At 45.9% G+C, this 60,948-nt stretch overlaps 2 protein-coding genes across 2 annotated transcripts; both read left to right on the top strand.

Moving 5' to 3' along the window:
* Nucleotides 1–952: 952 nt before the first annotated feature.
* Nucleotides 953–42,233, top strand: FLT3 (fms related receptor tyrosine kinase 3). Its single transcript, XM_082752712.1, has 24 exons — nucleotides 953–1,047; nucleotides 10,836–10,960; nucleotides 12,912–13,114; nucleotides 13,922–14,037; nucleotides 16,212–16,329; nucleotides 17,251–17,402; nucleotides 17,980–18,119; nucleotides 18,202–18,355; nucleotides 23,140–23,305; nucleotides 26,815–26,921; nucleotides 28,494–28,605; nucleotides 30,107–30,285; nucleotides 32,048–32,160; nucleotides 32,259–32,391; nucleotides 32,481–32,585; nucleotides 33,588–33,698; nucleotides 35,363–35,516; nucleotides 35,868–35,998; nucleotides 36,368–36,492; nucleotides 36,862–36,984; nucleotides 37,629–37,740; nucleotides 37,823–37,922; nucleotides 39,123–39,228; nucleotides 39,985–42,233. Exons 1-24 carry the CDS (start codon nucleotides 993–995, stop codon nucleotides 40,117–40,119), a joined length of 3,075 nt encoding a protein of 1,024 aa, XP_082608838.1. The 5' UTR covers nucleotides 953–992; the 3' UTR covers nucleotides 40,120–42,233.
* Nucleotides 42,234–48,997: 6,764 nt separating this feature from the next.
* Nucleotides 48,998–53,483, top strand: CDX2 (caudal type homeobox 2). The gene is made up of 3 exons (XM_082762150.1): nucleotides 48,998–49,666; nucleotides 51,914–52,059; nucleotides 52,683–53,483. The coding sequence occupies exons 1-3, from the start codon at nucleotides 49,177–49,179 to the stop codon at nucleotides 52,848–52,850; spliced, it is 804 nt and encodes a 267-aa protein (XP_082618276.1). The 5' UTR covers nucleotides 48,998–49,176; the 3' UTR covers nucleotides 52,851–53,483.
* The last annotated feature ends 7,465 nt before the right edge of the window (nucleotides 53,484–60,948 follow it).

Here is a 60,948-nt window from a genome sequence, read left to right as displayed (position 1 = left end):
TCTATGGCTTTTATGTGCAATATACCTGTCTAGCTCTGCTCCATCTACATTTTTATTTAATCTCCCCTAATGCCAAAGAAATTATTTACTATGTATCAGTACCAAAAAACAAATCCATTCAAGATATAATCTCTGGCACATTGCTAAGAACATCTTACTGACACTGAGTTTATTTGCTTACATGCGAGCTCTTTGGACAGAGATTGTTTAGCTCTGTTGCAGAATGGGTTCTTAGTCTCTAACAATAAAAAAATATGTATAACAATTGAGGGAATAGCAGGGATGAAGCTGGGGGTGATGCACAAGCTTAGCCCACAGAAATGGAGCCGCTTTCTGTCAGGGGGACACAATGCATGGCTGCAGCAGCCAGGAACTTCTGCTTGCCCTTCTGAAGCACCTGGTCCTGCTATAAAGCAGGGGCGAGTAAATCTGGGCTAGTTGGGCTACTTGGACCCTCTGTACCCCATAAGCAAGAAGCAAGAAGGCAGATGCTGGAGTGCTGCACACTGGGCAAGGCCGCAGTGTCCCCAGAGGGTTGCCTCTGTGGGTGACCCCAGAGGCCTTTATTTTTATCCCTTTGACAAGTCATCTGTGAAATGGCCTCAGAGCAGCTGTAGCTCTGTCTGCACCCTCCTGCGGGCAGCGCTAGTTCCCTATTCCTTCTGGGGCTAAACACAGACCCACGCCGCAGCCGCGCTGCCCCACCGGGCATGGTCCCCGCGCTGGGCAGCTGCTTCCCCTGCCTGGCAGAGGCACACAACAGCTCCACTGCCACCAGGTTCTGGCTTCTCACCCGCCGCTGGAAATATCCCTCAGCCCAAGAGAGGCCCCTCTGCTCGCCCACACTCAGCCGTTTCCTTCAGGCTCAGGTCTGGGGCCCGGGCTTTTGAAGAAGTGGTTTCATTGCGGGCAGTGACGTGCGCCCTGAAGACAGCCACCTGCACAGCCGGGTTTCACGCACTTGGGCTGAGGACGGCAGGGCATCGCCAGCCATGGCACTGTGCCCACCCGCTGCCCACCCCTCGGGGACCCCGCTTTGGCTACCAGGTAAGGCCTCCTCCACCTGCTCCTCGGACACTTTGCTCCCTGTTTCCCATTATCTCACCGCATCCCTTCACATCTTTACTTTCTTTCACCTCTGGCTTCTTATCTGTTCGTTTTCTCCTGCATCTTTTATTTTCCATCCTGTTTTTCTTCTCTTTTCTGGGTGTCCCTTTTTCTGTCCCATCACCCTGGTGTCCCAGCCAGGCTGTTGCTCTAGCGCACCTGACACGTTTCATGCACAAGGCAAAAAGTACCTAAAAATACTTATTTTTTCTTATTTTTCCTGACATAAATGCATTAATACCAGATTCACCTGATCACCTTAAACAATACATCTGTATTTTCCTAAGTAAATAATCTGCAAATGAGCTGTGTTGATAGAACGAAATTTAGCAGTGCATCTGTATCTTACCAGGTTTTGTTGTTGTTGAACAACCTAAACAGAAGAAAGCACAATAATAATATCTAGAAAGTTTATCTGTTTTGTCAGAGTGAAGTCATGCCAACATTTTAACTGTTAAAAGAAAAAAAAAATGTTTTCTTCCATCTCAGATGCCTGCAACTATTTTTCTCTGGCTCTGTGGCTTGCTCCTATCAGAGATGATCTTGCTGATTCAAAATCCAGGACCCAAACAACAAGAGAGTGGGCTTTTTTTGTTGTTGTTGTTGTTTTTCTGATCAACTCAGTTCTGATGCGTGCCTGGGAAAGTCATTTTACAACCTGGGGTTCGTTTTCAGCTCCATATACGGGAACAATAATATTTACTTCAAAGAGCAATTGTTTAGGTATTATTCATTCATGTTTGAAAGTCTACCCGAGATAGAAGGCAAGGTGGAGTAAAAATGAAAATGAGTATTTCATGATCTCCTGCTTTGCATGATTGAAGATACTACTACTAAGCAAACCCTGTTGAAGACGGATTTCTGTGTTTTCTTCTCGACTGAGCTCTGCTAGTCTTGCAGGCTGCATAACAGGGTAAACAAAAGCGATTAGCATCTGGGATGTGATAGTGCCCGAAGGCGGCTGTGAAGAACAGACCTCAGCACGGCTGAGAGATGGCTCTGAGGAGGGAGCAAGATCCAGAGGAGCATGAGGTGCGATTATCGTCCATGAGGACTGCTGCTCATTGGGTTGAGATACTACTTAGTCAAGGCAAGGTATGTAGGGAGGCAGTAATACATCTTGTAAGGCCAGCAGATACAGGGGAAAAAAAAAAAGCAAATGCTTTGGGACATACAAGCTGAGTAGGAGCTGAAAGTTCTGAGATGTAGCTGACAGCAGAAATCCTGAGAATTGCCAGCTCCATGACTCTCTCTCTAGCAGATGACTCTTTAAAAGCAATGTTGATGGAAAACTGTTAAGTGTTTAATGAATTATATGTCATTTCTTAAAGACGGGTGTGTTCCCCATAAAACTCCACGTATTGTCTCGAGGTAAGACCCAGTAATAAATTGGGCAGACTCACAGCCTGTATCTGTATGATGAACCAGAATCATCAGAAATTGCGACACTTAGGCAGAGAAAGGAAAGCCAGTCTGTAGTAACTGCTAGAGGAAAATCTCACCGGTACGTGCAGAATTAAGGCACCAGGTCTGTCTTTAAATTACAGGCTCAGAACTGCAAAAGCTGCAGGAAAGAAAAAGCATCTTGTCAGTGTTATTTGCTGGAATAAATGATACCCAGCAGCAAGGAATGTAATCCCGATAATTTTAGAAAACAATATATACAACACAATATGTATGTAAATACAGTTACGCGCATTAAAATCATTACTTCAGTTTCTCACCTTCTTAACGTTTTCTGGTCATCCTAAGCAAGAGCTTGTGGTTAATGATAGCATGATCTAGCATGCAATTAGCCTGGCATTAGCGAATGAGGTGGGAAGGTGGATGAGGACTGGCAACTGAGGCAGTAATATAGTTTCATGTTTCACAAGTTGGAGAATTGTGTGACAAACAGAGACTTTGGGTGACCTTTCTCATTGGAGCAAGCTTTCCTTTAACTGCTCTCGTTCCTTTTATTCATGTTGTGCCCGCTCCTGCTGAGAGCTGTTCATGGGATTGCTTTTGCAGTTCCAGGGCACCTGAGAGAAACGAAGCTCAGAGCTGCTGACTAAGATCTCAGCGTGGCTGACAAATGAGGGGAAATTTTATACGAGCAAGGGCTGCAAACTCAGGCCCTAACAAGCTCTGGATTACTTTATACTGGGTCCGATTGCACAAAAAATCTGGGAGTTTTATATGTTGAAAAACCCCTCGCAGGACACACAGGTGTCTGTTACATCCCTATGGCAGAGAACCAGAAAAACACAAGATGGGCCAGAAGAGGCTGGGACCCAGCAGCTGTCAGGATGTGTCCACCTCCCAGCAATACACCCGTTGCTTTCCAGCACCCCAGCTGATGAGCACTGCAAAGCATGTCCAGGCACCGAGCCCCGCCACCAGCAGAAAGGTGAAATCAATGAGTACCCCAGGGGGAATCAAGTTTAATCCTGACTGCAATCTCTTTCACGAAGCTTGCAGAAACCTTGGTGCAAGCCAGCTGTGAATGCTGGATAAGGCCAGTGCGTGGTCTTCTTACTCAGGAAAACACAGTCATGCCCAGCAGAACGTATTTTCATTGTCATCTCTCACCATGGATTTCATGGATCAGAGGAGGCATCTCTTCAAAGAGATGATTCCTGAAGGTGAAGGGATTGCTCGGGGGGAGGGTTATTTTCCAGAAAATGCAACTCAAAACTATTGGTGTTTTATTTCTTTTGAGGTTTGGCCCCATTTGCTTTTTCCCTCTCTTCCCCGGAAAATTTCTCAGCTTACCCAACTTTCCAGCTATCCAGCAGTCAGTTTCTACCCATCAGTGCATTGGTGGGTGCTGTGTGATTGTGCTCAATGGAGCAGAGCTGCAGGCATCATGTCCTTCTGCAGCATCCCCTTCTGCACTCCTTCCCATCAGGGCCCCAACATAGTACAGCACAGAGCTGAATCCAAACTCCCCCTTGTCCTCTTGTTCTCAAGCTTCTGAAAATGCAGCTTTCAAAAGCTTCATGGCATAAACTCCTTCACATGTAGGTTTCTGTGCTGTTAAACTGAGAAGCTATTTGGGGTCATCGAGCTGAGTTAGCTTTCCTGAAATTTTTCATAGAGACATTCATTGCAAAAGGCATGGGTGAAGAACTACAGCAAACATCAGTGGAAATGAGACTGGAGAGTAAAACATTTACAGAGCAAAAAAAGAAGAAGAACAGGAACAGATGACCGATGAAGACAGAAAGCAATTTCAGTTTTATATAGCAGCACTCAAAAAGCACAAAGATTGTTTAAACCCAATGATCGTAGACTTTTAAAAAGAAAGTAGGGACCAGAAAATCAGTTCATAACCAACAAAGAACAGCATTTCTCAAATGGAGGGGAGGAGAGGGGAAATACCATATTTCCCATATGGATTAACCCTATTCTTGTTGAGAGAAATACATTTAAGAAGATGCTTTAGGAATCTGAACAGAAGTATGATGCCAAATGCTTCCTTAAGGAATCTGTAAACGTTGAAACGCAGACAATACCCTAAAATTTGCTGGTGTGACTGAAGAGTAGACTCTTCTTTTTTTCTCTGTCTTCTATGAGAAGTAAGATAAAAAGCTAGACTGACATCTGGATAAATGTTGTGTGCATTTCCCACTCAGGATGAAACAGCTCCCTCATTTTTCTAGGATATTTCCTTAAAAACTGCTGAAAAACTGAGCAGTTTAAACGTACAGAAAGGCTAGCTTGTGGCATGGATATTTAGCTCCATTACTGTTGTAAAAGCAAGTGGTATTCCCTTTTCTATAGTCTAGGCTTGATTGTGTAGGTAAGATTTCCAGTGGGTGAGGTGCAAGAGCTGGTTTGAAAAGCCCATTATTGTTACCAGCAGTATGTTTGATTTTACATCTGTACAACCACTGGGGAACTGCAATTGTCTTTTAACCCTAACATCATAAGTAACGTATCACCGGTTGGTGATATAAATAACACCAACTGGTATCTGTTTTGTTCATTTTTGCCAAATTTGCTACCGAATATGAATGACCACTTAAACCAAATTCCTTTGCTTCATTTTTATCTTTTCAGGTTTTGTAGCAGAGCCCTTCTCTCCAGCTCTTTCTCTTGCTGTCCTTCCTTCTCCCATCCTCAGTCTAAGCTCTGTTCCCTCCCTCACCCCCATCCAGAAAGAGGACGACATACTATAGTCAGTTGTAGAAGCTGTTGTTTTCATTCAAAAAGGGAAGTTTTACAATACTAGGATGACAAGTAGTGTAATTTCACTATTTACAGTCTTGTTTTCACTTCTCTTTTGGGCAGATCCTTTTCTCCTTGTTGATGAGGTGCCGGGAATCTCATGCCTCTACCTTTGGGTACTTAACTAAAGCAGCTCTTGCTTGCAGGAGGTTAATAATTCCATTAATGTCAGTTGAAGTGCTGTAGTGTGTCAGGTAATGAGTCTGGAGTGCTTAAACAGAGTAGGTTAAAAAGAGTTAAACAAAGCAAGCTTACTTATGCCATTAGATGAGATATGTCTGTTTGCTTTGCTTCAGGGCTGTCTATCCAGCTTTTTAATGGCATAAATATGTGCCATCCCCATGAACAAACATCCTGTAGAGGATATTCAAGAGCAAGGACAGCCCAATGCTACTTTCTGATTAATGGAGGGCTTCTGTGGTGGCATTAATCTGGTTCATCTTTACCTGCAGAATTATCCCTTTATTCACAGAACCACAGAAAGGCTGAGGCTGGCAGGGCCCCTGGAGGCCCCTGGTGCCCCCCTGCCCAAGCAGGGACACCCAGAGCAGGCTGCCCAGGCCCACGTCCAGGCGGCTTTTGGAGCTCCCCAAGGAGGAGACCCCACAGCCTCTCTGGGCAGCCTGTGCCAGGGCTCCGTCACCCGCCCAGCACAGCAGTGCTGCCTGGTGCTCAGAGGGAGCCTCCTGGGTGCCTGGCTGTGCCCATGGCCTCCTGTCCTGGCACTGGGCACCACGGAGCAGAGCCTGGCTCCGGCCTCTCTGCACCCTCCCATCAGGGATTTAGGGACATGGATGAGATCCTCCTGAGCCTCCTCTTCTCCAGGCTGAGCAGCCCCAGCTCTCCCAGCTGCAGGATGTGCAGGTGTCTCTTGTACTGGGGTCCCAGAACTGGATGCAGCACTCCAGATGAGGCCTCTGCTCCAGGGCTGGGCAGAGGAGAAGGACCTTGGCCTGCTGGCAACACCCCTTATACAGTCCTGAATATCATTGTTCACTGTGCCTAGTGGGGCAGAAAGTTCTGGGTGATGTGGGAGCCAAGAAGAAGCTCCCTTGAGGGGATGAGGGATGTGTGTGAGAAGCAGAAAAGAACCAGCCACAATATGGGCTCTTCCTCAGAGAGTGAGGTTGCCATGGTAGCTGAGGTTTGCTGCCTTTTCGGCCACTTTCCAGCCACTTCCCCAAAGGGGTATCCTCAGCAGTCCCAGTTATTCTTTGTAAACTGGACCAGAAGTGGCAGAATGGCACAAACTGTGGGTAGGACAGCGGAGATTTCAACGGGTCCCGGGGACCTGTTGCTGTCCTTCGGGGTGGAGGGGCTGTCATTCACTCAGCTAGTCCCATGCAAAGCAGGCAAAATGAATAACAGCAAGCAAAATAACAGCCCAGCTGTTGGAGCAGGGAGTTTATCTCCAACTCGCAGGGAAGGTAGACGGAAAGTTATCTTAGTGAAATGGAAGGCAAATAAGGGTTTGAATACAACCCTGCAGTTCTTCTTCCTTGCCCAAGCTGAGGTAACCACAAAACAGAAGAGGCAGGACAGAGAGGTAAAAGGGAGGCAGATGTCGTGCTAGATTCAGTCTCCAGCATTTGTTTCATGCTAAGGAGATAACTATTTTCAGACACAAACCACAATTTACTGACATAGACCAAGGACTCAAAAAAGCGATTTCAAAGCAAATCTGTAAATTAAGGAGGTAGATGATGCTAGTACCAGCTAGTAATCATGAAAGATCACTGCAACAGCTATAGGGGTTGGGCTGTTCATAAATGTGCACAATCCCACAATGAAAGCAACTTATTCCCAGAGGAACAGAAGGTTTCACATGCTCAGGAGGGCAAGTATATGGTTAGAAAATCTGAAACCTGATAGAAATATATATCAAACTGGATTGTGATTCATTCTGGCATAAATGAATGATGAAAAGACAAATCACCGAGCATGATTTGTCTGCAATAAAGTTAATGGCAGAAGTAGTCAATAAAGTTGGATGTGTAATCATGTTGTGAAAAATATAACCCTGCTTCATGTCATCATTTGCTTATTTTTACTACATAAGGCACCAAAGCAAACAGATTTGTAAGTAATCAGTAAAAAAGTGGGATTGGCTCTGCTGACTCCAGCTGCCTGGTCTGTTAGAAAAGTTTTTTTCTGTTTTCCTGACAAAGAGGTGTAAAATACATCACTGGTGTGATATCTGACTCGAAATCTTCAGCTATCTGAATTATTCTTTATTAAAATTTCTGCGTAATTTATAAGATGGCTACAATAAGCCATATACAGAGCTGCTACCTGTCCTCCTCTAAGGAGAAAGGTGGCAGCATTAAAAGGCAGAGTTTTATCCCAAAGGGGAAGTTTGCTCAAATCAGTACCAAAAATGTGTTAAGTCATAACAAGGCAGAGAACAAATTCTTGGAAATTATGGGGCAGAGAGAGAAGTGATTAGGTATAGAAGAATGGGGAAGAGTAATTTTGTCTTCATTGCAGCTGTTTTCATCTGGGACCTGAAAATGGGGGGCTGAGAAAAGTTAAGGTGGAAAATTAATTTTTGGACAAAATCTCACTTGCTGCACTCGGCAAACACCAGTGGAGTCAGCTTGGCTTGGCAGCGATGCTCCTGAGGCAGTCTGAGCAAATTTCTTTTTTCTTCTTCGGATGTCGAGAGGTTTTTTTTTGGTTCTCGGAGCGCTGCTTCGAGGGCTCCCCCTCGCGGTCATGCAGCCCCCAATTCCCTCAGCTGCTCCTCTTCTGTCTGGCTTTTTAGTCCCTTTAAACCAACTTCATTGCTCTTCTCTGCACACATTCGAGCACCTCGATGTCCTCCTTGTAGTGAGGGGCCCCAAGCTGAACACATCTCTGCTGCAGCTGGTAGCTCTTTAAGACGAAAGGCTTCAGCTTGCTGCCTTCCCTGGTCAGGAAGAAAATTTGGGAAGGTTGAGCCAGAGTGTGGCTGGCTTCCCCAGTTTTTGGCAGGCAGCTTTAGTCATCCCCCATCCGAGCATAAATCTCCGAAGTAGTTCTGTTAGGTCAACCATCTGGACACTGCGTCTTTGGTTGATATCTGGCCAGTAGAGTCAAGCCTTTATTCTCAGAAACTTTCCATGGGAGCCTGCTTTTTGGCTTAGAATTGTAAAATCATAGAGTCATCTAGGTGGGAAAAGACCTTCAGGATTAACAAATCCAACCATCAACCTGACCCACCAAGTCCCACCACTAAACCATGTCCCTTGGTGCCACGTCCACACATCTCTTAAACACCTCCAGGGGTGGGGACACCACTACCTCCTGGGCAGCCCGTTCCAAGGCTTGGCCACCTCTGTGAAGAAATTCTTCTGGATGCCCAACCTAAACCTCTTCTCCAGACTAAACAACCCCAATTCCCTCATTTTCTCTTCTTATGTCTTGCTTTCTGGTCCCTTCACCAGCTTCATTGCTCTTCTCTGCACACACTCAAGCACCTCGATGTCCTTCTTGAAGTGAGAGACCCAGAACTGAACACAACATTCAGGTGTGGTCTCACCAGTGCCACATACAAGGGGACAATCACTTGTACTGGCATTTCCCCGTGTATGTGCCTACATAACTTGATGAAATCCTGACTCAGTTTATGACAACTAGAGGTTTGTCTGACTCAGTGAGAGCAAGATTTCTCCTACTGCATTTATTTTCGTATAACCCATAAAAAGAAAATGAAGATGGAAAGCAGGCATAAACAAACATTGTTCAGAGCAGCAATTTTTTTTCCATTCCAGTTTCAGTACAGTTTGGCAATGCAAGGCATGATTGTGCATACTGCATATTTGATACTCCTTACCCAGTGCTCTCAGTCTCTGCAGCTCTTGCTTTGGACTTTGGGGAGGGTGACTGCCTTGCAGTCCATGGCACCGATCTCTGCACAGGCCAGCTAGCAGCTGGCAAACCAAGATGGAAAATGGGAGTGTTGCCATTTTCCCAGTATTTATTTTCTTGATTCTGCTTCTGCTGGAAGGCTCATTCATGCTTTTATTTTCTGTTATGTCAAAGTAATAGATTTCTCTAAGACCTGCACAAGTTTAAGCCACCCTTTCTCATCTCATATAAATACTTCTAGCATATCACTCTTTTTTTTTTTTTTTTTTTTTTTCTTACTATACAACAGTTGGAATCATCTCAGTCCAAAATATCCTTTCTCAGCCTAAAAACTTTCCTGGATTCACACAGGATAAAGGTAGAGGATAGAAGCAACAAGCTCTAGCAGTTAACAGGACAGGGAGTGCAGTTTTCTGCCGGGCATAGGCTGCTTTCCATCATCCTCCAGTGGGAGGGCTGGAAACCTGGCTTGCAGAGGTGTGTGTATGGTGGGGAATCAGTATGCTTGGTGTAGATATGTTCAAGAGCTTTGTGATTTGTTTATTTTTATCTTCCTTTCAGCCCTGCACCTTGCTCTAAGCCCAACCATCTCAGGAGCTGAGGAAACAAACAAAATAAAATAAAATGAGAATAAAACAAAACAAAACCAAGACCCGAGGACATAAATCTCCCAAGTCATCAGCAGAGAGATGTTATTTTGTGATTCACTGCTTATTTGTACTGTTAAGGGCTGGCTTTAGGGACCGGTGGGAATCAGACACATTTCACCCAGCAGTCCTACTTCTGTTTTTCTTTTCTTTTGTTTTGTGCAGCAATGGGGCTGTCATTACTCTATCACTCCTTTAAGGCTAAATAGTGAGATTTCAAGCTGCAGACCCGGGAGAAAGGCTCATATGAAGCATTGCAGACAGATCATGCTGTTGAGGCACTAGAAACTTTTCCATGCTGCCCCAGCTGGGAGCTGCCCACGGTCTGCAGGCTCCTGAGTTGATACAGAGCCATTGGGATAAGGCAGGAAAAAACCGTGGTCCTTCCTTCTCCCCCTGCCTTCAATTTCTGCATCTTCTTTCCTCAAAAGTGTGAATTCTAGGCTTGTTTGCTTCCTGGAGAGGCAAGTGTGACTCAAGGGAAGATGCATCGACCCTGTCCCTCCCTCACAAGTTTCTGGGATGCAGAACTAAACCAGGAAGGCTCAGGAGGGTCTCCAGTGAGTTTGACAGATGAAATACAGTCCTGAAGAGAAGGAAAAAGGAAAGACCAGAACTTGGGTCCTTGGGTGAGCTGATGGCAGGCTCTAAAAGCAGATGGAGAGCTTCATTTTGCCATTGCCCTGGGCAGGCACAAGGAGTGTTTGGAGAATGTCTCTGACCTGACCTTCCCAATGGGCAGGAGGGAGAAAATATTCTACAATATTTGGAGACATACTTCTAAAGTGCGATGTATCAGTACTTTTGAAAGGTTTTCTGAATCGCTTTTTCACTCAGTTTTGATGCACAAAGGCAGAGTTTGCAAATACATGATATATCTGTGTATTTCTTCTGCCTTTTAATAAAAAAGATGCAATCTTTCTACAGTTTTGCTGCATTTTATTTTTATTTTTATTAAAATGGTTATCCCTGGCAGAAAGATAGACAGGATTACATTTGTTTCCTATTTCTGTTTTACAGTTCTTGTTATGACAGCAATAACTTTCACTTCTTCAATGAATCAAAATATATCTGAGATTACGTGTGTATTTATCAGCCAGAAGGATGAAGATTCAAGAACACCAAAGTCATCAGTATCTTCTAAGGTAATCTAACAGAGAACAAGTTGCTTATAAAATATTCCTGTCCATTCCAGAAATACCTTCCCAGAAGCTTACAACACCCTAACCCTTTAGCCTGTGGGGATGTCACAGTCAAAATAAAGAGAGTTAGGAAAAAAAATGCTACAGAAAGTTAAAGGGAAATACATATCACAATTCATTCTTTGAAACTGTAAATAGGTAAGTATAATTTTTCTCTAAAACCAAGTCGTTAACTGCTGCCTTGAAGCTATCTCTCATCAGCTTGCCTGAATACTGCTGGAAATCAATTTAAAAAGCTACGTGCCCTCATGGGATAAATGGTCTGTGGGGATTGGCAAGGCCATGATGTGAAGCAATGATCACACACAGCCATAGCTGAACACCAACACGTGTGCCTCAGCTGCTAGGACTGGTGTGGAAGCTGAACCCTCTCCCACCACCAAAGCCCATAAATCCTTATCTGGTCTAATCCTTGCCTGAGAGCCCAAAGCTAGGTAGGGAATCAAATATGGAATCTTTTCCTTCTTTCCTGCCTCCAAGTTTTCTGCCTCCAAGTTTCTAAATGGCAGGAGGTCAGTAAGAGATGGTGTGCTACTAAGTTATAAAGAAGCTGAGAGCTACGATTAAAGTATTTCCTGAGGATTCTTGTTTCAAGACAGGTTTGTGAAATCTTTTTTATTCCTGGAAAAAAAAAATCAATAATTCAGATAGGTGAGAAGCAGACTAACAAGTGAAAGGTGTCAACACCTGTCCCCCAAACTGTAGTGGTTGTCTTTTAAATGTAAGAGTCTGATGTAGTCTCTCCTATCACAGCCAGATAACATCTTTTGGCTTTCTCTGGTCTCAATAATATTTCAGTCATTTTAGATGAAATCCCTTCTATTACAGGTATGGTGCTTCATGCAGTATTTCATCAGCTTTCATGATCTTGATCATATAAAGCACTTTCCCACTTTCCAACCACGAAATTCCTAATGTGTCGTTTCTATTTAGTACACCAGCCAAAGCTGTGCTGTCCTTGTATCTGAGGAGGCAGAATATGGCTGTTATCTCTAGATACTTCTCAGATCAAGAAAAGGGAAAACGAAGGAGCAAGGAATGAGCATAACCACATCATTTCCACCTCCCACTCACTGCCCAGGGTGCCTGGCCAAGCACAGCATGTGGCAGAGGAGGCAGCAAACCCTGTCTTCATTGGATAAACTTCACCTGACACAGTAATGGAGACATTTTAGGGCTACTGTTCATGTGGAGCTATTTAATTGCCACCTTTTGCTGCAGCTAAGCTTAGGGACTCATTAATCCACCATCAGTTTGCTGCATGCCTGTAGAACATTTTCCTTCTGGCTGCAGCTCTCCTTTGGATGTAGACAATGGTGAGGAAATGGAAGGTGTGAAGGTACCCAGCCCAAACCTTCTCTGCCCAGTAAAGCCCACAAGGAGCTGAGGAGCAGTCTAGTCAGATGCTGTGATGACAAGCAGTGGAATGCTAAAGAAAAAAAATATATATTTATCTAGTCCTGCCTTTGCACTGAGGTCTCAAACAGAAAGATGTTATTATAGTTCTTCTCTGTCTTCCTATGGTTCTACATGAAAGGAAGCAAAAATGAGAGTAAAGAATAACCACTAAGGGAAATTATCATGTTTCTGGCTGAAGTTGTTCTGTGATGTCTGTCTAGAGAGCAGAATTAACTAAAGCAACAGGGATCCTATCATGTTCCCTTGTGCAGTAGAATTTAACATATTTATGGATGTTTGACACTTGAAAAGAAAATGAAAGTATGTTGAAGGTGTTACTTTTGTGTAATTTCTATTCATATTTGGCAATTAGGAGGCATTATTAATTTATGAAAGCTTTTTCCAGAAGAACACCCTTTTAAAATATTTGAATATGAAAAAGCAAATAAAGCTAATTGCTACCAAATACATAACAATCTGTTCTCTCACATTGCAGATTTCTAATATTTTGGAAGATCTCGGGTGCTATTTGAATTCTCAAGGAACAGAGAACATCTATGCACCAACTAAAAATGTGGAAGTCGATGTGTTTGAAGATATTGAGTTAAGAGTGATAATGAACATTTCAGAGATCATTTCATGCCTTTGGTTCTTTAAAGAGAGCCAAGCTTGTAAACCTTCATTGGACTCGGAGAACAGGTAAGTCAAGGGATGTTCTGGATCAAAGAATATATGAGGGATCATTTCTTTCAGGATGCAAATGGAATGTTTTCTGTGTGACTTTTCTTGTGTATAATAATAATTTCATGTTATGCATTTTTTTAATCTTCTCATCTTTCTTAAATGTTGTCACCAGTCAGCATGCTGCTGAGTGTTGATGTGTACACAGCATATGTACTTAAGAATCTTAAACTCAGAATCATTAGAAATAAATTCAGTCTTTTAATTTGTATAGCATCATGCATGGAGGTCTCCAGGAACTTTCTGACACTGATCAGTTTGAGGTTTGCAGTGTTCATGTGAGGAAAAGGTTTTGATTTTATAGTTAAAGCAACTGAGGCATGGAGAGGTCTGTGATTTGTTAAGGTCACGGTGCAGACCAGGAACAGTGCCAGCACCAGCTTCTCAATTTTTACAGCCAAACTGGGGGTGGAAACCGAGCCCAGGTTATTGCCTCCCATTGCAGGACATGTGGGATGGGATTGTAGGTAAAGCATTTCCCTGTGGACTTCCACAGCTGTCCTAAGCTCAGGAAGCTCATCCTTCCCAATGCTCAACGTTAGGTATGTGCTTGGGTACCTGTGGCTGTGAGGCCCTATGTCCTTCATGTGTAGGAAGATTCATGAAAACACTTCAGGTCACAGGGTGCTGTGTAAATAATGAGCTCTAGCATCTCTGAATAGTTTTTATACACAAAGTACAGAGCTAATGAACCAGATGCTTTTATTGTGTCTGCTGCCTATTACCTTCCACATAATAAATACAACTTTATTTTCTCTTTTACAGATATGTTACTTCTTTGGCTTTTTCCCAAATAAGAGAAACACAGGCTGGAAAATACACTCTCTCGGTCATAAGTAAAAACAGCAATTACACCATAATTGTTCCTGTTTTCATCCGCAGTAAGTATGGCTCAGATGAAAGGAGTCGCTCCATCAGTAGGTCCAAGGGGAGAGGCTCAAGTTCACCTAAAACAGTGACCTCCCACTTTTCTTCGTGAAGCATCTCTCTTTCCCAAACACTTCTTGTCACCTGTTGAGCCCCACGCTGTGTGCCAGTTTTCTCACATGCTGCGTTTCAAGAGCCCTCCTAGATATGCACAGGACTCAGAGTTGTCTTCAGAGGCTGAAGTCAAAACCACAGACTGTGTTGCCACATGCGAGCCAGCTTTCACTAGTCAATAAAACATGCAAATGAACAAATAAAGATGTAAATGTGCACCAGCCCTCTTCTCCCCTTCGAGAGATTTCCTCCTGTGCCAAAAGGGACAGACCAAGAGTGGCTTTTGTGTACTCCCAAAGCTCGCGGGCTGGACTTGTTTACTTGTGTCTTAACCTATTCATTCTCCGATGGCTCCAGGGTAAAACACAGCAGTGCTGCAGCTGCTCACACATGGTTGCATGAGAAGCTGGCATTGCAGCTGCTGAGCTCAGCAAGTCATGGCAGAGCACATACACGAGGTGCAACTTCTTGAAAGGCTCACAGGGGGAGCAGATTTGGGTGAATTGCCTCAAGGACCATGCAGGGGATATCCCTGGGGAGAAGGCAACTACTGCAACCAAGTTCAATTTTCCATTTATAAGTAGGGCTGTCCAAGAAGTATTTTTTTTTAATGACCTATGTTGACATGGTTTTTTAACAGAAGGAAAATAACATTATTTTGTCTGCAAAGGGCCAAATTTATATATAAATTTTGAAAATTTTATAGAAGAGTCAAAGGAAAAAAAAATCAATCCAAAGAGCTAAAAGTCTGGCAAAGTTGATAGGACCAAGCCCTTCTAGAGACAGATTTAACAAGAAGCATTATTACTTGATTTAAAAACAAAACAAAACAAAACAAAACAAAACAAAACTGTGACTAATCACAACTTAATCAACATTTTTAACCCTTCATTATTTGTTTTTGTTGTATTTCTTCTGATGGACTCTTTTCTCCCTCAAGTTTCAGAAGTGACACCTCCAATTTCTCCTTATTTAATTTAAAGACCTATTGCATGTCCCAATTATAATTCTAACAGCTTCATTGAGGGGGCAGGCTATTAAATATTTGATTAAAATTTACCTTCACTTCCATAGTAATAGGCTTTAGAGGTTAAAAAATGTTATTACTTGTGCAAGCAAGAGCAGTTCAAAACAGCCTCGATAAAGATCTTCTCCATATCAATTACTTGGGTTGTCTTCTCTGTTCTTGTGGATCTAATGTCATAATTACATCTCATAAAATCCTTCAGGCAAGTTGTGAACCCTTCAACTGAGATGTGGATCTCTATAGGTGAAAAAAAGCCTTCTAGGCTCAGCTTGTAAGAGAGAAATGAACAAGGAAAGTAAAAAGGCAAAATATTAGTTTCATTTTATCATGTTGTTTTGCTGGAAACGAAAGAATGACTCTAAAGAAAATGTTAGTCTTTCGTGTGGAAGTTTTAATTTCATTGTAAGATGAGATAAAACTTGGCATTTGTCCTTTTGAGTCAAATCTTAAAGAGTTTTAATGCATTGATTTTTTATACTTAGACCAAGTCTGAGCCTGACAGGTTCAGGGGACTGGAGCTGCCTGGAAACTTTCCCTCTAGGTTCCAGATGTGCAGTGGAGGAGGCTGCGGGTGGTCAGAAGTCATCACCCCCCCAATGGTCCTCCATTGTATGTCTGACCTGATGGAGCAACACTCGACAATCCTATCTGGAGCAGAGACTTTGTAGTCCCAACAGCTGTTCCACAAAAGGCCAGGGGCTTGGGATGTGATTTTGGAAGGCGTCTGTGCTCCTGTCCTGTGAGGTGAATAGCAGCCACAGCAAGTTAACACCTCGGTATCAGCCTCAGGATCATCCTCTGGTGTGTAGAAGCAGGTTTTTGATAGCAGGGACACTGTGCATTTAGCAATCAAGACTGAAAAGCTTGTGAGACCAACCCTTGATATCCTCAGGGTAGAATCATTTTATTTTCCCTTAGCACTGAAAGCTCGCGAAGCAAACTACAATCCTGTGACTTCATGTGCTGTGAAAAGAGCAAAGCACTGTCTGTTTAAAAAAAAAAAAAAAAAAAGTCAGCATTTTTAAACATTCACATTATTTTTAACAGATAAACCAGGCAAACCCTATTTCAAGAGGAGTGGAAAACTGGATGCTATAGAGTGCATATCGGAGAGCTACCCCCCGCCATCTGTGCAGTGGACGTTTTGCAAAACACCCGACAGGAGGTACAGCATATGTTTATACACATACTGAACCTCTAGGCTGGAAGTTTACCATCTTCTGACAAGAAGGGCAGAGACTTTGTATTGTTTAGTGTTCCTGGCAGGTTGGTTGGATTATTGAAGAAGAGCTTTAGGGTCAGCATGTTTGCAGGAGAACGCAGTGGGCTCTGCTGGTTTGCACATCCATGTGTCTGCATGACTCACTCTTGGAGCGTTGCAGCACATTTTTCTTAGAAATGTTGGCTGTTGTGCTCTTTTGGAAACTTCCAGCTGTTGGCCTGGAAATGCTGTTCCAGATTCTGGTATTCTGATGTCACCAAAAGAGATCAGAAATATCTCCTTTCCCTCTAGCTTTTCACATTTTTTGGAAGCGTGTTCACAATGAAGCTGGGGAGATGTTATAAGGAATCATATTTTTCCTATCTAAATGATTTTTCCCATTCTATTAACATATACGATTGATTCTATTAACTGTGGGAATGTGTTCAAATAAGCTCAAAGGAAACAGCCCTCAGTGTGTTTTGTGCAATGGCCATAGGCAATGCCTTGCTCTGCTGTGTGGCAGTTTGGGATCTGGGTTTCATAAAGGTTACTGGATTTGCAGCAACTCCTGCCAGCAGGAATTCAGAGATGTGGTGTGAAAGCCCAACCTCTATCATTTCACTTTTGCCCAGATTTTAGTCATAGAATTACCTGTTTATGCACCAGTTTGAGCATATTCAGGTCATTTCAGCTCATTTTTCTGCCTAGACTGTGACATTTTTATTTTCTTATCTTTGCCTTTCTTAGTTCCTTTTTATTCTGCCATGTAAGATCCAGTTTTCCCACTATTGTTTGCATATTCTCATGGTGTGGAGATTTATCAGATTTATTCTCTTGAGGTTAACCAAATGAGTCAATGAATAATTGTGCTTTTAATTGCAGTTGCCTTAATAAAATGCATGAAGGAAATAGAGGAGAAGATGGCATACAGAAGGCACAACATGAATTAAGTCAGAGAGGACTATTCCAAAGTTATATATGGTGCTGTGCAGCTAATGACCTGGGCAGAGAATGCACCAGCCTGTTTACTATAGGTAACTACCCTCTAGAGTATATTCATGCGTGAGCTGGACCCTGCCACTGGAGCTCATCCGAGTACAGTTTCTGGACTCAGCTATTTGTTCATAACCACTGGAACAAATCTAACAATGCCTGTGATTGCTCTGGGTTGTGTTTAACCCGAAATTCTAACAGCTATCTGTGGTCTCTGTAAAAAATGTCTTGCCCTTCTGTGCTTTCTAAACAGCTATCATTCATTTCTGCATGCTTTTAGGACTGTCGCAGCGAAATGTACTTCAAAACATTCTTAAAATGTATAAATTTTGTTTTGTTTATCTGTTGTTTTTAAATAAAGCTGACTTGAACTAAACTCTGTGCTAAACTGTGCCCTAACATAGCTTGTAGATTATGACAAACATTTGGGTAGAGACATCTAAATCCATCAAATTTACTGATTTCATGGTTAATGAGTAATTTCCTCAAATTTTAATTGTCATTACAATATAATAATGGATGTCTGTAAAGTATTAGAAGAACAATTATTGATTTAAATGAGCATTGTTCTAGGCAGCGTGACAGCTGTTATTTCAGTGCCTATGTTTTGCTTTGTAGATTTAAATGAAAGACAAGCAGCACCTCTACCTGAATTACTCCTCAAAGTCGGGGAACCATTGCTGATCAGATGCAGAGCTCTTTACCGTAACTATAAATTCAGAATAAATTTGTCTTTTGAAAACAAAAAAGTGCAGCAGGTAAGAAAAAAGGGGACTTTTAAAAAATGGGTAATACTGGGCACTATCAACGGCATAATTGGAAATCTCTGTTGAACACCAGGATCGTAGGTTTGATGGGTTAGATTATCTGACAGACCACTCGGCTATCCGGATCCAGTACGTGTTTGCTTCAGCAGCAGAACGAGGCGACAGTGGACGTTATACCTGCTCCTCTACAGTGCATCCAAATCAAACTGCTCTGGTTACAGTTTTAGGTAATTCCATCCCTGGCGTTAATTCTGTCCCTTGGCTGGTTGCTTTGCTTTGTTTTCTATATGGCAGATCTTTGCTCGCAGGTGTGCAGCATGTGTTTGTAGTGATTTCTCAGGAAAAATCCTGTCTGCACTTACTGGCAGCCTAGGAAAGCCAAGAGATTAGTCTGAACTGAGTCATGCAGGTACCTGAAAATAATGAACTTTTTTTTTTTTTTAATATATATTGCTTTCCAAATAATTCCCATTAAATTAGGATTAAAGTGCTTTTAGAGGTGAAATGAACTGGCACTGTTTGGAGGTCTAGCCCACACGATTGTTTCAGTGTTATTTCTCAAAGCACAGGCTGGGATTTGGCTCGTGTTATTGTAGGTGACTCCCAGCCAGCACGACACAAAGCCACAACAGCTTTGGGGACACAAAGCAACAGGGAGCCATGCCTTGATGTTCCTGGGCAGGGGAACCCCTATGCCATCAACTCAGATGTAGGCATCTGCAGAGCAGATACAAAAAATTGGAGGTAAAGCCCTGCAGAAAACACCATTTCTGGAGCTGGCCAAGAATATAAAATGCATGACCTGCCCCATGTTTAGCTCTTAGTGCTCTGTGTATTAGCCTGGCCAGAGTCTGGAATGACCAGTGGCTGGTCTCAACTGCTGTGAGGCAGAAATGTCTTGCTGTGGTTCCACCATGGGCTTTGGGATGTTGTAGTCATCACCTTGGTCTTCTCCTCAGCACATCCTCCCACTACATCTCCCTATAACACACATAGGGAACCCCCACCCAACCTATGAGCACGGTCTCTTCAGGCACTCATTGCTGTAGTACAGAAAAAGAAAAGGAAAAGGAAAAGGAAAAGGAAAAGGAAAAGGAAAAGGAAAAGAAAAAGGAAAAGGAAAAGGAAAAGAAAAAGAAAAAGGAAAAGGAAAAGGAAAAGGAAAAGGAAAAGGAAAAGGAAAATAAAAAGAAAAAGAAAAAGAAAAAGAAAAAGAAAAAGAAAAAGAAAAAGAAAAAGAAAAAGAAAAAGAAAAAGAAAAAGAAAAAGAAAAAGAAAAAGAAAAAAAGAAAAAGAAAAAGAAAACAACACAGAAAATCTATATCAGGTCTGATCTGGGTCCACTGGGAAGCAATCAAACAAATGCAAGGCTCTTGGTGGTGGGCTTTCTCACCCAAAATGCAGGGCAAAAGAGAGAGGACCTTTGCTTCATCTTATGGCAAGGGAGTGACTGACAAGTGGCCATTTGAACTTGCCAATAATTTAGGGAAAAGGAAACCTGGGGAAAAATTTTAGCTCCGTAACCTGTGGAACTGGTAGCAGAATGAAATCTTTTGCATGAATTGTGAATGTAAGCACAGAGATCCCATGAACAGCTCGTGATGACAGACCTGGCAAACTGCCATGCAGGAATGCTGCCGCAGCCATGATGGATAGGATGGAAAACCTGAAGCTACAGAGACAACTTCTGCAGTGTTACTGGCTGGTCTACCTGTCTTCTATTTTCCAGGTACTGAAACGAATCATCCTCCTAGCACCAAGCTACACAAGGTCTGAAAATTCAGAAAATCTAATGCATACCAAAGGAAACATCATCCTACTTAGGCAACATGTCCATTTAAAAGCCAGCAGCCTTACAGCTAGCCCAGAACAGCCTCAGCAGCAAAGCTTGATTTGGTGGAAATAATTTGGTGGAAATAATATGCTAAATAGGAATAGAACTGGAAATAAGGAAAAAAAAAAAAAAAAAAGCTGTAGACATGCTGCTGAAGTATGTATTGGGATACATTTTCTGATGGACATGCATGGAGCTGGGATGTCCAGCCCCAGGGACAAGGCTTTCTGAAGCAGCGACCATGGGGCTGACTTTAGATGCAGTTGCTCTCAGAGTGGACAACACCTAAGCCGGGGATGGTAGGAAGTGAGAACACTTACCCCCGTCTCTTCAGAAATGAGTTTTCCTGTGCAATATCCTCTTTTCAGCTTCTGCCTACTTCTGAGCAGGAAGTTCTGTAAGGGTTTACAGGAACTGAGCATGATACCTGGGCATGTTTTTTTAGACATAGCTTCTTAGTAAACAGAAAAGTAGGGGTGAGGGTGCAGTGTAGAGGTAGGGTGAGACCTTCTTTCTTAGTGCACACTTCAGAAATACTGGCTTCTTGGGTCCCTTAACTTTCAGGTCTGAGTAAGCATCATATTGACCAGGGATATTTGAGTTACTCTCCATGGAAGGTTGTCTTTCAGAGTAATGCCATTTTTAACTGAATTGTTGTTTTCATTGCATTATTGACTGGGGTACATCAAACTGTGGTAGTTGTACTCTCTTTAATCCCCTTAGGCCAACAAAACCTCTGGGGACTCCTTTGCTTTTCTGATGAAGAAATCTTTTTGTTTAATTTTGTGGTGAATTAAAGTGGGGGGCTGTTGCCATACCTTCCTGTCAGCTGTGTTTCTCTCTCCAAGGTTATATAGGATGCTTCTGATCCACCAAAACTTTTAGCCTAATTTATTAATGGCAACCATTGCTGGTGTGGATCTGTGCTATCACTTGAGGTTCAATTCCAACAGTGATATATATAGCAACTTCATTCTGATGTCCATGTCACAGAGTAGCAATCTCAGAAATGATCAGCATCCTACCTTTAAACCATTGCTGTTCCTGAGTCAGTACCCATAGCTACACCGAGAATGGTCATGATGTAACTTTACCAAGCAAAAGCCTGATTTCTTTGGGATACTCTGCATTGCCTGGGGAGCTTGGCTAGCATGACTACACTGGCAGGTGGTCTTCTATGCTCTAATAACCTCTTGCAGCAAGACAGCTCTGGTTTGCTCTTTGCTGCTTGATAATTCACCAACTTATCTCATCTTGTGCAGTTGGTCAGATCAAGCAGGGATGTTTAGGTCACTTTAAAGCATAACAGTGATTATGCCAACAACTGCAGCTGCAAGGCTCTTTGTTTCTGCAGGCCTTATGTTCAATCTCCACCGGTGTTGAATAAATAATTATTAGCACTGTGCAATCTAGATTCAGGAATATGCAAGCTATTTTCCAACACATTAGGTTTAAAGCAAACAAATAAACAAATAAACTAAATACAGAAACATGGAAACTTTGGTTCCAGTCTCAAGAATTTCAGCTCACCTCTCTGTTATTACTAAATAATGTTCACTATTTCTTTGGCAGAAATATGTTTAAACATGCCCAAAAAATGGTGAGCCAAGGGAAAAAAAAAAAAAAAAAAAAAAAAAAAAAAAAAAAAAAAACACTACATTTTCTGAGTTCTTTTCCAAAGAAATGTCATGCCCTGCTCCAAGATCCCTGTGTGCACTCTGGAGAAAGCCTTTACTCTTGGCCAGCTGTGCTGTTAACAGCACACGTACTGATGACCTTGTACTTGGAAAGATGAGGTCCAAAAGAGCATTGAAAAGACAAAGGTCCAATCTATAAAGCAAGTAAGCCCTTAATATTAAAAAGGAGGAGAACAGTCATGAAAGGAATTGCTTCTTGTTTTAAAATACTGATATTTTTGTGGTTTGCATGGGAGTTTCCAGATTGCATTTTTTAAACCAGTGAAGTTAGACACAAAATGCGCCAAACACAATATAGTGTTGCAACCAAAAGAAAAACACTCCAAAGAGAAATCTCAGCCCAGTCATATTGCTACAGTGAAGGTTTTTTGTGTTTTGTTTTGTTTTGTTTTGTTTTGTTTTGTTTTTCTCACCACATGCCTGATTAAACACTGTCACAAGTTTCCTAGAGGTTCTAGCATCTGCTTCCTTGAAGACACCCAAACTCAACTGGATATGGCTCCTCATCTAGTTGGACCTGCCTTGAGCAGGAGCTGGACTAGACATCTCCAGAGGTCACTTCCAACATGTATGATTCTGTTATTTTTTTGGAGCTGATCCTTAACTCTGCTGATGCCTTGATGGACCATGTCCTCCTACAAGTGTAGTTCAGTCTCTTTGGTTGGGATTCATTTCACCTCATGAGACATCTAGCCCCAGGAATGATTCACGTTCTTCCAGCTGCCAGTGGCATGAGGAAGGTATTTCCAAAGAGCATTTCAGTCCATCTTTGTTATCTTTTATATCACTATAGGATATATCTGGACATGCCTATCTTATTCCACTGAGGTCCAAACAGGTAGCTTAGGTGGGTCACTGAACCTCAGACAGGTCCACTAGGTGAAACCAGTCCCACCCTAGCAGGGAAAGTAGCAGCAGCACAGGGTTCACCCACACCTTCAGGACGCTTTTTCACATTCCTGTTGTCTTTCATCAAATACTTCTAATGAGACGGAGAAACAAATGAGCAGCTGTAAGGCTGATCTGCAAAATCGTTAGCTCATTTCAGGGAAGGAGGAAGAATGAATATCAACATCTGATTAGGCTGGTGTTATTTTTTTTCCCTGTTAGATGTAGCTGTTAACACCCATAAAACACACATAAAACAAAACAAAAAACTCATGGAGTTGGTCCGGTGGTTCTGTAGGGTGGGTGGGGAAAAAGTGTCAGAGGGTTTTGGAAGTGCTCTGGTCTGACAGAAAACACAGCTCTAGCAGATATCACACAGACCCAGATCAGTTGTCTGGAGCTGAACAGAGACATCATTGCAATACTATTTTTGAAGCACTATCTTTTGATTAAAAGGATGCCTTTTGTGAAGTAACATGGTGCTTTTTGTGTGTGTGTGTGATAACCAAAATGAAAAACACACAGATGTCAAAATTCATTCATTAAGCAATCCAGCCTCTTTATCACAATATCAATACTCTCTCTTTTTCAGAAAAGGGATTTATAAATATAACTGACTCTAGAGAAGATTTTGAAATTGGTGAAGAAGACTTTTGCTTCGAAGTTAACTTTACAGCATATCCACCAGTTAGATGCATGTGGCTATTTTCCCAAAAAATGTTTCCATGTAAGCAAAGTTACAGTGCAGATGGACGCAGGTACTGGAATATTTTGTTATAATTCCAAACCTTTCCTCTTAGTGTCTCATTTGAACAGCTTGTTTTCCATATTTCATACTCTCTGTATTTTTTAATATGTGGATGAGCCAGGTGATAAAGACATGTTAACAAAAGCTACTCAAACATTAGTTTGGCTTTCAGCAGCAGTTTGTGTAGATAGCTTATAGTATCACTATATTCTCCACTTCAGAATAACCCCTTTTGTAAGTTATGCATCCAGCAACCCTTTAGGTTATATGAAATTTGCCATTCCCATTCTCTTTGATATAATTACTCAATTACAGCTCCTCTGCAGTTTTCACACTGGATCTCATGTTCCCCTTTTGTCATCCTGTTCTTGATGATGTTCCCAGTATCTTTGCTATTGCTCAAACCAAACCCAGGGCCCTGTAGTTTCCCAGGCTTAGATCTATTTGGCTCTGTCTGTGCCACAGAAACATACCGTTCTGCTAATTACCCAGGTCATGTATTCTTTCGCTGTTGCAAAACATGTTTTGAATAAACCTGTTAGTTATCTACCTTTTCTGTTATTTCCTAAAATGAAGTTCTGGCATGAGTCCTGTTTAAGGCTAATGTTTTCTCCATTCCCTAGGCTTTCTAAATTCTTGATAACATTATCTAATTTCCTTCAGAGTTTCTTTCAGAGTAGTCCCATGGCTTTCAAGGTAACAGCTCTTATTCACCTTAGTGAAAAAAAAAGCCAAGCTGCTCTTGTGAAGTTTTATCTTTAACATGAAGCAAGAGCTAGGCAGGAGTTAATGTGCCCACACTGATTTCTTCTCATATTCTTAAAATCTCTCATCATCTTCTTAAACCTGTGTTATAGCTTTGATTGCACTTCTTAAGCTTTCTTTTCATAGTATTTTAGTACACTTGATTTTATCCACTAGCTTGTTGAGTCGTCTTTGCAACAGTCTGGCCTTTTCATCCGCATCAGATGGAGTATTGAAGTCAGACCTCTGCATGCTTCAGAGACAGCTCAGTTCAGATCAGTAAATTGTCATCTCCTGGCAATGGCCACAGGAACTCTGTCCCTGCTGATAAAGTGAGGGCTGTCATCAAACTTTGATAGTGCTGGGTGGGTGCTGGTGACTAATCTGCATGCCTGATGTGGGCTCGGCAGGTCTGTTCTTTGTGGTCAAGACTGATTTTGGAAATGAGGTCTCCTGGGACCACCACGAGCAGTTGCTCATCCTTGCCTGATAATGCCAAGTTTATTTGCTTTGCAGTTGTCATAGACTGTCTCCTCACTGCTGGTAAGAGCAGGAGTCAGTTTTGCTCGGACAATTGGGCAGCTGGTGTGAATTCAATACAGATAAGAAGAAGGTGCTAGGGACTGGGCCAAGAATAACAATGTTGAGAGCTCTTGACACAGCTTAGGTAACCCCATTAATCAGTAAGGTGCAGCTGTCCTGGAATGTGTGAGTCACTTCGGATAGCTTCTGCAGCCCAGAGGAGACGATCCCCTCCTGCTGGACAGGGGAGAGCCCCACCACTGTCCCAGAGCTTGAATGGGAAGGGACAAATGTTTAATTTAGCTTAGTTTTCCACAGAAACAGCAAGGGGGAGTGGAGTGAAGGGATTGTGCCTACAAGCTGTAGTACTGCAGATGCAAACATGATTTTAAAGCATATTTCTCAAAACAACACAAAAAAGGTCAACACAAACCTTATTCTATCTTTGCATATTTTAGTTCACTTCTGTGTAATCCTATCTCCCAACACTTCTACTTTATTCCTTTCATATCCTTTTTCATTTCCTGTTTTTCCATTTTTTGATTTCTGCCATTTCCTTATCAAACTGTTCCTCCTAAAGATCATAATAACTTTTATTAATTAACTCTGCCCTCCTCTTTGGCTTTTGATTTCAAGTTTCAGTGATTCATCATTCCTGTCAGTGCTCTTCTGTGTTTTCAGAGATTGTTTCAAAATTTCCATTTAATATTTGCTTTTGTTGTCTCTGTGTTTTATAACACTGCAGAATTTCACTTCCCTCCTAAGATCAAATGAGTTTTCATATACAGAATGATCTCTGGTAAATTTATATTATTTATCTCACATCCTCTTACATTTTCAGGTACCTAAGGCATTCTTTTTTAAAGATTTTCTCATTATTTCATGAGAAATGAAATGCCTAGGTTTTCAAAAGCAGCAAGTGATTTGTGGTTTCCGTTTCCTTTGGCATCTATTTTGAGGCAACATAAAAGGCATCTTTTTTATTTATTTTATTTTTTATTTTTTTTAAATCCCTGATTTCAGGGACATCTTTAAGGTCATTTCAGATGAAGACACTCAAAAGTGAGTAACTTGATACTGAGATGCTTAGTCAGAAGGCAAAATTCCCAGTGGCTTCTATGTGATTTTTCTTGATTTTTAATTGCATGGTGATACTTGGTGTCTTAGTTCATTTATAAGTATCTTGCTTAAACATCCTGGTTTTAATTCTCTAGATTTCTTCCAAGCTCATTATTGCTTTCTGTTATTTTGCAATTGCTAGTATGGACTGTCCTTTTTTCTGTCTATTTAAAACTCCCTGATATGACTGCTTGCATTTCATACTAAAATTGAGTGGATGTCTGCTACTCAGTTTTTGTTAGCATTCAGCCAAAATGTGTGCATGTAAAATGTCAACAACTAAAGCTAAAATGAATTTTTCTTAAGTGCTCTTCTAGTGTTGAACTGCAAATCTCCCATTTAAGTCTGACAACTATCCTGACCTAGCCAAAAGTACAGAAATTGTATGCCAGCTTTGTAAAGATGATATATTCCCTTCCTTCTGTCTATTCCTGGCTCAACAGGTCAGTCCTGCATCAGTCTTCAAGTCCTCTGCAATCCCCTTTTCCATCATCACAAGCAGGGTTAGAGTCTTGCCTTATTTCCATCCTTTGGGCCAAAGGAATAGGGGCTGGTAGAAGGCTGCCCTTCCTCCTGCAGAACTGTCTTGATGGTTGGTGCTTTGTCTCAATGACATTGAGCTTCTGATGATGATCTCTTTTCTGAGTTCCATCAGACCTTCCGATCTGGAGAGGTTTCTCTTGCATGATCCTACTATCTCATTGTTATTTCCTAATACTTTTGTTCGTACCAACCAGAAATAAACATTGGAATCCTTCAGAGAGTAGACAGTTTGACCACAGTAAACCACAATCCTTTGCTGGTCTTAACATCTGAGCCAGAATGCGTTATATACCCTGTCTTCCAATGGGTTGGTAACAAAATCACAACCCTACAGCCCATATGCACTCCACAAACTATTGAAAGTTACAGAAAAACTGCAGGATGAAATCAATACTGTTGGGGAAAAAAAAATCCTCTTATTAAGACAGTTACATTTTGTCTGATTAATGTTTAATAAAATAATTTAGTCTGGATTAATCATTAGAAGATACTGAATTGTTTCAAACATATATATGAGTCCTAACTACATCTAAAATATTTTGTTTTTAATACTTTCTTTTGTCTTTTTCCTTCCTTTTCTTTGCTCCACAGCATTTCATCAAAGTTCTGCAACCATCAGCACCAGTCTGGCATATATATATTTTATGCTGAAAATGATGATACAGTCATGACAAAAAGATTCACTTTGTATGTGAGAAGTAAGTGAGAAAACAATCCCTGTAAAGATGTGGCTAAATCTGGGAGGGATAATCTTGATTTCTTACTTAAGATTTTGCTATTGATGTAAATGGAGCTTATTTGCTGTTTTCCCCTTTCATCGTGTCATACAGAAGAGGAGATATAATTGAATATTCATTTTCTCCATCCATTTGGGGCTCAGGAGGCTTAAATTCCAGAGTGATCTCTGACTAGATATTGAATTAAACTGTCTTTGATTTTCCAAGGAAATCAATACACTTGAGTATCTGACTATGCATTTGAATATCTGATTTCACCAACTGCTAGGCTCCTTCCTAACATCTCTTATTTAGGCACTTTGATTTAAATGCTTTTACCTTTAATAATGAAGTCTCATGTTCTCTGTAACAGCTATCTGGGAGCATTTTTGACCTCCTGTACACCTCAGCAGAGTGCAGCAAGATAGCCTAAGTCCTAATTAAATGAGTACAACTGGACCACTGGGAATGTCCCTACAATTAAAATAGTAAGGAGTGACTCCCAGCAAGAAATGTCCAGCTGCCACACAGGGCTGGTGAGAGGACATCCAGTGTGGGGCTGGTTCAGTCCCAGCCTTGGCTCTATAGCAGATGGAAGGCCTGCCCTCTATCTCCGACCAACACAAGTAATACAACCCACAAATACATCCTTCTCCAGACCCCGCGCCTGGATTTCTTTAACGCTGTGTTGTGTGAAGAGAATCACATTTTTGCCTTGTGTCCTTCCATTTTTAGCAAAAAAGATATGGAAATGAGGTGGGGAATACCAAGGAAGTCTCCGCTTATCAAACTGGAGGAGGAAGTTGTTAGTTTTTTTTCTCCTCCTCATAGTTTACCATCAACAGGGGGAACAGAGTAAAAAAGAACTTAGTCATATACTGAAGGAATTAACACTTCTAAAGAAAACCACAAGGCCTAGAAGCCCTGTTAAATACAGTGGCTGCACTCTAACTCCACGGAGCCAGAATATGTGTGACTACTGTAGCGACACAGTGACAGGAAACACACCCGTTAGGTGGTAGCTTTCTGTGGTCTGTGTCTTTTTATTTTTTTTTTTCCTGATGCTATTTGTGAGCTAGTGCAGTTCGTCTGGGGGCTGTCTGGTGTGCAACATATCTGTGTGGGCTACCCCTGCCCGTGGGCTTGGCTGGTGCTCTCCGTTGTCTCTGCACTGCCACGTGGCTATGGCATCTGCCTGTTGCTTCAGGTACATGAGCAGCCAAGTGAGCCAAGCAACCAGGCTGAATCCTTGCTGTCAGGCAGAAAAGCAGAAGTCAAGACTTCCAATTTTGGCCCTTTCACTGTTTTGGTCTGGCCGTACCCATACAGAGAAGTGGCTGCTCCCCTCAACTCACCCACAGCCCCAAGGTGTGGGACATGGAGGAAGGAGGAGAGCTGAGGCCTGCAGCCAGCTCCCACAGTGGCACGCAGGTGGGTTTTTTGGCACCCACAGAGGCAGCTCGTGGTCTGGCTAGGTGTAGAGTTACCATGTAAACACAAAGGTTTTGGCCACCGAAGTGTTGACAGAAATTGTCTTGTGTCACCTTGTTGCAGGAAAGCCTGAAGTAACAATGCAGTTATTGTTCAAGCAGATCTCGTGCGTCGCTGACAGCTACCCGGCCTCATCCTGGGTTTGGAGAAACTGTCCTGATCTGAACTCATCCAAGTAAATAGTTTTATCTCTTTTTGACTCCTTGTGAAGACCATATCTGAGCTATCCTTGATTATATGAAGACTGGCCTGCACAAACTGAGTGCAAAATGCACTTGTGACCATTTGGAAAATGGTATCTTGTGGCCCAATCCAGGGGAACAGGAATCACCAAAACTAGGAAGAGTTATCAATATTTTTGTTGGCATCAAAATAAATCTGGAAAGATGTGTATCTCAGGCTCTTTACACTCAAGTAACACACCTAGGTTTATATCTACAGTTAGGTAGGTAGAAAGTCCAATCTAAGTTTTTCTCTTTGCCTGTCAAAGTTGTGGGCCATTCAGGAAATGCATTGCTTAATATGGGCTCAATTAATTGGTTAAGCTTTGGTTAATATAGCTGTTACAATGACCCAAAGGCACTAAAGTCAGTGAGAATGTTTCCAGTAAAGTCAGGGAGAATGTTTCCATTTCCTCTAATTATGCAGGGCAATGAGTCAGGCCCCAAAATTTCATGAGAAGCTGAGACCGCTTTATGAATTCTGCAGCTTTTATTTTAGAAATGCCAAAAAAATAATAATCCCACAGCTGTAGAAGAGCACCAGGTCAAATTATCATTTGGAAGATTATGGATAAAGCTCTGAGTATTTCAAATAGATATGAAAAAGATATCTAAACAATTTTCTTATCCGTACCTCTGAGAAGGCTTCCTAACATCAGTGTGTTTGTGCAGAAACTGAAGAGTGAAGAAAACATCCAGCTAGCAAGTTTCAATTTCTCCTTAAAACAGCTTTCTGGAAAAGGAAATGCTGTGATTATTTCTTTTCTGGAAACTTCCACACGTACAAGCTAATGCTATGTGCAGTGCTGAATGAATTTTAATTTATTTACTCACCTACTAATTTATTTATGTGGACAGTAAGTTAAGCAGTAAGTTGATGAAAGATAGAAAAGCAAAAAGTCAAATTTATCTCTGTGTGGGCTTCCTTTCCCTAGCGTACAACATTCTGTATTTCTACATATGAGGTCTGAAATAAGCCACTCATGTAGGGTGGATGTTTTGCATCTTAGGCCTTATGTGAGAGAAACTTTATGGCCGAGATCACATCCCTGCAATGGAAGGAGTCAGAACTTTTACTCTGGGTTTGTGCTGTATTTATTGTTTTAGTAGCAGCTCATTTGAAGCTGCTCAGTGACTGAAATGATGAGGTAAAGGTAAAAGCAGTGGAAATGGTTGCAGTAGGGGGCTGGACACTGGTAGAAAGTGAGAGTGAGCTTGGGGTGGGAGGTAGAGAGCCTATTTCATCCCCTGCCTGCCCTGCCATGTCTGTATATGACACTGGCAGCTACTCTGAAGCCTCTCCCTAACAGTGACAAATAAAAAAAAACAACTCGTCTATCTTTTGCTTCCTCCCTTCCAACACAGATGTAAGGCCTGTTTTGAAACATCTCACCTTCTCCCCTGGGAAATGCCAATGTGAGCCAAAGATCAGAATTGGTCTCCTTTGTTTTCCAGCTGCACGGAAAAAATCACTGAGGGGATCCAGAGCTTCTTGCCAGAGAGGAGATCCCTTGGGTCATGGATTTCAAGCAGTATTTTAGATGTGAAGGAGACAGCAACAACCTTCTCTGTTGAGTGCTGTGCAAGCAATTCAGTCGGCTCAGCCTGCGAAAAGAGCTTCATTAACCTGTCAGGTACCATTAATCAGCGTTTTATTACAGGTTTTCTCAGCTTAATTAAAGCTGGCATGGTAGAATTAGTGGCTTTATTTATTTATTTATTTATTTATCTAAATGACTGGCCATGCAATGGCACTACAGGTAAAACACAAGCACTGTGTGCATGCAGTGTGGGGAGCATTGAGTGGATAGGGGACACGTGTCTCTTCCCTAGTTCCAAAGCAGGGGCTTCCTTCACTAAAATGGGCAAAAATATCACAAAAATAGTGTAGGATGGAGCTGTGGCAATACAGGGTCTGATTTTATATTTCCTCTTCATAATCCCCACCTGGAACCTGGAAGCATCAGTTTGGGGAAGAATTGAAGCAGCTGTGGTAGCTGGTGGCAGGTATTGGCTCCAGAGGTCACTGCAGAGCTGCCAGCAGTGCTCACAGGAGCTCTCTTTACTATCAGACCCACACAAGGGACAGACCCCTGGTCTGGGAACCGCTGTGTGGTCTCTCTTCTTGTAGGGGTCATGATAAAGTTTTTCCTTGTCAAGCAAGAAATTTGCTGTGGGTATTTACCAATGCACTTAATATTTGGTACTCCATATACATCCTGTAGGGCAAAATATTTCCATCCCAGGAAGCATGCTGTGGTTCCTGGGAAGTGTTTTGAAGTACCCAGATACTTGTAGTATGAAGCTTTCTCCTGGAAAGAGTCCAGTGGAGGGCAACAAAGATGATATGGGACCTGAAGCATCTTCCCTGTGAAGAAAGACTGAGAGACCTGGGTCTGTTCAGCCTTGAGAAGAGAAGACTGAAATATTAACATTTACAAATGTCTTAAGTGTGGGAGACAGAGGAATTTGGCCAACCTCTCTTCAGTGATTTGTGGGGACAGGACAAGGGGCAGTGGCCACAAGATGGAGCCCAGGAAGTTCCGCACCAACATGCGAAATAATTTCTTCTCTGTGAGGGTGACGGAGCACTGGGACAGCCTGCCCAGGGAGGTTGTGGAGTCTCCTTCTCTGGAGATATTCAAGGCCTGTCTGGACACCTACCTGTGCAGCCTGCTCTAGGGAACCTGTTTTGGCAGGGGGGTTGGTCCCAATGATCTCTGGAGGTCCCTTCCAACCCCTACAATTCTGTGATTCTGTGATTTCCTTCATCACGGACAAACGAGCTGTTTGCTGCTCTTGACTACAGCTGACAAAAGCTGTGATTGCTAATAGAGTTTGAGCATTTATGTTGAAATTGCAGTAAAAAGTAAACATAATTCTTTTGCTCTTAGAAATTATCAGAATATGAGGACACACCTCATGTAGCATTTCCTCACCCAGAAGCACTTTATTGATTGGTCTTGGCTGTGTAAGAAGTTCCTTGATGCACAGCAGAACAATTTCTGTAGCAGGTTTTGTGCAGTCCATCCACTGATTCTGGTGCTTTGGTGTCTATCTACATTGCTTGGGGGAAGATGCAGGGAGAGAGGAGGAAAGATCAGAAGAGGAATTGATTACTCCTGTTTATGCTCACCAAGTCCAATCAATTGAAGATGCCAACACCTCAGTGCCCTGAGATTTATTAATTCGTGTAACTTTTTTTTTTTTTTTAATGAAAACAGCTGTCAAAATTACCCAGCACTGAACCTCCCATTGCACACCCCACGCAGAGGAGGCTAAGATGTGAAACAGCTCCAAATTGCAACATCAACAAAGCTGCCACCAACTCTCCCTGTACCTTCATCTATAAGCCCAAGCTCTAATTCAGTGGGTAGTAACATGTCTCTTTTAAAGTTGCAGGAGCAGTTTCTTCCCCACCGGACAACACTGCATTCTATGTCTTTGCTGGATTTATCTTCCTATTGATCTTTTTTTTGTCTCTACTCATTTGTCATAAATACAAAAAGGTAAAAGCAAACATAAGCACCTGTCCCTTCTTCTTTTGTTCATACCAGCCTTTTTCTTCTCCTCTAAGCCTTTTTCCACTTCTTTTCTTCTTCCAAAGCAATTTAGATATGAAGGCCAGTTGCAAATGATACAGATGATTGGATCATTGGATAACGAGTATACCTACATTGACTTCCGTGAATTTGAATACGATCTCAAATGGGAATTTCCCAGGGAAAATTTGGAATTTGGTGAGCAGTCCACAAGGCAAACCACAACACTGGAGCAGCAGCCTGTGCTGTACTGGCCACAAATAATATTGGCATATTATGTCTTGCAGGACAGGTGCTTGGATCTGGGGCTTTTGGGAAAGTGGTGAATGCAACAGCTTATGGAATTAGCAAGGCAGGAGACTCAGTCCAGGTTGCAGTCAAAATGCTAAAAGGTACGACAACCTCTGGGAGCTTTTTGCAAGCAGTGGTATATTCTAGTGACCCCAAAGCAGAAAAAGTGACAGAAATCCCTTTAAATGCAGACTTTTAGTAGTTAGACCTCACAGATGCTTAGTTCTAAAACACTTTTATAATACTTTCCAAATCATGTTTTGGTTTTGAAAGTTATTGCTGAAGTGCCTTCTTCCTGCAGAGTGCTGCATTTTGTCCTAAGTGCCAGAGAAGATCGGTGTTGTGTGGGGAAGGATGGAGCTGCTCTGCTCCAAAGATGATGAATGCAAATTCATAGCATAATTTAGCCTGCCAGTTACATTGGTGACTCTGGAAATTTGGGTGTGAGGTCCGTTTCTCTTGTAGCACTGCTGAGTTGTTGCACGCTCCTTGCCTCCAGTGTCTGAGCTAGCTTGTTTGTGAAGCTTCCAGCACATCTTCCTGCTCTTGAAGGGTGGCACAAAACAATTTCCTTCTGTCCTTCCTTATGGGTCAGGCTTCATAAAGCTCTAATCCTCCTTGCTGCTTCGCTCTGGCTTCTCTCCCAGCTGCCTTCACCTCCCAGAAGAGCAGTGTCCAGACGTGAGCCTCCCCGGCAGCAAGCAGAGCAGGAGGGCTGGAGCTCCACGTCAGCAGCTGCACCCTGCTCACCTGCGTGCCTGCACAGACCCTTCCTCCCAGCTCATCATCCCCTGTTTGCTCACGTGCATCAGCTTTGTACTTCCTTGGTCTGCTGCTTGGCAGTTTTCTTTATGGAAGTCCATCTGGATCGTTTTGGTTCGTGTCTCCAATTCACTGACACCACAAGGGGTGAATGCTTGCTGAAAAGCAAGCCAAAGGCTAGTATTGAAGCACAGGATGGCCTGCTTAGCTACATCATACATTTTTTCAGAATGTTCCCAAATGTGCCATCAGTCATTTGAAATGAAGATTTGAATGCGACAAAGCATCACAACCATTTCGTGTTGTTTTGATGAGGTTTCCAAATGTGTGTACTTTTTCAGAAAAGTCTGACACTTCAGAAAAAGATGCTCTGATGTCTGAGCTGAAAATGATGACTCACATTGGAAGCCATGAAAATATTGTGAACCTACTAGGAGCTTGCACTGTGTCAGGTAACTTGCACTTGTGGAAAGGCACCAATTATAACAAGCAGCCTAACAAGGACTCCTGAACAGAAATATTAAAAATTGATCATTGGTAGCAGTGGTAAATCATCAAGCCATAATTAGCTGCCTATTATTCCTCAGGCTGCTCTTTCCCTCCTTGCCCCTGAGTCCTGACTTTGTTTTCCCTTCCCCAACCAAATTTTCTACTCTGTGTGGCCCCAAAATAAAATAAAGATGAACTGAAAGCAAAGTTAAGGGCTTGCATGTGTACAGAAATGTGTTCTTTCTAACTGTACTTTCATGAAGTGATACAATAGCCCTTCTATAGAAGAGGTTTTCTTGTAACAGCAGTGATGGCACCAATATGGGCCAGTTTATTCAGAGAAAAGGAAAAACGTGTCTGTTGTGAGGGACTTACTGTAAAAATAAACTGAGGATGGAAAGAACTAAGCAAAGATGGACTAAGTAGCAAGACTTTATCACTAATTAATTATTGTGTGACTATTACTGAGGATATTGCTGTCCCAAGAAGTCCCACTCTGGCCAGTTCAGTGGTCAACAGGAGTGGGTGAAAAAGGGCCGAGGACCAAATCACCTCAGGGAAAGGGCAGGATTTTACCCAGTGTTTGCTCATATAATTAATTGTAACACCTGCCCGTGAAAAATACCGATGGATTTTCTACCACAGATATGTAGTAAGTTGAAAGGATCAGAGATAACAGTTAACCCTTTTTACCCCAGTTCACATCAATGGCAACACAGTCATGCAAAGGCATTCGAGACATATGAAGAAAGCAGACAAATAGATCACTGCCAATGGCTTTAGTTGATTTGAAGCTCTACAGCAGATTTCCAGGCAGTGGCAGACACTGTCTTCAGGAGTGCCCTGCAAGATGTGGCAGTGCAGACAGGAGAGCTGCAGGGAAGACCTGCTTCATCTGGCAGGACAGGGGAAGGAAAAATTGCAGCAGCGTACAAATGCAGCATTTGGAAGCCTTTACCAGGCTCCCCAGACTTTTGCAGTCTTCCCCTGAGTGATACTGTAGTGTTTTTTTGTTTGTGTGGCCTCCCTTGCTTGACAGAAAGTCCTGGTAGAAAAGTCCACAAGTTCATAGTTGGTCTTTCTGCACCAGAAATGGTGATGCCAGTGTAAGACTGCAGGAGAGTGGGGTGACCACTCCAAGCAATCCATGGGATGTTCAACCTCCTCCAGCAACCTTCCTATGGCTTTACTCTAGGCCTGCCTGGGACAGAGATTTAAGGTGTTTTTCCTTTCTTTGCAGATAAATGAAAGGCCATAAATCAATTCATGCTATCAAGACAAGGAGTAGAGAGTCACATTTGCTTGAGCCATTTAGACAGTATGTTGCATCTTTATAGCTTGTGCTCCCCAACCCAGTCAGTGCCTTTGTTGTAGGGAAAGGTCCCCATGCCTTTGCAGGGATTTGCCATTCTCACTGGGAGATGCACCACCAGGAAATTCAGCTACGTACATTATCCAAAGGGGCTTTCCACCAGCCTACCTACAGATACAGTTGATCTGCCTGGGAAGGGGAAACACTTGGGGAGTCTTATATAGATTTATCCTGGGAGAAGATGGGACATCCTTAAGGTTTCAGTGAGAAAACTGCTGTGGATAGCAGAGGCATTTACATTTCCAACTATTTCAGGGCCAATCTACTTGATATTTGAATACTGTTGCTATGGTGACCTTCTGAACTACTTAAGGAGCAAAAGAGAAAAATTTTACTGGACACTGACAGATATATTTAAACAGCACAACTTCAGCTTTTACCACAACTTCCATTTGGACCAAAATTCCAGGTAAGACATTCAGAAACAATTTAATACTTTGTAAAACTCCTGTCTCTTTAAAGATGCATTCTCAGTTGTGCTGTAAGCAGGTATAATTAACAAATTCTTGAGAATCTGCATACTTTAACAAACAAGGCCTTGGGAGGAACTGAGATTTGATTCTTGTTATGTTTGCTTTTCACTGTACTGCAAAAGATGAGAAATCTCTTGTTTCAGTTTCCAGTTTTGAGACGACCCATGCCTATGCACAGATTTTTAATATCAACAACTGATCCTATTTTTTCTATGTAAAACAGTTTGCATTTAGCAGATTATGTTCTCCACTGTGTGTAACCTTTGAAAATGTGTCACTCCCTCCAGGATGAGAACCCACCTGAAGTATGGTGTGAACATGAGTCTGTGCAGAGAGGACGAATTTGAAATTGCACAGACAAGCCAAAACATAAATATGACACCTGGACCAAATGGGATTGTGCCATTTTCTGAGGAAGGTAAAAGATTAACTGGTGTTATCTCTATCAATTCTAACTGTTATTATTGTATTTATTGATCCAGCTAGCCAAATTCAGTGACACAGCAGGACCCTTTCTGTTGCATGTCTCTCTTTCCTCCTAGCAGAAATTTTGCTGGAGAAGAATTCAATAATATTTAAGACCTCAGACTTATGCTTCTGTTCATACTATACGTGGTATTTGAGTATGAAATACCTTTTCCTTTGTGTCTGAGCAAAGGATACAAAAAATGGATGTTCTTCGTGATGTTCTCAGTAGGAGACAGAAAAATCCTTACTGCAGTCAATAGAATTAATCAGAGAGTGATGAAGCCCATGGAAAATTCACACTCCTGGTTGTTTTTTACAGATGATATTAAGCATATAAGCAGGCAGATGGATGAAGAAGAGGATTTTAATGTGCTCACTTTCGAAGACCTCCTTTGCTTCTCTTACCAAGTTGCCAAAGGAATGGAGTTTCTGGAGTCCAAATCGGTATGGTGAAGGCTAGCTAATTGTTTAGATAGAAAAGAGAGCAAAAATTGGTCTGTCTGTGTAAAGGCAGACTGAGAAACAGAGCCACACAGTGGCAGGCTCGAATTATACCTCCTTCCCCAGTTTTATGGCAAAGACTGGACTGCACTTTCAGGCATGTCCCCGAGTAAGAAGCAGTGGCTGCACAGCGCACTTCTGCCTGCTCTGACCCTGGCCCTGGCCATGACCATGAGCAACCGGGGACTGCCCAGCTTGCTCATCCTCCAAACGGTTGGAGAGGAAGGAGGCAGCAATTCACAGAGCCCTGTGTGAATTCTTTCCCTCTGCTACCAAGTGCTGCAGAGTGTTAACCCATCCTGTCCCTCTAAGTGCATCCACAGAGACCTCGCTGCCCGGAATATACTAGTGACCCATGGAAAAGTAGTGAAAATATGTGACTTTGGCCTTGCCAGAGATGTCGTGAATGACTCCAACTACATTGTCCGGGGCAACGTAAGTTCCTGAGTGCTCTCTATTTTTTGTATCTTTGAGAAATGATAGTGAACCAAGAAAGAAAAGATTTTATTTTTCAAATTCCCTGCTAGCATTATAAATAACTGTATAGGCAGTGCAGAAATCTCACTTTTTCTGCCCTTGGCAAATGCAGATTCTCAGCTTATAATTAGCCAAATCAAGGTAGTGATAGTACTATAAAGGAAATGACACCCATGTCCTTTCACAAGCTTACTGAAACCTGTTGGTGGGAAGTGGAGGGAACTGTTCATTGTCACGGACAATAATAGCACAGGGACAACAGCATATGTGTGAGGTACACCAGGTCCCGTGGGTAAATGAAGAAGTACAGGGTGGACATCTCCATCTGAGCTACTCATTGTGGCAGCCAGGGAAAAAAAAAAGGCTTTTCCAGGGCAGAGTGCAGTACCTTCAGCAGTCATCTAAAACAGGTGAGATGGAGTGGCTCATTGGAAGTGCCTATTCCTGTCTATAAAGTAGGTATAAAGAGATTACTGGGAGAAGTCGAGCTTTTCACCTAGCAGACATGAATTGATTCTGGCTGAGAATTGAGAGCTGCAGCAAGTCATCTAGAAAACCCGTGTCATGGCATGACCTGGCCTCCTTTCCCCCTGTCTGTACAGGCTCGCTTACCAGTTAAATGGATGGCTCCTGAAAGCTTATTCGAGGGGACGTACACAATGAAGAGTGACGTCTGGTCTTATGGAATATTACTGTGGGAAATATTCTCTTTGGGTATGTTCTGTCATGTGATGGAAGGGCACTGCTTTTCTCTGGTGGCTTCTGAGTCAACATGTATTCTCCATTGTGTTCCCAGGTGTAAATCCCTACCCTGGCATTCAGGTTGATGCCAACTTCTACAAATTAATCCAAAATGGATTTAAAATGGACCGACCGTATTATGCTACAAAAGATGTGTAAGTGTCCTTTATGAGTGATGCACAGCATGGGGATTTATACTTATTAGGTCACCATCTGTATGACCTTTAATTCATTGCACACTGCACCCTGTTCAGAAAAGTTGCAAAAGGTGAGATCTTTCTCTAACCCTGTAAAAGGTTTCTTGATCATGCAAGTTTTGTCCTAAAGCAGAAGTGATCAATGATAGAGGTTATGTGTGTTTGAAAGGACAAATTTATGATCTGTGTTGAGCTGTGCCTTCCTTACCCAGTTAACTTCCTCTTCTCAGATCAGAGTGGGTTTCTTTTCTCTCTTTCTTTTTTTTCCTTTTTGCAAAAGAAAAGTTCTACTGTATTCATTTGGATATTGGCTAAATCTTTGGTAATATTTTTTATTATTATTTTAATAAAACATTAGCATATTTGACTCTGTTCCAGGAAGCCAAAGAACCTCTTAGAGAAAAACCCTGCTAGGGAAGAGCTAGTGGGAGCTGCTGTTCCTGTGCTCGCACCTCATGTTTTTCAGCCAGTGCCGCTGTGCCTGGAAAGACTCTGGCTGCCTGCAGGCAGCCCCCAAGGGACAAGAAGAGGAGAAGGTGGCAGGGAGCTCTGAGACCTTGCTAGGTACCTTTCTCATCCTCTCCATGTAGAGACAATAATGGCATTAAAGGTACAGGTGAATCTGACAGATTCAGCCATAAAGGTTGCTGTGGGATTCATAAATACCAAGAAAGCTATTTGCAAGAGACTTTAGCAGATACACAGTGTACTAGTCCCTGTTGAAGCTGCAAAATCTTTAAAGTGGTCTTTAAAATTCAGAAAGACACAAAAATCCATAAAAAGACTCACTGGAAAAACTGTCTTCAGTCCTACAGAGTAGCAGATTCGTCCCCAGAGTCAGAGAGGAGTTGTCCTCCTACCATTTTCTGTGTGGAAGCTGGAAAATAAGCTTAGCATGCCAGCACGTCAGCCAGGGCCCCAGTCCTGTGAGGAGGATTTTGCTAAGGACTCCAGTGAAGCTGTGTTTTTAATTTCTCCCCTTTTTTCCCATCTCTCTGTATGTTTCTCTCTGATGTGACCATGCTCAAATCCAGCCTCTTTTCACAAAATTATTTTGGTGCCCTGTGATTCCCATGCAACTGCAGCATTTCCATGTAGTCCCTTAGCTCATAGCTCCAAAAGCTCATATATTGTCTGTGTCATCTCCTTGCTCTGCAGCTACTGTGTGATGCAGTCCTGTTGGGCACTGGACACCAGAAGAAGACCTTCTTTTTCCAGGCTTGTTTCCTCTCTTTCCTGTCAGCTGGCTGAGGCAGAGGGAGCAGTAAGTAAGCACAGAAAGAAGAAAACATGTTTATAGGGTTTTTGTTTGTTTGATTGATTTTTTTTTTGAGCCCCACAGACCATAATGGTCTGAAACAGTCTTATGGTTTCTATTCTCATGTGCCACTGTGCTCGGTAGCTATTCCCCAGGGAATTTACTTACTCAACCCGCGTTACAGAAATTCATTTCCCCTGTGCAGAAACCAGTGCAGCAAAACTACTGATTCCTACCTGGATATCCACTCTGAGCTTGACACACTATTTCCCCATATCCAGAGTTCTTACCAGCCTTTTGGGATGTGGGGGGCTGTGGGTGAGATTTGCCATTGCAGCCCTGAACCTCTCTGCATGCTGCTAGCCTGGCAGAAGGTGCCAGATGGAGAGGTCCCTTTTCCTTCTCTCACTCACAACAGACAAGCATGACACATTTGGTGTCATGTATGCCCACCCTTACTGCCAAAGGTAACACCAAGGGCTGCAATGAGCAACTCCAAAGCTCTATAGCAGGAAAAAAGTCCTTTGCAGCCCAGTGCCCTTCCTCAGCCCAGCTCTTTTTGGCCAGATAAGATCCAACTCCCTTAGGCAGTTGTCTGGACTCCCTTTGGAGTCAGTGGGAAGTAGCAGACCTGAGCGTGGCTCTCCCCATGGTGTACAGGGATGTCTCACCCAGTACCTGCATCATCAGGAGAAAAGCTGTTCTCCAAGTACAGTAAATCATAACAGAATTTATCATTCATTTCCTCTTCTTGATTGCTAGGTTTACCAGAACATGAAAAGAAATGTTTCTACGCACAAATCCAATGCCAAAACTAAGCCACATGTAAGCAAGGATGAGGAATCTTTCCAGTCCTCAGCTCTGCTCCAGCATGAAGACTCTCAAGTTAAAAAATAATCTGGGTCTAGATCTCAGTATTTTCCTAAACTCCATGTAGCATAAATGCTTTACATCACCACTAGAAAAAGAAGATGTTACTGACTGCTGCTCTATTCACAGTTCCTATGGGATACTCCATATTTATGTTACTTTGAGGAGAAGACACAATTGTTTTCTCTGAATTCAGCAAATGCATCTGTCCCTAGACTGGAGCAGTTGTCTTTTTGCTGGTTTTCTACAACTGGATATCCTTTTTCCTGGCTATGTGTACAGTGTCTAATCAGTGCATCAGAATTCAGACCGTTCTTGCCATACTGCAAGCAAACACAAGGAAATCCATGGTTTTTAGTTAATGTTTACAAGCATGGACTACGATCTAAAGAGATCTGGTGTGATTTCCAGAAGTGCTACACGCATCTTGATCTCCAGAGGCCAGTGAGTGTTGGAAAAAAGGCCACCAAAATAGCCAACTTTAGATGCCTGAATTTTAAAATATCAGCCTTAGTTTACAAGGAACTGTATATCTGAACATGTACAAGTGCCTCATCCTGAATATCTCAATCGCTATAAAGTTCCCAAATACAGTTCAGGTGAGTTCATTAAGCTTTAGGCATTAATGTGGGCTCCAAACATTCAGCTCTGTGCTTGCTGATGAGAAATAAGCACTTAGAGATAGTGATTCCTTCTACCTAAAATAAGCATCCAAAACAGACAGGAGAGGGCAGGAGATGACCTCCCTTCTCCCTGCTCTAGAAAATCCAGATGACTGGCTCCAGCTGCAAATTTCACTTCCACTGAGTTATGGCTAATCCCATTCTCTGAGCTTTGTGTATTTTAATATCAAATAAAAATTATTAATTCTGCATAAATTATCCTCTGAAGCAATTTAGGAGCATAATATCATCACTGCCAATTCCCAGAAGCCTTCCTGTCTGTATAAACCCCTCTGCAATTAAATGAGCGTGCATCTCTTTAACTTTCTCTCAGACTCCCAGGACAATAACCAGAGACTTGATGTTTTTTTAATACAGATGAAAAGAGACACTATTTTCATGGTGAGGTTTTGGGATTTGTAAACATGCCTTACATAAGGACTAATGGGATACATTTATCTACAGCCCAGTGAATCAAGATGAGGAGATACTGGGTAATATTTTCTTCTGTTACATTTTACAAAATGCTATCTGCAATTAGGATTTCCAGTGGCAAGTGTTGTAAATCAACGTGTTTGGATGGAACGTGCTATCTCATAAATCGAGCTGTTCTTTACTAACATTGTCTGAAAATAATTAATGTTTTATTACAGCAATTACAAATTGTATATTTTGGCTAACATTTTGGAATTAGCAAAGAAACATCAATAATTTTAATCAGACTGCCAGAGAATAGTTTGGAAGTATGAAGACAGAAATAAAACTTTAATTTTGTATGTTCTGGAAAATATAGATGGCTTTTAACACGCTCATGTAACACAATTTCAAAGTGTTCAGCAAAGAGATGTGATGGCTTGGCACTGCTCACACACAGCCTACACGGTGAGCATCGAGCACCTCGTGCAGGCAGGAGCTGTCAGAGCTGAAGGAGCAAGGGCTGAGCTGGTTGCATCCACGCTCAGCTGGCCCTGGAGCCTGAGCAGATGTGAACCAGGCTCATTAGCCAAGATGAGGAGCAGATGGGAAGCCCATGTCCTTTAAAACAAGCCAGGGACTTGCATCCAATGTTTTTCCACAGGATTCAAAAAGGAGTGGACAGAGGTCTCATTGTACTCACTACTGAGCTGAGGCACAGGGGTATAAAGGCAAGTGGAGAAGCACAGAGCTAACACAAACTGCTCGTGATGCACGTGTGGAAAAGCAGCTCAGACAACACTGCACCCTGTGAGGAAGCACGATGAGGAGAAAAACCCTCCTGTAAGGGGTGGACACACGGAGGGTCGTGTCTGCTTCTCTGCAGGGCAGGCAGGGATGGAATAAAGTTGCAGGAGGAATTCAGTGGCAAATACTATCTTTTTGGAGCACGTCTCCTTTCCAGGATGCGTCCAACACAACTCAGCAAGGTGTTAGTGCACTCATGAGGTGTGTGCAAGCCTCCAACTGAGGTGCCATTACCCCAAGCCAGGTGCTTTAAGGCAGGCAAAGGCTGACAAAGCTTCTACAACCACCGAGACAAGGAGAAGAGGCACTAGGGGGAGCTCCGGCACCGCGCTGAGAGGGGACACGGCTCAGGGAGGCGGATGGGATGGGATGGGATGGGATGGGATGGGATGGGATGGGATGGGATGGGATGGGATGGGATGGGATGGGATGGGATGGGATGGGATGGGATGGGATGGGATGGGATGGGATGGGATGGGATGGGAGCCGACCGGGCAACTCCCTCCAGCGGTGTTCTGCCTCCCCACCCCCCACGAAAAGAAAAGAAAAGAAAAGAAAAGAAAAGAAAAGAAAAGAAAAGAAAAGAAAAGAAAAGAAAAGAAAAGAAAAGAAAAGAAAAGAAAAGAAAAGAAAAGAAAAGAAAAGAAAAGAAAAGAAAAGAAAAGAAAAGAAAAGGCCCTGCATCACAGAAAGTACTCACATAATAATAATAATAATAATAATAATAATAATAATAATAATAATAATAATAATAATAATAATAATAATAATAATAATAATAATAATAATAAATGCAGCCCTTCTTCTGTTTGTAGATTTGGATATGGTCTTCCAACACAGGTGTAACCACTGGTTTTGGGATACCTGGAATGGGCTCTCTGGTAGAGGCTGGGAGTAAAATCGTGTGATAAATCGGAATGGGAGATCAGGAGTTGTGCAGGACGGCAGGGGCTTGTGTTAAGAAAACTGGTTCATGGGGGGATCTGTGACAAGTGATGAAGGAATCCAAGGTCAGCTTTGCCACAGAGACATTTTGCAGTTATGCCATCTTTGATGAGGGTGTACTTCTGCTGGGAAACATTTTGGGAGTGCAGAAATCAAAGCAGACTGGAGATGATTGGGTCAGGGCATCCCCACACGTGCCAGATCTCAGCCACCTTCTCACAGCCACCAAACCAGACCAGGTGCTCAGTGGCACAGGGTTTCCTCCTCCCAGCTGGAAGCGCTGCTGTGCCAGTGTATCACTGCCTCCTTCCCTGTCCCCAAGTGAATTAATTAGTGAAGTAAAACAGCTTTAAAAAAGCTGGCACAAAAAGATCCACCCAGGAGGAGTTCATAGAGCTCTCAGAAAGAGGTGGCAGAGGAGCTCAGCTCCCTGGGTGAGCATCCTGACACTGGTCTGGGGGTCCTTTGAAGACCTGGTCCAATTCATGCTTCTGGAGATGCTTCATGTAGACGAGACAAAAAAGGGGCTGCTTGGCTCAGGGATTCAGATTTAAGGGGCTGTGCTGGACAACTGATATTTAGGTAGAGGAGCAACACTCCTGGCAGGACTGGGGGAACCCAGGGGTCTTGGCTATGGATCAGGTCGTGGACAAGGAGAGATGTTGAGGAGCTGTGGTGTGTGCACCATGCCCTGTCCTTTATCTATTTCATAGAATCATCAAGGTTGGACAAGACCTCCAAGATCATCTGATCCAACCATCCCCTACCACCGCTGTCACCCACTAAACTGTGTCCCTAAGCACCACGTCCAACCTTTCCTTGAACACCCCCAGGGACGGTGACTCCACCACCTCCCTGGCCAACCCGTCCCAGTGCCTGACTGCTCTTTCTGAGCAGAAATGTCTCCTCATTGCCAACCTGAACCTCCCCTGCCACAGCTTGAGGCCATTCCCTCTGGTCCTATCACTGGTTACCTGTGAGAAGAGGCTGACCCCCAGCTCCCCACACCTTCCTTTCAGGTGGCTGCAGAGAGCAATGAGGTCTCTCCTGATCCTCGTCTTCCCCAGACTAATCTTCTGAAGCAAGCCTGGAAGTCTCATCTAATCACAACCCAAGGGTTTCACCAGTGCTGTGACAGCCCTGTCCTGAGATCCCAGGAAGGAGATGCCCATCTCTGGCTTCCACCCAGCTCCCTCTGGAGAACTGAGGGCCTGCAGGAGGCCAACAAGGACAGCCTTTGGGAGATCCTTTGGGGTCTCTGCACCAGAGAGACCGGTGAGCAGCCGGAGGAGGGCAGTGTGAGGCAAGGCTGGGAGCAGGGCCCTGCCCTCACCCCTGGGGCTTTTCCAGCCCAGGAGCAGGGGGTGACACCGGGCTGGCACCGGGAGGCGACAGCTGGGAGCAACCAGGAGGAGGTGGTGGGCAGACAGCAGCTCCTCCTCAGAGCCAATAGGACCGGGGGTTTTGTTTGGTTTGGAGGGCCTGGGTTTGTCCCTGGAAGACGAGAGGCCTCCTCCCTTCTTTACAGCTCCAGCGCTGCTTTCAGGAACAGGCGGCGGGGAGGAGGCAGGAAAACCTGCCAAAATATCCCAAATACCCCAGGGGGCTATTTGGGAAGCAGCGTGGCCATAAGTGAGCTGGGCACCTGCGTCCCCTCACTCTCACAACGCCCAACACGAAATATTACCCACAAAAGGCCAGGGGCCTGCAAGGAGGCGTGCAGTTAACGCCTTCGAAACCTTCAACCCCGCAAACAACAAACCCCGTGCCTCTGCTGACTGAACAGGTTTGCTGGATTGGGCTCGAAGAGAAACACGGGGCTGAGGGAGCTGTGGGGCAGCCACCATGGAGCTTCTGGCCATACAGGGCCTTGGGTAGGGGGAGTAAATGGGTAGGACATGTGGGGAGACACGGCCACATGCATCACCTCCCTTCCAGGGTTACGTTTCAAAGGCAGGAGAAATAGGAAATAGGATCACAGAATCATTAGGGTTGGACAAGACCTCCAAGATCACCTGGCCCAACCATCCCCTACCACCTATCACCCACTAAACCATGTCCCCAGGCACCACGTTCAACCTCTCCTTGAACACCCCCATGAGTTAGGAGGACAGCAAGGACCTCGGGCTTTCTATTGCCCCAAGGTGAAAGGGGGGACAGCCCAGGGGCTCGCAGCTGCAGTGTGGTGGTGTCCTTGGGGAGGGACTCAGCACCAACATCTGCAGCCACATCATGCACGGTGCAAGGCCAAAGGCTGCGGCTGGGGGACACTGTGCTGCCCAAAGAGCATGGGGGGAGACATTAGCCTCTGTGAGGGGCTGGGAGGGTATGGGAGTGACCCCTGGGGTTATAGGGCTGCCAGTGATAGCTGCTTGGCCTCGGGCTCCTGCCTGTCGGGGCCGTACCATTGGGTGCACGCTGTGGTCAGAGCCCTGGCCATCGTGACCAGGGTGGCATCTCAGCGGGGAGCCTGGGGACAGCCCCAAACACCCCATGGCTGACCGAATCCTCCGGTGCTTAATTTGACTTTTTCCCCATTTTCTCTCCACGCTTCCTTTAGGCTCCCGGAGGGGAACCAGGACCATCCAAGCTCAGCCCCAACAGCACCTGTCCAAGGGGGCAGCAGGGGGGCACAGCCGGTGGCACAGCTTGGCATGCCATGCCATGCCGTGCCATGCCTTGCTGTGCCATGCCAAGCCGTGCCATGCCTTGCTGTGCCATGCCGTGCCTTCCCCCCCGTCCCCCAGCTCCTCTCCCTTCCCAGCAACGAGGATCCCGCTGGGGAGCAAGCGCTCAGCATCCAACCCTCTCCGAGAGGCATGTGCTTAAACAAGCCGGGTATCAACCCCACGATAAAAGTATTGGGTTATTCTGCAACGTAATCTACATCAAAGCCTCGGGGGCTGCCGGCTTGAAAAGATCCAAGATGTTTTCTGAGTCCTTATCATGTCTGTGCTTAGGGGGAGCCATAAATTCCACAGGGCGGACGAACTAACACACGATTCCTCCTTCCCTTCGCTCTCCTTGGCCACCAAAGGGCTTTTTTTTTCTTTGCTCTTGCTTTTTTTCTTTTTCTTTTTTTTTTTTTTTTTTACCTTGCAAACAAAGCTCCCGGTGGTTCCGCGCCGTTAACACGGGGGGGCACGGGGAGGGATGATCTCCCCACCCCAAGCTTCTCCTAAGTGATGGAAAAATACTAGTTTTTCAGACAAAAACGCTTAGTACGAACCAAGAAGGTGCACCCGCAGCCCGGCAAGGCCCTTCCCGGGGTTTAACGGGGTCGGTTCGGGGCGGGGGGTGCCCGGCACTGGGCACCAGCCGCCACCCCCATTGGGACCGGCGGTTCCCTCGGACCCGGCTCCCCCGGAGGCAGGCAGATGCCCTAGAAAATGGTGATTTTTCGGCTCCAGATGGAAGGTTTGGGGCTCAAGGAGGAAAGCGGGGAGCCCGCAGAGACGGCTCCAGAGCCCCGGAGCCCGATGTGGAGAGCGGGGAGCCCGGCACGGCAGCGTCTGGCCGGGCCAAAGCCTTGGGAGAAAGAGCCCCTCGGGGGAAAAAAAATAAAACCAATGTAAAATAAAGTGAAAAGAAATAAAGTAAAACGAAAAGACGTGAAATTAAAAGAAATAAAGTAAAACGAAAAGAAATAAAACGAAAAGAAATAAAGTAAAGCGAAAAGAAATAAAATGAAAAGAAATAAAGTGAAATGAAATAAAGTGTAATAAAATAAAATAAAATAAAAAGAAATAAAGTGAAATGAAATAAAGTGTAATAAAATAAAATAAAATAAAATAAAATAAAATAAAATAAAATAAAATAAAATAAAATAAAATAAAATAAAAGTAATAAAATAAAATAAAAGTAATAAAATAAAATAAAAAAAAATAAAGAAACAAACCAAAACACAGTAACACCAGGCGATATTTCTCTCCAACCGGCCTCTCCGATTGGGCAATTGTCGGTTTTAGAGGTATTGAGTGGCTTTTATCCGCTCGGGATCTAGGGAAATAAGAACATAATAATAATAATAATAATAATAATAATAATAATAATAATAATAATAATAATAATAATAATAATAATAATAATAATAATAATAATAATAATGAAACACGGGGGGAGAGACCAGGGCCTCTCTTGCGCTCCTGTGTCCGGGGATGGAGCTGCCCAACGGGACCCGCTCCGCTCCGGGGGCTTTGGCCGAAGCAGAAAAAGTCCCAAAAAGGTGGCAGCAAAGGAGGGAGCGGCAGCCAGGGCCGGCTCGGGAACCCCCACCCCGGCAAAGCCTTGTCGCCTTTGTGTCCCCAAATCCGCGGGGACAGAAGAGGGAAAACCCTCGTGGAGAAATGCAGCTGGAGGCGGTGTCCCTCTCCCCGATTTTTTTGGGGGGTGACAAAAATCCTGCCCCAGCCGAAACGAAGGGGGACAGGGGAAGGGGAGTGTCGCTATCCCCGGAGCCGGTGCGGGCAGGGGGGCACAGAAAAAGCCAAGGAGAGGAGGATCGGGGAGGGGGCACCCCGAGCTGGCCGTGCCCGGCCGATTTAGGGTTTTTCTGGGCTTTGGTACGTTTTAATACGGTATTTTCGGATTTTTGTCGTTTGGATGCTTCCTTCCTCCCTTTGTGGCATCATCAACTTGGCATGGGGGCTGCGAGCCCCGCTCCCCCTCCCAGTTCCCCCAGCAGCACCCAGGTGCGATGCTGGAAACGGGAGGGAACCCACCTCGGGGGAAGGCTGCTGGCGCGCGTTGCGCTCTTGTTATTGTAGGGTCGCGACTGTGGGCTCGCAACCACGGCCGTGAGCTTGAGGCAACCTCGTTTTCCGCACGGTAGCCGTGCGACGGGACAGGGACACCCGGGCACCGACCACCGGAGACCCCCGGGAGCCCGGGGAGAGCCGTCGGGGAAAGCCGGTGCGACGTGCTGGGAAAGCGGGGGGGGGCTTTTCTCGGCGGGTGAAAGGTTCCCTGGCTGTGTCATGGGAAAAGATGCAAATATGCAAACGTTTTCTGGCATTGTCCCGGCTCAGGGTGAAAAGTTAAAGCATAAAAGCGGCGGGGGGAGAGCTGAGAAAAGGGGAGGTTGGGGCGGGAGGGGGGTGGGGGGGCGCCTCTTCAAAGGGGGCTGGCTGGCTCGGGGAAGCCGGCTGCCGCTCGCCCGCTCTCCGGGGCGGGTTCCCAAGGCGTCGGGGTAGGAAATAAAAAATAAAAATAAAAAATACGAGTGTGCCAGAATGGGAGGTCGCCTTTTTCCCCGAGGGTATCGCCCCCCCGGCTTTCCCGAGGGAGATGGCAGCGGGCAAAGCCTTTCCTTCGGTACCCCCGTGGGTGCCCCGCAGCCCGGCTTTGGGGAGCTCTTTTTGGGGCGGGAGGTGCTGCTCGAGCACAGGGCACGGGGCTCACGTCGAGGCCGTCTGGGGGCGAGTGGAAAGGAGCCCCCAAAGGCATCGAGGCCCCGACAGCGCCGGGTTTGGAGGCTGCGGGGACACACGCGTGGGGACAGAGGCTGCGCCCTCCGAGGGGGGGGTCTCCTCTTACCTCGCCTCCATCGCCCGTGACCGAGTGGGCAGCGCCCTAGAAAGAGCAGCAGGCCGCGGCGGCGGGGGGGTGGGGGTTTGGTGGCTTAAAAGAACCCACGAGAAAGAAAAAAAAAAAAAAAAAATTGCTTGTTGGATTTTTAATGAAAACTCCCTCCTCCTCCGCCCCTTCCTTGCCCCCCAGCCCCAAGAAGAGCTGGTTAAAGCGCTGCCCGCAGATCGGCCGCGATACACGGTTCCCATATTCCCACCCTCGCCCTTAGATCTCCCTCTCTGTCTTTTGCAAGTCTCTTGATTTCATCCTTTGAACCTGTGATTGGAGGTTAAAGTGCACCAGGTTGCAATGGAAGGAGGAAGCTCTTAAACAATAAAGGCTTGAATATTTAGCTGTGATCAGGTCGCTGCCCTCTCCTTATCTTTTTAAATGCAAATCGTCTTTTAGGGGTAGTAGCTATATACCCAGCGCCTCTCCACGTCACCTGCCTTTGGTGTGTCTGGGCCATTACTAATAGGGCCTTGTAAACAATCGTTAATCATGTAAGTGCTGCCGGCCATCGGCTTCGGACCGGCCCCGGCAGCGAGCAGCGCTCGGCGCCGAGGCAGAGCGGGGCCGCGGCCCCTCCGCCTGCCCCCTCCCCGCCCCGGGGGAGCCCGGCCCCGGGCCCCAGCAGCTCCGAGAGCCCCAGCAGCATGCGGAGAGCCGCCGCCGGGGTCCCGCCAGCATGTACGTGAGCTACCTCCTGGACAAGGACGGGCCCATGTACCCCGGCCCCGTGCGCCACTCGGGGGGGCTCAACCTGGCGGCGCAGAACTTCGTGGGTGCCCCCCAGTACGCGGACTACGGGGGCTACCATGTGAACCTCGACAGCTCCCAGTCCCCCGGCACGGCCTGGCCGGCTCCCTACGCCGCTCCTCTCCGCGACGACTGGGGAGCCTACGGGCAAGGGGCGCCGCCGGCCGCCGGAGCCGTCCACGGCCTCAACGGGGGCTCCCCGGCCGCAGCCATGGCCTACAGCCCCGCCGAATATCACCACCACCACCCGCACGCCCACCACCACGCCGGCCCCTCGCCCCACTGCTCCGCCGGGGTCATGCAGCCCCTCAACGCCGCCGCCGCCGGGGCCGCCCCGGAGCCGCTGTCCCCCGGGGGGCAGCGCCGAGGGCTCTGCGAGTGGATGAGGAAACCGGCGCAGCCCCCCCTCAGCAGCCAGGGTAAGCGGGGAGCCGCCGGGGAGCCGCGGAAAGGGGCGCCCCGTCGGGGGACGGGGGGGGGGTCCGCGCCCGTCGGGGGGCGCGGGGAGGGGGACCTCGGCACAAACCCGCTCGGGAGCTGCTCCTCGGCGGCGTTTTCTTGCTGGGCACCGAGGGGGGAAAAGCGCTGCTGACAGCAGCTCCGCGCTCCCCGGTACGCGGCCTGCGGCGGAGGGCAGCGGCACAGCCCCGAGGGCTCCCCGTGCGCCCCGTCGGGGGGTCGCGGAGCTCCGGGAGCGGGCTCGGGCGGCATCCCGAGGGCATCTCTCCGCTCTTCCTCCCTCCTCCGCTCCGCTCGTCCACTTATAGCCACTTAAAAGATTTTTATAACCAATTACAGGCGTATAAATCATCGGCCGGTGTCGCTCCGCATTTGTTTCTGACTCACTGGCCGCCTAACCCTTTAGGAACCCTTAGCGCGACCTGGCCACCCCCGCGGGGATTTCGGGTGCCTTCGGTCCCCGAAATGGGGCCGAGAGGTGCGAGGGCGTCCCCCCCCACCTTGTGTCCCCCCCTCCCCGTTCTCCCGGCGGCCGAGGCTGCCTGGGGGAGGCCGGGGGAGGCTGCTCCCGGCGCCGCTCTCCCTTGTGATGTTAATCCCCCCGCAGCCCCTCTTTTATATCTCTCCCCCCCTTTACATCTGCCACGGGGAGATGCATGCCTCCCGCTTTGATGTACACCTTCCGCTGCCATTGTCTCTCTTTTTTATTTATATTTATAAATATACGGCCGAAAAGCACCCAAAAAAAGGGACTTCGGGGCATCTCTCTCCCAGCTCCGGCTGGCTCCCCGACGGCGCAGGGAGGGGGGTCCCGGGCACCGAGGCTCTGGGGAAGCCCCGGTGTCCCCGCCGCTGGCTCCGGGTGGCGGTGGCGGTGTTGGAGGAGCTCCCCCGGGGCCCGTGGCGCTTCCCAGAGCAGCCCGTGGTGTTCCCACAGGTCGGGGCTGCTCGGTGGTGGCCGGTCCCTTGGCTCCATTCAAATTCTGCCTTTGGAGCCAGTGTTTATGTTAATGCGCGAGGCTGGGGCTGGGGGGGGGGGGGGGGATGAAAGCGCCTGCCGCCATTTGTTCAGTAGTGGTAATTCAAACAGAATGTGGCTGTCATTAAGGCTTTGAGAAGGATTTTTTTTTTTTTTTTTTTTTTTGTCTTTGATAAGATCTCCTTGTCCCGCATTGTTTGGGATTGTGTTCCCTATTCACTGGCTCTGGGGAGTTTTCTCTGATCAGGCTTGTATCTTTACAGGGTGCTTTTGTTGTGGTTTGCAGAGAGTTTACCTGAACAAAGTCAGCCTGCCAGCCATTAAGCACCTAGGGGGCAGAAACTCCCCGCGCCTCAGATCTCTGGGGAAGGAGGAGAAGGGCCGGGGCTCCAACCAGCTCAACCAGAAACGAGCCCAAGAAAGGAGGTCACTCCATGCAGCCATGCATATACTCGCCGGCCACTCGCCGAAATTCGCCTTCGGACTTGGTTTTGTTCAATCTGGGGGGCTGCAACCGCACGGAGCCCTCCCGGGGGCACCGCGGAGCCCCCTCGGGCCCTGCCCTACGCCGGCGGCGGGGCGAGGGGCGGCGGAGCCGGGCAGGAGCCCGGGGACTGCTCCGGGCTGGGCTCCGAGCCGCCGGGCCCTCAGCAGGATTTTCCTTTCTTTTCACCTTTTCCTTTTTTTTTTTTCTCCCACTTTATCCCCCCTTTTTCATTTTTTTCTCCAATTTCCCCTTTTTTTCCATAGTTTTTCCTTTCTTTCCCCACATTTTTTTTCAATTCTTCCCTCCTTCTTCCTTTTTTTTCCCCCTTTTTTCTTTTTTTCTTTTCCCTCTCCTCCTAAGCCCGTCCCCGATGGGGAACGCAAAGCAAACCCCAAGGCGGCCCAAAGCGCGCAATAAATTTGTCCCCAGCAAAACGACCGGGAGCGCACCGGGGCGCAGGGTGGGGGTGGTGGCGGAGGGCCCGCGCCCATGTCGCTGTCGCAACTGACATTCCCGCAGCTTTTGCAACACGTGCCCAAGGTCTGAGGGACGGTTTAACTGCTGCTCTCCCCTCTGTTTGCTGTTCTCAGGGGAGCCCGGTGCAGGGAGAGGCGGGCAGGGAGCAGGGGTGGCCTCATCCTGCTCGCCCTGCGCCCTCCGGGAGCCACCCTGCGGCGGCTGCCGCGCAGCTCCGCGCTGCTTTTGCTTTTGCTTTCCCAACCCGGGCTTTGTTCCCCGCAGTTAAAACCAGGACGAAAGACAAGTACCGCGTCGTCTACACCGACCACCAGCGGCTGGAGCTGGAGAAGGAGTTCCACTACAGCCGCTACATCACCATCCGGAGGAAAGCGGAGCTGGCCTCCAGCCTGGGGCTGTCGGAGAGGCAGGTGTGTGCTCCAGAGTGTGGGGTCGGGGTGTATGGGGTCGGGATTTGTGGGACAGGGACAGGATGCGCGTGTCGGAATGTGTAGGGTTGGGATGTATAGGGTTGAGATGTGTAGGGTTGGGATGTGTAGGGTTGGGATGTGTAGTGTCGGGACGTATAGGGTTAGGATGTGTAGGTTTGGGATGTGTAGGGTCGGGATGTGTAGGGTCGGGACGTGTAGGGTCGGGACATGTAGGACTCGGATGTGTAGGGTCGGGACGTGTAGGGTCGGGATGTGTAGGGTTGGGACGTGTAGGGTTGAGATGTATACGGTTCAGATGTGCAGGGTCGGCATGTGTAGGGTTGGGATGTGCAGGGTCAGCATGTGTAGGGTCGGGATGCGCAGGGACGGGATGCACACATCGGGATGCAGGGATGCTCGGGGCATAGATGCTCGGGACAGGGAGGTTTAAGTGCAGGGATGCTCGGGGGAGGGATGCTTGGGGCAAGGATGCGCGCTACCAAGGATGCGCACACCGGGATGCGCAAGGAGGCTCCCGGCGCCTCTCCCATTACGGATCCCCGTGGTGGTGGGGGGACAGCCGGAGGCGACACCCCCCTAACTGCCCTCTCTTCCCCCGGCAGGTGAAAATCTGGTTCCAGAACCGGCGGGCGAAGGAGAGGAAGATCAACAAGAAGAAGCTGCAGCAGGCGCAGCCCGGCGGTGCGGAGCCGCTCAGCCCCGGCGCCCCTCTGCAGGGTCCCGCAGGGGGGGCAGCAGCCGCCGGGCTGGGTCCCGCCGCCCCCCAGTGACAGCGGCCGGGGGGGCCGCAGCTCAGGGACTGCTGGAGGGCACGGCCGCAGCGGGGCCGGGCCGAACCGTGCCGGGCCGGGCCGGGGCCGGGGGGGTCTCGGTGGCACGGTGGGAGCGGCCCCCCCCCCGCCTATGCACTACACCGCCCCGCGGGGCCGGCCTTGTGTACAGAGTGTACAGTGTGCGTGTCTCGTCGTCCGGGGGAATCGTGGCGGTGGCTTTATTATTATTAATATTATTATGGTTTTCGGTTTTCCTTTTTTTTTTTTTTTTTTTTTTTATTGTTTTTACCCTGGAGTTTGTTAGATAAAAGGGGGGGCGCGGGCGCTGCCTGCCTGCCCCCCGTGAATCTCAGGGATCCGCAAGGTTTTCACAATGTTGTCGGGTTAACTATGAATTTTAACAGGAAGAAAAGAAAAATTAAAGCACATTTTTTTATTTTATATTTTATTTTATTTTATTTTATTTTTTTCTCGTGACCATAAATATGCAAAATGTTCATCCTGCCCTAAGGGTCAGAGCAGACAAGATAAGGCGCTGTTTAAACGTTCAGAAGTGAATTGCTTAATGTTAGACACTTGTAAAAGAGCCCATAAATCCCGTGCTGACAGTCATCCAGCCAGATTTATTAGCCGCAGTGCAGAGAAATTGGAAGAGTGAAGTCTCTGCAAATCATGTCCAGTCGTGCTGGAGGGGGGGATCTTTGTCTGTGCGTGCAGAGCTAACGCAAAGTGCCTGGTGCCATTTTGCACAGCTTGCAGTGTCCTTTAATTTAAATTATTTCTCTTTTCTTGCCCCCTCATGTTACTTGGCTCACTTGGATTTTTTTCCAGTTAGTTTTCAAAACTCTCCTTGGATTTACCAGCTTTGCCTTCATCGCATCCTCACTGAGAGCAGAAACCCACAGAGGAGCCTCGTGCTCCTACACAGCTCACCTCGCATGGGCTGTGCCCATTCACCATTTCTTCCTAAATGATGGGGACCAGGATAGAAATGCCAAAGGCTCACCCAGCTAGAGACAAAAGGAGAAAGATCTGTTTGATTTGGTCAAATCAACCAGTGCCCCAGGCTGGCAGTGGGACCCACTCGTATGGGGCCGTGCCCTGGTGGCAATGGGAGCACTGCCCAGCCTCGGGCACATTTTGGGGTGATTTCTGCAGGTTGCTGACTTCTCCAGCACATGGCCCTGCATCGCTCTGGTTTTCTCACCAACTCCCTTCCAAATACCCAATTTGCCTTATTCTGAGCATTTTGTTTTTCCTCTTCTCACCTTGCTGACAGCCGAAGCCACGTGCCAGTGGGATCTGCAGGACGGCACGGGCAAGATGGGTTTGCCCCATGGACCAGGTGTCTCCTCTCTGTACCAGAGGGAGGATGGGGAAATGCTGAGAGCTGTCCACAATGTTTTTTCTGCAGCTTTTTGGGCTGGGCACGGGCTGGCAGCAGCCCTAAGGACCTGAAGCCGGTCTCCCATGCATGGGGGGAGACCGAGGTGGGGAGCAGCACCCCCAGTGCAGGGAGAGGTTGTGCCAGGGAGCATGGCCAAGTCCACAGGGCTTTGCAGGCACCATCCCCTGCTCCATCCTCCCAAGGGAGCTCGGGGGCTCCAGGTGGGTGCTGTCCCCCTTCGAGGATGCCCTCTGGTGCCCGGGGCCACCCCCGCAGCATCGATCCCGGGCCCGGCTGCTGCCTGAGCCGGTGCGGGTTGCTGCGATACGCCTGTCAATAAACCCTGTTTGGATTGTGGAGCGGAGCGCAAGGTTTGTTTGTTTAGTGGTTAGAGGTTCAAAAGTCGGCATTGTCCCACTGCAGAACGAGTACAAGTTTTTTCTCCCTAAGGAAAAGCTGGCTGCGGCGGGCGGGCGGGAGGGAGGGAGAGATATCGGTGGGCCCTTTTATTTGCTTCCAGGAATAATTAATGGCAGCGCCAAAAAAAAAAAAAAAAAAAAAAAAAAAGGAAGAAAAAAGATGACCACGGAGTTATGAAGGGCCATCAATAAGTAAATTAATCACGAAGGATCTGTGGGTGTAATAGGTGCTGCTTGGCAGGGTTTGGCTGGCACTTCCCCATGCCCCTGGAGCTGGGGTGACACGGGGCTGGCGGAGCCCTGGGATCACCACCACGAGGGTGGCATGGGGCTGCCCAGACAGATCCAAGACACCAGGACAGATCCTGTACCCCTCCAGCACCATGCTCCTGGTTGTCTTCAGTGCTGAAAGTGTCGGGATCTCCAGCTCTTGTCTATAGGACTTTTGAGCAAGAGTTTCTCCCCTTCAGGTGAACGTCTTATGATGAAGCATGAAGCTCTCACGTCTCCAAATTATTCTCACAGAATCAAGCCCACTGTGTTTTAAGCAATCCCCATTTCTGATCTCTTTTCCCTTTGCTAGTGAATGTTAATTTTTGAGCTCTCCACAAGTTCTTCCTGACGGTAACAGAGAACTCAAATTTCTTGCTATAAAGAGGAACCAACTGAGCAAATTATATCCACACCCAATTTCAAACATTTGCCCCCTCCCATCCCCAAACAAATAAACCACCAGCCTTCCGCCTTCCTTTATATTCCCTGTGCACCATAAAGGAGTGTAAAAAGGCACAAGCTGGATAACTTCTTTATTTGGGGCAATATTTGCAGGGATATGGAGCACTCCGGTGGCCAGACTATGATGCTGAATGGGATTTGGCAGCGGTGAGCTGGTTTTGGTGACCCCCCTATACCAACCCCATTATGGCCATCAGCCTGCTAGCTGAGCAGTATGAAGTCAGTAAGCTTTATAGAAAAAAAAAAGGAAAAAAAATGCCTAAAGTCAGCAGCAAGTAACCAGCCCCAGAAACCCTGGATCCCACCGGGGCCTGGAGCCATGTGCCGAAGTTTTAAGAGGTCCGAGCCGAAACCAAAAGTTGAACTGGTGCCAGCGAGGCGGTGCTGGAGGCCTTCCAGGAGCAAACAGCTCATGAAGGGTAAGGAAAGGCAGAGAACAGGGGTCAGGGGAAGGCACGTCTGGGTGTGCAGCAGCTCAGGGACAAAATAAGGCCACCAGGGCATGAAGGGGCACGGGGCGGGTGGCACGAGGGAGTGGAGGGCAGGGAGATGCACATGCAGTCTATGGAGGCTGACCTTGGCCAGGAGCTGTGGGTGAAGGCTGCAGCGGAGGAGAAGTGCCAGGAAGCTCTGGGGCAGTCCCTCTTGCTGCTTCTGAGTGAACACAGGCTGTTTCTTTTAGTTAATGTCTCAGCTGCTGTGATGCCTCCTGCTCCTTTCTTGGCTTTTGGTTCTTTTGGAGATCAAGCTGACCTTCCTTGAAGGAAGGGGGCAGGCACTCCCTTGCAAAGGGACAGAAAAAATTTGAGCTATTCACTAAAATAAACAGTTTGTTGCTGGGAGACTGGATTCGGAGACCAGGAATCCCTTTCCAGACCTGTATTTCTAAATTAAATTGTCATCCATTTGGGGATGATGCCCACTGCATCCCCCTGCAGGTGCTTTCAAAGCATCACCACTATGGGCAAAGAGAGGATGAAAACTCACAGCAGAGTCTCACTTCATGCCCACCTGGATGTGTAGGTACAGATCTGTAGCAGACGTCAGGCCCCATTAACCATTGGCAAGATCACCTTCTTCCCTCAGAGGGTGGTGAGGCCCTGGCACAGGCTGCCCAGAGAAGCTGTGGATGCCCCATCCCTGGAGGTGCTCAAGGCCAGGCTGGGTGGGGCTCTGGGCAACCTGGTGTGGTGGGAGGTGTCCCTGCCCATGGCAGGGGTTTGGAACTGGGTGGGCTTTAAGGTCCCTTCCAACCCAAACCATTCTGTGATGCTATGAAGGTGGCAAGCAATAGTTTTCCTCCTGTTCCTTTCTTCCTCTGGTCATAATGTAATATCTAATCTGTTGGCCACAATAGAGGCTTTGATTCACTTCCTCCAATTAACAAAAGTGCATCACTGTCTTTGTATAAAGTCTTAAAGGACTGCTTCTATCTGCTTATGTTGAGTTGTACTGTGAGTAGCTCATGCCCAATGTAACATTTCAACTCGTGCTCTGCCTCCCAACACTCCTGCACCCAGATATAAAGGCAGGGTGGGAAGGAAAGCTTTCCTATGGTGCTATTCAGAGAGAACGGAGCAAGCCAAAACAGAAAAAGCCCTGCAAGAGCAAATCTTGCCACAGAGGAATAAAAGCCGAGCGCGCGGACCCGTCCTGCTCCAGGCATTCTTGTCCCCTTAGTCATCCAGGTATTTTTTGGCAGCTGTCGCAAGCTCGTGTAGTTTTGCTTTTGAGTCAGATCCTGTTCCCCTGACACGTCTTGTTGGCTTCCAAGCAGTCCCAGCCCATCCCTCAGATACCTTTCACAGGGCCGAAGAGCTTTGTGAGAGAAAAGCTGCCTTATCTCCGGCATTCTTTGGGGAGGATGCTCCCGCCGCAGGTCTTCCCTTCCTCCTCAGGCGAACAAGGCAAGCTTTCAGCCCTGAAAAAATGAGGTTTCTTGTGGTCTAAGCTTTCCCTGATGTGGGTTGACCATCCAAATGGAAAAATCTCTCTGGGCCAGAAGACTTGCGTGCTCCCCTGCCTCCCTGAGTGAGAGCAGAAAAGCCACTGGTGGCTTTCCACAAGGGCTGTTTGTCAACGAGGCCTCAGAAAAGGTCCTGCTGCAAAACTCAAACTTGTGAGCTAGGGCTGTGATCCAGGTGTCTCCACCATGGGGCTTGGGATTTGCAAGATTGAAGTCCTGCATTGATGAATCTCAAGTGGAAGATGGGCAGGATGTGGACACCAGAGTGCTCCTTGGCCTCTGAAGGGATCTGCATTCCCAAATCAAGGAGGATCAAGAGGCAATAAAAACCCTAATTTTTTCTTCCTTTTCTACAGTTTGAAAATGAGCCAGTCCCTGTCACAGAGGGTGTCAGAAGTGGTATGAACAGTAGTGTTGGTATGAGCTTTTAACTATTGAGCTTTCTCCAAAGGTAACCCAAGCTTTCAGTCATGTTTTAAGGAAATTCCAGCCCTCACCTAAACTAGGGAAATCTGCACAGCTAGTGAATATAAGGCAGACCTCGCATTAGTTCTTGGTGAACATCACCTCCTATCAGATATGACAAGGAATTTTATTCTAGTTTAAATTTAAAATTTGCTGCTATATAATAAACTTCAATAGTAGAAGAAAACTCAATCCACTCTTCTTCTGGTTACAGTAAATTGGGTATAATTTTTTTCTGTGGCAATAATGTTAATTTTCTAGATCTCTGATTCTCATCGATATGCTTATATGCATCTATACGTGTACAGGTAACCACAGTTAGCTGAAGGGTCTTTAAAAACATCTTGCACAACTATTCCCAGGAATGCAGTGACTCAGAAGAAAAACTGACTTTCTCTTATCAGAAGTGTATTCCTTCCTCCGGGACTTCAGTCTAAAAACACGACCCTTCTTCTATTCCCAGCAACTACACAACTACAAAACCACTCTGCTGCTCCAGACCTGCTGCTTTATTCTCAGTCATCTCCTGCTAAATTCCCATTGTGGCTCCAAATGTGCTTTCCATCCTCAAAAGCATGGTCTCTGCTGGTAAAACATGCCCAATGTTATCTCCTTGCTGGTGGACATCCCTCACCAAGATGTACATTGCAGCTCAACCCCGGGCAGAGCAGGCAGCAGGGACACCCCATGAGGTGTCGGAGGGAAGCCCAGACCTGTCTGTGATCTGCTCTGGGGTCCAGAGCAAAAGGAGACCCTGCTGAGATGGACATAAGTAAATGCACCGTAGCAGCTTGCAGAGCCCAGAGAAGAGCACACAGAAGACCAATTCTGTGCTTTTCCAGCTCTGTCACTTTGTGCCACCCCCTTACCTGGCCACCCAGCCTGCTTGGCCCTTGGGTCCCTTCCTCCCAGCCCGGGGAAACACAAGGACTGCCCCGAGCTGCTAGGAGCACGTCAGCACAAACCGGTGATTCACGCCGGAGGAATCAGCAGCATGTTTTTATCGGGTGTTAAAATGTTTCTAGAAACGTTCCCAATGTTTGATCTTGCTCGGTGTACCTTCCCTTTGAGAACATCATGCTTTGTGTACATAGCTTTGTGAAAGATGTGAAACCCTGCTTCCTCTCAGAGCAGCACGTGCTTGGATCCCCGTGGCAATACCCTTAAACTCAGTGGGCCCTGCTGTGAAGGAGCCGGAGCAGATCCCAGCTGATCCCTGCTCCAGCAATCTGCAGCACCAGGGGCCAGGAGGAGTTCTGGGCTCACAAAGCCTAGCTGGCATGGTGGCATCTCCTCCCCAATGGGAATTTTCTGGAGGCATCCAGCTCAGATGGCAAGTGCTCGCTTGATGTGCCAGAGAAGCACACAAAGCTGGGTTCCTACATCCAGCCCAATAAATTAAAAAGTACCTGGGCACTGCAATTAAATCAGCTGGACTAACAAACTGCTGCATGGTCCACAGCCAGCCTTGGCTTGGGCCAGCTATTTCTTGTCCAAGGAACTCCTGGGCACGGTTTGAGTGTTCGTGCAAGCAAGGGGCTGTTCCCAGGACACGGGCTGGGTGCAGCCAGCCTGCTCTGGGTGGTGACAGAGAAGTCGTCTGCATATGGACATTTTGGTGGCCCCAGTGCTTAGGAGTGATTGGAGCCTTTCTCTACTCACTGCTGTAGATGTACTCCAAGATTTATAAGTGGCATTGAATTCATAAGCCAGGTCAGGAAAGACACTCCTCCTTGGGCTTTTCCAAGAAGTTCTGGATAGCTGGAGGTGTGAACACCACTGGTGAAATGTCCCAGGAGGTCTCTTCTTTTCTGTTTACTTCCTTAGCAGGAAGGCAGGTGGTGCCATGGGTGGACTTTAAGGTCCCTTCCAACCCAAACCATCCTGTGATTCTCTGCTTTCTGCTGCTATTGCCCGGAGGCTCCCCAGTCTGAGTCTGCCCAAGTGGCAGGCTAGGTGCCTGGGAGGAGGACAGCTGCCAACACCCATCCGCCAGCTCCAACCTGCTGGCATGCTGGCCAGGAGCAACCTGAGCCTTCACTTGCAGAACGGAATTTCTGCCTGTTCCTTCACAGCCTCTCATTTCCGCAGGGCTGTGCTGTGGGGCTGGGAAAGGCTCCAGGAACACGTGTTTTTAGCATTGGAAAGGTCTGGGGTTACAGCTGGGGTTGGATTCTCTGTCTGCAGCACAATCCAGCCATGGTCCCTATTCCCCCAGCACAGCTGCTGAGCAAAAATACCTTCTGTTCACTGACTACAACTCCCAGCCCTTTGCCTTCTGCCTGCCCCTTCACTTCTCTCTCTGCAGAGGCACTGCCCCTCTGTAACTGCCCTGTGGAGGAATTCTGGGTTGAAGTCAAGGGCATCTGAGAATGAAAAAATAAAAAGGAAAAGGAAAAAAAAAAAAAAAAAGGAAAACAAGGGAAAAAAAAGAAAGGGTAAAATGAAAAGGGGAAATGGAAAAGGGAAAAGAGGAAAAGGGAAAAGGAAAAAGGGAAAAGGAAAAAGGGAAAAGGAAAAAGGGAAAAGGGAAAAGGGAAAAGGGAAAAGGGAAAGGGGAAAGGGGAAATGGAAAGGGTAAAAGGAAAGGGAAAAAAGAAGGAGGAATGGAAAAAAAGGAAGAAAACAAAAGAAAAACAAAAAGAGAAAAGAAGAAGAAGAAGAAGAAGAAGAAGAAGAAGAAGAAGAAGAAGAAGAAGAAGAAGAAGAAGAAGAAGGAGGAGGAGGAGGAGGAGGAGGAGGAGGAGGAGGAAAGAAAAAGAAAAAGAAAAAAAAAGAAAAAAAAGAAAAAGAAAAAGAAAAAGAAAAAGAAAAAGAAAAAGAAAAAGAAAAAGAAAAAGAAAAAGAAAAAGAAAAAGAAAAAGAAAAAGAAAAAGAAAAAGAAAAAGAAAAAGAAAAAGAAAAAGAAAAAGAAAAAGAAAAAGAAAAAAAAAAGAGAAAAAGAAAAAGAAAAAGAAAAAGAAAAAGAAAAAGAAAAAGAAAAAGAAAAAGAAAAAGAAAAAGAAAAAGAAAAAGAAAAAGAAAAAGAAAAAGAAAAAGAAAAAGAAAAAGAAAAAGAAAAAGAAAAAGAAAAAGAAAAAGAAAAAGCCCGTGCAGGATGCCTGGTGCCTGCTGGCGGCGCGG

The sequence above is a fragment of the Aythya marila genome, assembly GCF_965140915.1.
Source record: "Aythya marila genome assembly, chromosome: 1".
Taxonomy (NCBI): domain Eukaryota; kingdom Metazoa; phylum Chordata; class Aves; order Anseriformes; family Anatidae; genus Aythya; species Aythya marila.
The sequence above is the reverse complement of the archived record's forward strand: the minus strand, read 5'-3'. Positions and strand labels throughout refer to the sequence as shown.

Coding starts and splice junctions, on each gene's coding strand:
- FLT3 (XM_082752712.1), top strand. CDS start 993: ATGGCACTGTGCCCACCCGCTGCCCACCCCTCGGGGACCCCGCTTTGG. Junction 23,306..26,814: donor TACAGTGCAGATGGACGCAG/GTACTGGAATAT, acceptor TTTGCTCCACAG/CATTTCATCAAAGTTCTGCA. Junction 35,517..35,867: donor CATTTGGACCAAAATTCCAG/GTAAGACATTCA, acceptor CACTCCCTCCAG/GATGAGAACCCACCTGAAGT.
- CDX2 (XM_082762150.1), top strand. CDS start 49,177: ATGTACGTGAGCTACCTCCTGGACAAGGACGGGCCCATGTACCCCGGC. Junction 49,667..51,913: donor GCCCCCCCTCAGCAGCCAGG/GTAAGCGGGGAG, acceptor TGTTCCCCGCAG/TTAAAACCAGGACGAAAGAC. Junction 52,060..52,682: donor TGGGGCTGTCGGAGAGGCAG/GTGTGTGCTCCA, acceptor TTCCCCCGGCAG/GTGAAAATCTGGTTCCAGAA.